The sequence below is a fragment of the Sinohyriopsis cumingii genome, chromosome 8, assembly GCF_028554795.1.
Source record: "Sinohyriopsis cumingii isolate HCF-2022 chromosome 8, ASM2855479v2, whole genome shotgun sequence".
NCBI classification, from domain to species: Eukaryota; Metazoa; Mollusca; class Bivalvia; order Unionida; family Unionidae; genus Sinohyriopsis; species Sinohyriopsis cumingii.
The window spans coordinates 48,151,771-48,223,859 of NC_142968.1; the positions used below are offsets into that span (position 1 = coordinate 48,151,771).

At 35.4% G+C, this 72,089-nt stretch overlaps 2 protein-coding genes across 2 annotated transcripts in view; both read right to left on the minus strand.

The window, feature by feature from the left end:
* Positions 1-9,373: 9,373 nt before the first annotated feature.
* On the minus strand, positions 9,374-28,784 carry LOC149793444 (salivary peroxidase/catechol oxidase-like). The gene is made up of 14 exons (XM_089967438.1): positions 28,691-28,784; positions 28,240-28,493; positions 27,253-27,379; positions 25,396-25,610; positions 24,440-24,619; positions 18,041-18,089; positions 17,471-17,589; positions 16,694-16,795; positions 15,081-15,197; positions 14,483-14,946; positions 13,679-13,878; positions 12,752-12,918; positions 10,516-10,621; positions 9,374-9,946 (listed from the first exon to the last, which is right to left on the minus strand). The coding sequence occupies exons 1-14, from the start codon at positions 28,699-28,701 to the stop codon at positions 9,577-9,579; spliced, it is 2,481 nt and encodes an 826-aa protein (XP_089823564.1). The 5' UTR covers positions 28,702-28,784; the 3' UTR covers positions 9,374-9,576.
* Positions 28,785-70,064: 41,280 nt separating this feature from the next.
* The window catches only part of LOC149793445 (immunomodulatory peroxidase-like), a 13,629-nt gene continuing 11,604 nt past the window's right edge, over positions 70,065-72,089 (minus strand). The window contains exon 14 of the mRNA XM_089967439.1: positions 70,065-70,887. Within this exon, the coding sequence (XP_089823565.1) occupies positions 70,575-70,887 (313 nt within the window). The 3' untranslated portion in view covers positions 70,065-70,574. The remainder of the gene's footprint in view (positions 70,888-72,089) is intronic.

The window sequence follows — 72,089 nt, forward strand, 5'->3', positions numbered from 1 at the left end:
AATTTAGAGAAATAATACATAGATTTTCGTGACTGATTGACCATTTCGTGACAATTTTGATATATAAAATCGCGCATATTTTGCTCTCGATAAGCATTCAAGTAATCTTTAGTAATTCCTCAAAGACGGCTGTATGAATTAAAGTAGAACTATATACCTTAATATTGTTTGACGATTTTTTTCATGTAAATAAATCTTACTGAGACTGACATGAACGAGCTGATTCATTTAGTTCTCGATTTCACCTTGATTGGCTTAATCATCACTCGGCATTATATCATCACATTACAAACCATATTTACTTTTAATGAATAAGGTATATATAGTTTGCTAATAAGAAAAGCTATTAGTATTCTGTGTTAGATTTATTTTTTTATGAGCTCTGCTTTTAAAACTGTTATACATAAAACAAATCAATACAAGAAACAGATAAATTATCAAGAAACAGGCTAATAGACTCCAGAAATGATGTGATTTAAGCAGAATCTTAGCACTTTTGAACTGTTTTTCATTTTTCGTTTCTTTATAAATCATTGAAGATAGACCTAATATAAATAATAGTTCTTATCGTTGATAATTATATTCTTCAAACTTCACTGTTTTGATCGCATTAGTTACAAAGCTATTATTGTTTACTTCAGTATTATCATCATATCATGTAATGTATAAATCCGCGTTTGTTCTAAAACTTTGCAGGACCAATTGATGCCTCATGGTGGGGAGGTGGTAGCGGGGAACAGATGTAACCATAATAGAGTAAATGTCAGTGGTCACCCAGCAGAAACGAGTAAATTGGCGTGCCTCCTAATTGTCAAAAAAAAAAAGAACTTGTAATAAATTAGTACATGAAGCTGAGTCCTATTTTTAGTTTTATGAACTGTGTTGGATATAAACTAGATAGTCACCGAGTTACTGGGACTCTTTGATATATACTGGACATTCACTGAGTTTTCAGGACTGTATTGGATATATACAGGATATTCATTAAGTTTTAGGACTGTGTTTAAAATATATACTGGCCATTCACTGAGTATTATTCACTGAGTTTTGAGGACAAAAGTTGGAGCCAGTGTGAGGAGTTCGAAATGTTATGAGACGAATTTCTTGAGGCTGGAATGGAAAATGAAACGTTAAGAAAGAAAATAGAGAGAATGTAGAAACGAAAATAAAGAACTGAAAGAAGAACACAGAGGTATGCACATACCAAATGCCTCGTTGAAATGGCGACTTTACGAAATGGAGTAATGCAATCGCATCGTCAGTATAAAGATGAACGACATTCAGGATTTAGATAAGGATGAATTGTTGTAGCGATGGAAAGTTACTTGAGTAAACCCTTAATCAACATAGAAACTCGGGACATTAGCATTGCCCACTGTTTTGGGAAGTTCTCGAGAAAGCAAAAGTAGACCCACACTTGTCAATTCACTAAGTGTACGACAAAAAATAGAAATTGAACATACACGAGAATGTTTAAAAGGATATGGCATAACTATCAAGCTGCGTTATAACTACGAAAAACGAAAGTAAAGTAGATTAGGTACATGTTCTTGTGTATATGACTGCAACTGACCGAGAATGGAAGAAGAAAAGATTACAATATTTTTCATTTGTCTGATCTGAGAAATGCATAATTCAGTTTGAACGCCGTGATGCAAGAACTACAATGAGCATAACTAATGGCTGATGCTTTTATTTAACCTTGTCTGCATAAAACAACGAGAGAAAAAGAAACAAGTCTCGAGCTAAATTTATTGTGTGCATAACCTTTGTAAGGGAGGCAACTCATGTTCATTTTTGTATTGCTCACAATATATACCAGGAGTTAAAATTCTTTGTTCGTTTTCTGATGATGATGTTCGTCCATCGGTGTCGATGAGGACCATTTAATGTCATCGATTCACTGGGGGTGGGTCCGGAGATGGCTGATCAGTCCGATCCGGGCCCGGAAGAGTCTGTTGCAGTGAGGACATGGATGTGCAGGTTGCTGACCGGGAGTTGCGAACTGCTGTTCCTGGATTTACGCAGTTCACGTTTTTCAGCTGCGTCCACCAGTCTTTTCTGTTCAAAGGCTTCCGCACCAACGTTGACTTGACTGCGCCAAGCAGATCGGTTAACAACGACACTCTCCCAGCTGTCAGGATCAATGCCTAGGTTGTTCAGGGGGTTGTTCAGGGAAGCCTTGAAGGTGTCTTTGTACCTCTTTTTTTTTTTTTTTTTTTTTTTTTTTTTTTTTTTTTTTTTTTTTTTTTTTTTGATCATCGTAAGATCTTTTGCCTTGTTGTAGCTCTTCATAGAAGAAAATAAAAGGTTCGTTTTCTAGTAACACATACAACGTAAAATATTGTGATTATACCATCTGTGAATGCTTAAATAGATCTGAATTTCAGTGTCAGATATATATTAAAGACGAAACAGGAGCTAATGGCGCTATAACAAACATAATTTCATATTATGTTCTTTGGAAATCATGGTGGTGACTTAAACAGACCTTTGAAATAAAACGTTGAATTAAGAAAGCTGCTTTTCTTTTTTTTTACTAAATGCTGAATTGAACGTTCTCAAAACAGCTTTCCATAGCAGTCTTAGCTAGTGTTGAAATATTATATATTTTTTTGCGTGCTAAGATAATGATGTTACAATACATACTATTTCATAAATGTCACTGTTTAGGCTACATTATGCCGAATTCTAATCCGAAAATGAAAATATTCAAACTTGTGTATCATAGTATTTATACCTGGCGTCGAACAGTGCAAATTGTTTTATAACAAAATGATGATATAATTTTTAAGAGATACACAATATACTGTCTTTAACTGTATTTACATTACATTTAATGCAGTTATAGTACCCTGCACAGCGTAATTAAAATATACTTACCGCCTAACCTGAAGATCGCTACCCCTCCCTTCCCCATATTATATCAAAATTAAAGTGAACTTCGGTTGGTACAGACTCTCTCTCTCTCTCTCTCTCTCTCTCTCTCTACAAATGATACTTTTTGCAGAATATATCAGTAGTAAATCAAGCAATATTCATTTCTTTATGACTATGGCAAGTACAACATTGTGAATGGATCTCAAAGTTGTCATCTATGGTGCAACACTCCATCCTGACTACTGTGTAAGATAAACTGTATTCTGAAACAAACCGAATTGAATAAAATCTAATTTGTAGCTATAACGTCTTTTTGCTACAGGTACAGACAATATATTATACTTGTTAAGCTTTTGGCATCTGGTCAAGGTTTTGCATTAATTGAGCAAATCAGTTAAATGTGAGTCCTATTTTAATCCTAAAAAATTGTTCTCAGTGTCTTATTTGCAACCCAGTGAAGAGTTGTTGTTGTTGTAGGGTTTAACGCCATTTTTCAGCACACGATAGGCTATACATGGCGGCCAGTATTAATGGTGGAGAAAGAACCCGGGAAATCCCCAGAAAGAACCTCCGACCTCGAGAAGCTACTGGCAAGCTTTCTCACATATCCATATTGGCCGAATCCGAGACTCGAACCCACGCAGACAGAGGTGAGATGGCAGTGATTCGTAACGGAGAGCGCTTTAGACCACTCGGCCACTCTGGGCCCCAGTGAAGAGTGTTATTCATCCAACAATATGCAACATAAAAGCTAAACAAATTCTATATTATTTATTGGGCTTAACCTCTTAAGCTATGCGTAGCATGATGAAATACGCAGATGTGATTCGTCCGATATTTGAAAGGTCACTTGCACTAAAACCTCCAATCATTTCATTCCACTGCAATATTCAAAAATGCAAAAAATTATATGCTGAGATTTGGACATGTGTCCAAATTTGTACATAATGAAGGATGAAAGATGACATATGAACTTACGATTAATAGCAGATGTGAAAGGAAAGTATTGCCCAATGGAATATTTTCGGCTGACATACCATTTAAAGTTGGTTACTTTCTGGGGGGTGGGTGGGGAAGAGGATCTGTTTGCCGTAGGCCCAGACAATTTGATCGGGAGTTTGCTGCACTTCCACTACGAGTCTTTCCAAATTCTGAGAAGCCTTCAAAATGTTGACTTTCATAAGCCTACTTTCTACATAATGGTCCAAAACTTTATTTGCCCAGTCAACAGTTGCCCCTGCCCAAAATGAATTTTCTATAATGCAAGCCAGTGGAACCAATGTTTTGTTTACAATTACAATTTAGAGTTACCCAAGTAAAACCTTCATTGAAAATGTGTACTGGCAGCTTTTTTACTGATGCCTTCATGCCTTTGCCAACTTTTAGAAATAACAGTCTTTGTTGTGGTTTGCTTTGATATATACGCGTGAAAAACCACCTCATGAAAGCGAAAATTGTAGCAGTATTGATAGTTCACGACCTCCTACTGGATACATCACGGTCAAATTGAGAAATGATAATAAATCTAGAGTCGTCTGCTCTTCTTTGCAATATGCATTGTTTTCTTTTTGTGACCGTTTTAGGAAGACTTGTTCGTGCTTTGGAGACATGCCCCGAATCAGCGGGTTGTTGCTGTTAAAACGGTTTTGTTGCTCTTGGTATTTATGTTACTTCGATGCCCAAAACGCTAATATTTATGCATTTATAGCGATACATTTTATGACCTCTTAGATATTTTGCTCTCCTCTGGGCCATTAGTTCATTTCATGCTATGCCTCTGTCATTAATAAGGAAAGTGCAGGCCAGTCTTCTTGAGCGTCACATATTTGTCACGTTCATCTAGAATGAGCTACCGCTTCCGTGGCCTAGTGGTTAGAGCGTCAGCCTTGGATGCGGGAGGTCGTGGTTTCTATCCCCGGCCGAGTCATACTAAAGACTTACAAAAATGGTCCGAACAGCCGCCTCGCTTGGCGCTTAGCATTAAGAGGTAGGTGTTAGGACTGGTCGGCCTGATGTCAGGATAATGTGACTGGGTGAGACATCATGCTACATGTCTGCGGCATGATGCCCCAGTGCTAGACATCCTTATAAACTGCAACACTGCAAGCATCGTAGTGACATGACTGAAAAATTGTTAAAGCTACGTTAAAAATCCAAATCACACACACACACACAAAGTCCGGCAGGGTCAGAGGCTCAAACCTGCACCTGGCCGCTGAGTTGTAACTGGTAGATAGGCTTGCTGATTAACCACTAGCGCAACTAGTGCATTCAGCGCGTCATCATATTAGCTTTGAGCTATCTGTTCTATTCGAAGCAGTTCGTTCAAGGTAAGGTTAGCTGACATTGCCTCATGCAAATAATCCGTTAATAATACTTTGTTCGGACACGGCAGACTATAATATAATATCCTAATCTGGACGCCCGAAAAGCATTATCGCGACAAAATTTAAAATGGCTTCTTGTATGCTAATCGATGCCAACTCATGCGAATTTCATTTATTCTAGCTTCTGCGAGTATTCTGACATACTCTACCAGGCGCAAGATTTTTCCTTCTGGCTTCGCCCTTCTAGCATAAACGCATCCTAGCCCTATTTCTATGTTACGCAACTAATCGTTTCCTTCCTTTCCTCCCCATTGCTAGCATTGTAAGACAATAGTGGAATTACGCCCCTTTTAATCACGTGTTCCCAACTAAACAGAACCAATAGACAGAACCATCATATCAAACAAATGGCTTGACATGGCATTTGTGTTCCAGAACAGACGGTCGCCTCATACTACATTGTTGAAAAAGGCGACTTAATATTAACTTCCAGTTTGTCCCCATAATTTGTTTACCCTATTTAACACGGTTACCACCCCATTTCGTTTGAGCCTATTGTGTCACACTATACTAATAACGCATGATCGCTATAATTCCTTGTCGATTCAATGTGGGAGATATTATGAATGCGAGGCTTCAGAAATGAACGGGTACTGCATGCTTCCGAGCCAACTGATTACAAGGGTCAAATTCTGTTCCAGAGCAGATCGTCTCCTCAGTGTAAACTGTTACAAAATATAATTTCGACATGGCAAACTAATATTAATATCCTATTTCCCCTGTAAATATCTGGCCCTATTTCACACGTGGCAACCGTTTGAGGTTATACTGTCTCACAATGCTACCAACTTTGTTGTGTAATACTCATTCGGGAGTTGTCAGTTACCAGTAACAGTGCATACTAGTTGTTGATGACCCTACTGTACATCTTCTGAGCAGAATGACACCATAGTAAAACAAACAATTTGATCCAACCTCGTGGGTTAGCCTACTGAGGGCTGGCTCGTGCAAGTCAACACTTTAAACGCATCGCATAGTATAAATATACGTTTCCAACCGACGACGGTAAAAAAACCCAGTAATTTCGAAGAGTGGGGAGTAAAGCCAAATGTTTCAACTACACAAGTGTACTGAATTGTATAAGAATGTGTAGGAAAATGCAAAAAATATAAAAAGAAATTGATTATTATAATGGCGCCTTTAAAGAAACGTGAGTAAATAAATATAACAGAGAAGCAGACGGACGACATGATCGCCCTAAATTTTTTTCAATGATTATCAAATGAGATATAGCCTTCGTAATTATTCCAAAGGCTATGAAATCTACATTTGGTACAGGTAAATGTTAAAGTGGTACAGGTAAAGGTTAAAGTGGTACAGGTGAAGGTTAAAGTGGTACAGGTAAAGGTTAAAGTGGTACAGGTGAAGGTTAAATTGGTACAGGTAAAGGTTAAAGTGGTACAGGTGAAAGTTAAAGTGGTACAGGTGAAGGTTAAAGTACAAGAGCCTTCTGCGATATCAGCTATATAGGGTTATGACATCTGTAGTTGTTAGAAAAGTTTTGTTGATTTCAGCCATGGTAAAGTATGAACATTGTCTGAAAATGTGAACTTTCGCACAGAGGCTCCAAAAATGATCGGATGTTTATTTGTTATTTGTAAGCTGTGATGTTAAATGGAATAATGTACGGCTTTCATCTATCAAAGAACAAAATATTAAAACTATATGCATCACTGTTGTGATGGGTAGAACATTAAAATTAGTTTTAACTGGGGAAGCGTTCCTACCTCTTTCAGATTTAGAGTTTCAGAGAGTATTCTCGACTTTCGAGAATTTATTTGCGTTTATGATTGTGAGCAAGTCATCAACATCATTTGTTTGAATGTCTATGATAGATGAGGGAAATTACGAGTCACTGTACGTCTCAAAACATTGAGATGCAGTGAAAGGTTATGTTTTGTTTCATAATCACATTGCGTGTTTGTAATATCTTGAAATTCATGACGTCACGTTTAGACAAAAGTTTTTTGGTTTTTTTTTTTTCGAGTTTGCGAGCTGTGTTTATCGACCAAATCCTTCAGTGATACCCATTCCATCTCAATTTAGTAAACTAGTAGTAAAATCTCGCAAGCGACAACTACAATATACCTTGCTTATTGAAGTTCATATGAATTGAATAGTCAGTGTCTTCATTAAATAAAGTAATGCGCATATAATGTTTCACAAATGAAAAACTGTACTCTCGGACTGAAAAGTATTATCAATTTTTATTCATATGAAACATTGGGTCTGAGTTCGCCTACATGGATCAAGTGAAAGGGCAGGTGGCAAAGAACGTGTGTGTGTGTGACTTGGATTTTTAACGTATCTTTAACAATTTTTCAGTCGTATCACTACTATGTCTGCAGTGTGGCAGTTTATAGAGATGCCTAGCACTGGGGCATCATGTCGTAGACATGTAGCATGATGTCCCATCCAGTCACATTATCCTGACACCAGGCTGACCAGTCCTAACACTAACCTCTTAATGCTGGGCGCCAAGCGAGGCAGCTGTTAGTACCTTTTTTGTAAGTCTTTGGTATGATTCGGCCGGGGATCGAACCTATGACCTTCCGCATCAAAGGCGGACGCTCTAACCACTAGGCCACCAGAGCGGTCAGGTGTGGCAATGAAATCGGAGTTAGCATGATGTTTACTGACTACTGAAGGGCTATTGTATTTTATCATTAAAGGCAAGCAGATTTGATAACAGATTAACCCTAATTAGTGCAGACATTAAATGCATGATGTCAGTAAGTTTTCTATAAAATGTGGCCAGTATATGTTTATTGTCTTTTGAGTCGAATTTGTGTAATTGTTTCTAATTATATTCCCGTTTTGAATAGCGGATCAATATTACATGTGCAACATTAGAAAGTGGTTCTTACAAGGATACATTTTGGTAAAACACTTTTCAGTGTTTTTAGAGAATAACTTGTTTATGAATGTTTCTGTTTTTGGAGTGGTGGCTATATCACATAGCAGATTGTGAAAAGCATGTATCCCAGACAATTGTCTTTCAACCTTTGTCACATTCTGTGTACCGATTTGTTGAAAATATGTGTTTTAAGTTTTTATTGTGTTTTAGACGCTGATCCCATATTGTATTGACATCGTTATCATTTGTAAAAAATTTATATGCCTTTCGTACCCGTATACTTTCTGTCATATTTGGTCAAATATATTTCAGGATCTTTTAGTGAAAAGAAACTAAGATGTGGTGGTTTTATGTTTAGAAACTGCGTCTTAGTTAACCGAAATAAGGCATAACTTGCACAAAGATGAAAAAAAACTTTCCATCTGGGTGCATTCTGTCAAACATAGTCGAATCATGTCACTCACTGCATGTTATTTAAAAGCTGGTTAAACGTTATGCTGCTTTAAGTAACTGCGACTAAATTTGTTGTTAGATAGCATTTTGGTGCAATCTTAAAAGGCCATTATATCGAAATACATTGTTGCAGTTTGTTTCAATCTTGTTCAGCAGTTTATTGAGAGAAAAAATAGCGTTTACAAACTTGTCAAATTTTAAAAATGGCACACAGATTTAATCCAGAATTGCCATCATCTGTAAAAACAAAACAAAGGTCTTAAAGGTCAGTATGCTTTCTCTTAGGTTGTGTCCAGCACCAATCCCCAGTCGTTGAGAAATAATTTATATTTTAGTAATGGCGTATCTACATAATTTTACCAGATTTATTCGCCTTTATGCCATTTTGATTTCTGATAAGTTAACTTGAAATAAGTTTCATGGTATTTGAGGAGTTGAAAATAGCATTAATTGACGGACAACGGAATATGCACGACTAATGACGGATTACCCGGATTCCTCTGCTATGAGTTATGAAATAGATCGTATATTGCAAACTTCCAACGTTATTTTTTGGGGATGATAATCCTTCATTAAACAAAACAGATTTCCTCTTCCTTCTTGAAAAATTAAAAATATGGACGTAACATCTGAACACTTTGTATGTGAATTTAAAATATTAAATATTGCCATTAATGGCCTGTAAAGTGTTTCACACTAGAAAAAAACATTTCATAGTAGAATATCAACATCAATTATTAAAACCATATGGCAGAAACATAATAGCATTTGCATATAATAAAAACAAATTGATAAATAATGTACACAAACCTTTATTTTAGATGAAAATTTGTTACATTTCAATTTCATTGCCCCATATATAGCATTAGGCAATACTGAGCAATAGGTGTAAGTAATCATTTTATATCATAAGTAAAATTGGACTAGATTGTTCCTCTGTCTCATTAATTGTCATAAAGTTTAAGTTAAACATTTATTGGTTACAGTCACGTCTATTTGTTAAGCAGCACTTAGACTGAGGTCTACGTTCTGTAATACATTTTGAGACGCAATCTTCTGGAGTGCACTCTGAGCTGTATGTAGATCAACAACACCACTACTTTTGTGTTGTACATCTAGAATGGACCTAAAACTCTGGATTTCGGCCTGGATCCTAGGTAGGTCCACATCGCTCACAGAACCACACATTTGTACCTCAAAAGGATCTCCAGTACAAACATCAGCTGCGCATGGTTTTTGCTGTCTGCACGTGCGCAGCCTGAACTGGATGAAGTTCACACATGGTGTCCAAGGTCCCCAATCAGACCATCCGCACTTCCATTTGTTGTAATCGATCGCCGAGACACTGCTGCATGACATTGTGGGGTTACTACAAAAAATCAATATATTTTTAGGACATATGAACAATAATTCTGTGTAAAGGTAAATGTCAAAACACGTCCAAAAATATATTCTCTAAATTGGTGACTTCAAAATCTTTAACACTGATTTACGTTAGTTTAATTCGTCCCCTTCTGGGAATGAAGTACGGTCTGCGAGTAAACGGCACATGTCGTGTTTTTAGCCATCAACCCCCATGCCCTTTTTACTAGGCGATAATCTCTAAAGGCTGGACCTCAGCCATAAATATAGGCATTTCTACATATCAGACACAATTGCAAGGAGATTTGAGAATTACCTCTGCTCTACACATACACAATCACTTGATTTGTTTGAGAAAAATTAAGGTATATAGAATACATTATTGAAAACAATTCAGAGCTAACAGTGCTTTCTCTGGATCAAAGCGGAGGATACGTGACAGCATGAAACGTAAAAGACATGATTGTAACATTTCTACATATAAACTTTATTTCATAATTATATTTGTACTTCTGCAGCTCTAATTCGCATTCCATTTTAGAAACGAATTACACTTCAACTAAGTAAAATACGTACCTAGCGCTGATGCTTTTGATGAAGGCTTTTGTCGGGATGGACGTTATTCCTGTATTTCTGCAAACGATCTTTGATAGGGTTGTTTTTCGAATTTCATCTAATTGCTCTAGAAGAAATAAGACAAAACATGTATGTATTACGGACATGATGAAAAATTAGTAAAATTAATTGGACACTTAAAAAGACATGTGTACTAGATCTATAGCAAGCTAGAACTCTCAGTATATCCAGCGATTTGACAATACACAACGTAATTTGTTAAACCAAAAAATTAAGACGATATGGATCTCTTTATCTACGACTCTATCACCCAAGTTAAAATCAATCCAATTTAGGAAAGGCAACACTTAATACCCTGGAAGAGGTTTCTTCATAATTTAAAGCTGCCAATGTATTGAAGTTTTGTGGCTGAGTCTTCAATTTCTGTAAAATGTTCTTGAATTCTTTCTGCAACATTGTTTGCTAATGAAATGTTACTAAGTAGTGAATAATATTCATAAGTTCTTTATTTCTTGCCACTGTAAAGGATTTGATTGAAAGCATGATGTCTCTAATAGTTTTGGAAAACTATTTTGGGGATGGGATGCTTAAAAGTGTTAGTCAAAAGATAATGTTCTTCGCAGGTACAATATATTAACTAAACTTAAAGCAGAACCAAGACGAAATATTTCTTCAATTTTCCATACGATATTTCCAAAGTACAAGCAACTCTTACTGGCATATCAGTGACTTGTCTGGGAGAACAAAGATGCTCAGTAAGACATATAGCTACTACTAGGCATCAGACCGCTCCGGTTGCATTGTGGTTAGAGCGTCCGCCTCGGAAGCGGGGGTGGGGGTGGTGGTCATGGGTTCGATCCCCGGCCGAGTCATACCAAAGACTAACAAAAATGGTACTAACACCTGCCTCGCTTGGCGCTCACCATTGAGAAGTTAGTGTTAGGACAAGTCGGCCTGGTGTCAGGATAATGTGACTGGGTTGGACATCATACTACATGTCTGCGGCATGATGCCCCAGTGCTAGACATTACTATCAACTGCTACACTGCAGGCATCGCAGCGATCTGACTGAAAAACTGTTAAAAGCTACGTTAAAAATCCTAATCACACACACACACTAGGTATCATTTGCAAAGAACAAGCATTTTGTTACAAACATTCTCACAGAAAAACGTGATGCAACATCAATATGAAATTATTAATAATTCGTACATGCACCTCTGAAAATGGAGTTTCGTTACCAACAACATTTCTCTAATATAAAGTGTTGCTGACTGGCTCATAGGCATACATAACGTAAGATATTCATGTATTTTCATGTAGTTAAGCGTCTTTAAGATTTCTTAAATCCTGCTTTATTTCAATAATAAATCAATCAAATTCTCAGTTGTGTTAAATACCGGCAGTACATATTGAAGGAGAGGACGGGTTATATCTATCAAAGTTTTCGTGATTTGGCAAATTAATTTTTGTTTATTAAAGCAGAAAAAAACACAATTTGGACTTGAGATTAAAACAGCAACATAAAATCGTCCTCCACCAAACACTTGAAAGTTTAACCCGATCATACTTTATTGCTGTTAATAAATATAACCATCGAGCTTTGAAAAGTGCACTAAAACTTTAGGTCGCTAAGAGTAAACTCTTCCTGTGGTTTGGTTTTGAATATACGTTTGAGGTCTTCGGAAACCTTTGGTCTCTTAAGTCAATTCCCGTTGCAGATATACATGAAATGCACATGAAATGTATGCTTTGCACAATAAAATCAACCATGGTCATGTGTCGCACTTTCTTACAGTTTAACATTGTTGCTTATTTTCTCTGATGGTTACCATATAAAGGCTACAAAGTTTACTTTTAGTCGACTGTGTGGCAGTTTTAACATTGCTCCTCATCACTCTGTATACAATCTCATGTAAGTTTCTTTTTGATAGAACATTCTTAGTGGTAATATGATATATTAGTGTTTCCGCCGCTGCTCCGCATGCGTGCCAAGACCAAACACCAAATGTAACTGGTGTTAAATAAAATAGCATCATACCTATGTGCAAGTTCTCCTTAAAATATATTACGATTTTTGTTTGACGAAAAGGTAGCACGCAAGTCTTCCATTATATTTAGCATCTAACCTAAAGTCTGTTGATACATATAAATATTTAGCTTAGTTAAACATTGAAATTATTAGAAAATATGAAAATCAACAAACAACAAATCTCTCTAATACTATATAACTTACCAAGTGTGAAAGCCTGGTCACCCGAGTTTTCGTAGTAATATCTATCTCCCTTTTTCAAGGCTTCGAATTGTTTGGCAATAATACAAGCAAACGTTGGCCCAATCTTGCCTCCAGAAACAGGTTTCTCGGAAACTCCCGCAGAAAACAAGTCAATGTCATAGGGACTCCTAGAAAATGAATTTCTAACAATATCAGATCTGATTGTTCTTTATGGTCTTTCCACTACATAACGTATTTATATCTGTTGCAGTGTTTTATGCTGGTGTAAAACACAGAGATACCGCGGCATCTTTGATCAAGAAAAGAGTACATACAATTTGCTAATTTCGGTTAAACCTATGACGAGGGAATCAAAGTTTGCATGATACAGATGAACTCTGAAACGGGTTGCAATAGGTTTGAGTCCAAATATCGATTATGTGATGGAACTGTTTTTTATGGGCTTTAAAAAAAATCCAGTTCCGAGATCGACCACAAAAACCACCATTGGTTCTTATGAATATGCCTGACCGCAGATAAGCAAAAGAAGTAATGTATGTCTTACTTGTCCGTGACTTTGTCCCTATAAAAAGCTCGGTTTGAAATTATTACCATTGCCACATTATGAAGTTAGTCATATAGTAAAACAAAAGCATTGCTCGCATGTTAAAATACGAGTGAAGTCTATCTAAGAAAAAGCAATGAATGGGCACCCTTTCAGCAATGGTGAATAAAATTATTTCAACGTGTAAATTTTGTGATATTTCCTAGTCATAGCCTTTAAAAACATTTATGGTGTCTTGCACGTATGCTATCGATACAAAATGATCGACAGTAAAATCATCAATTCACAGTTAAGTAAATTAAACAAAAACATGTTACAGCTGCAAATATGAATTTCTAAATTAATGTTAGTTTCTTTTTTATATTACTTTTAATCTGACTTACTGGTACAGACCACCAAGTGCAGTCCAGATGGAGGGCTCGTGGACGTTGCCGCTGACATTACATACTGTCTTTATAAGCTGGTAGAACGGGATCCCGTGGTCCCTTCCTCTCTGGATGTTAATAGCTGCTAAATCGCCGCCAAACCCGGGCTGACGTTCAAACAAATGGCGGGTAAGCTGGTTGCTCAGACGCTCATCAACCTACAAAAGTGCAACATTGATATATCAGGCTTGGTTACGTATTTTACATTTATATGTATGTCTGAATCAGAGAGCTAAGTGTCTCGATTCAGGACAGATTTCTATACTAAAATAATCTCGTAACATTCATAAGTGGCTTTATTATGCGTCAGGCTTCAAAAACCGATTCCAAAGTGTTCAAAAGATGTCAGTGATGAGAATACGTGTTGAAAAGGATAACTGTAATTACGTTTAGTCGAAAGTAGTAATCAGTCTCAAGAGTTACTCAATCTTCTGGATTTGGGTATACAAAATCGTGATTGTGTTTAGCACGCAATAACCTTTACGGCGTGCATCTTGTTATACATTACTCCAAAAAGGACAAATGTAGTGGAAAAACTGCATGCAAGTGTCAAATAAAAATCCTAACAATGAATCATGATATATAGATGTTTCTACTGGATATACCATCGCATGAATAAATAGGAAAAACTAGCAAACTGTCTTTCTGATTAATTTTTTTAGCTGATTATTCATGTTTCAAATAATAAATTCGTTAAACGTAGATCTGGACAGAGTAAATAAAAAGGAAAGTGGAATTTGTTGCCTTAAGAAAGTATCCTACCTTTTGAGAATTCGATTCTGTGAGACCTTTTGCGATGCTATTAACCCCTCCACTTGTATCGTATATTGTAGAAGGGTTGAGGAAGACATCTTTGAAATAGTGGGCTCCGTTGTTGTATTTTAGCGAATCGTGGACCATACTGTGACCAAATCTGAAGGCTGCAGCAGCAAATTCATTTTTGATGGCCGGATTCACGCTGCTTGTGTATCCGTTGAAGTACCCGTTTGTGAGAGGTTTCAGTCTATACATATTCATGTTGGCGTCGCCGAGGATTTCGGGAAGGTACTCTTTGTATGTGATGTGCTGAAGCATTGCACCGACGATCTTTCTGGCTTCATCATAGATAATTTGGTCCGACCACCCGTTATTCAGGGCTTCAAGTCCTGCAGCAATTCTGTTGTGCTCTCTCATGAAGATTGTGTGGAGTGAGATTAGGGCCGGGTGCTGGTTGACACGAACGTCCCCTATTATGCAAATTTAAAAGTCTTGAGTCTGAACATTTTTACATAATATGACAGTGGCCTGCTAAGAGTCCGATTTTAAATTGCAGAATGAAAAACGAACGAAAATGAATAAACGAAACGCCATAGATATTTACCTGCTAGGAAGCACTTGACATTGGCATTGGACGCCGGTAGAATACAATTGGCGGCATTAGCTGTGTCCTTTGGCAGTAGATTTGGTATAGTCGGATCTGCACCAGTTTGAAGTTTACCTGCACATAAAATTAGAGACTTCGGGAGTCAGTAGATTAAAACATAAGAACCTACAGTGAGACTTTTAACTTCGCCTGTCATTTTGTAATACATTATGTAGCTCCGTTTAGTAAGATTGTGAGAAAGGCGTTAGATGTCATTATAATGTCGCAATGCCAAATTAGCATTCCTACACATGTCCTTTAGAAAAGTAACATTTAAAACAAATTTAATGTCATATATGTATGAGGTAGAAACATCATTACATGGAATATTCCTTAATGATAAGAATCTCTTTAGTTCGCTTACAGTTTCAGAGTTTGTGTGTGGGTGTGTGTGCATCTGTGCGATTTGGATTTTTCACGTAGCTTTAACAAATTTTCAGTCATATCGCTACGAAGCCTGCAGTGTGGCAGTTTATCGTGATATCTAGCACCTTCAGAGTTTAGAGTTTAATATGTTCTGCATATTTCATTTATATTGTGTGCTTGACTTTTGTTCATAATTTAGGATATAGTTTTGTATATACCCAAATTACATCATGTTAGTAAGTTACAAAAACGCTGTTTATTGATCTCCGAGTTCAAGGTCTAGCTTTATTTACAAATTTAGAACGCTGTGGAAGCAAAATGGGCATTATCGTGTGTCTTAGGACAAGTGAAAGTAGTAAATAAGAATTGGGTAAACAAAAGTTGTCGTTCTTAAACGTTTACTTTTTAACTTTAAGAAATAAATTGTATGTTCGTTTTACAAAACTTGTTGGTTTTGCTTATTTATGTTACTTTATTCAAAACAAAATCGTCGTAACAAATATAACCATATATCTGAAGAGTTCGTTTTATTTTTGTCTAATATTTTTACTCTCTCTTTCTATATATATATATATATATATATATATATATATATATATATATATATATAGATATATATGTATATACGTACATATATGTCTATACATATGTACAGATGTACATATATATATATACATATGTATATACGTACATATATATATACATATGTACATACGTACATATATATCTATACTTATGTACATACTTGCATACATACATACATATATACATGCATACACACACATATACATACAACCTATATACACACATACATACATACATACATACATACAAATAAACACACACATGCATACATACATAAATATATACACACATATATACACACAAACATATACACACACATATATATATATAATTATATGACTATATATATATATACACACATATATACACATACACATTCTTACACTCACACATCTAAACACCTACATGCCTACATACATACATACACAAGTACACACATCCATCCATCCATCCATCCATGCATGCATGTATGCATTCATACATACATACATACATACATACATACATACATACATACATACTTACATACATATATATAACGGAACAAATAAAACGGACATAACATACATATTTGCCAGCTCGTGTATATTACTGAATGATATTATAATGTCATTATTTACCTCCAGTGAATGCTCTTAGTGAATTGCTTGTCTGTTCATCTGATCCATATATTTGGGACCCGTCGATGTAATGAGTATTTTGGTTTAATTGCTGTCTTTGACCTGTATTAAAAGAATATTGATGTAAGAATTAAGATGGAACCACATTATGTTGGTCTGTTCTTTTATTCTTTCTTGTTTCATGATAGTTGTCGTATTTTTACTTCCTTACAGAATGTTGAAATTTTCTACGATACAGACCAGCTCTTGCCGATTTCACCCAAAACCACCAATTTGTATATCATGTACATTTTAGTTTACCAAATTTGTTATGATGGCATAAGGGTGTAATGGTAAATCTGTTGATCAAACATGAATTTTTATTTTCTCCTTTATGTGTGGTCAATGCACGGTCTCTGTCAAATACTTTCTAGTCTCATTTGGACAATGTTAGAGCCATTATTTTCAAAGAATGTATTACATACACAAGTGCATTTATTATGGAATATACACTATTCTGTTTTCAAGGAATTTTGTATTGAAACCTCAGTAATACTTAACCTCGCATGTCCAACAATTCTTCATGACCTAGTAAACTGTATGACTCTTCGATTAAGAAAGAGAGCCAATGTGTTGTTTGCATGTCCAGCAAAAACATACATAAAGTGAAAGATCAACATTACCTTGTAACTGTATGACTTTGAATAAAAAAGAGACAGTATGTTGTGTGCATATCCAGCAAAAAGATACAAAGTGAAAGATAAAATTAAACTTGGATATATCTAAATAGTGACTTACCGAGAGAACAATCAAGTTTCGGAGTCGGAAGGGCCCGGACGAAGTTCAAACATGTTCGGTTGAACTGTGAATAGTAGGGGTCATTTGTAGGGATCTCAATGGCAAAGCAGTTAGGCCGACTATAAGAACATAAAATATAACATCTATAGTAGGTACTGTACAAAACGAATCTGACTTCATTAGATTCTCTATTATTCCATAAAAAAATATGCTTTGGTAATCTATATAACGTTGTTCAAATCAGAGCACGCACGCGCTCACACAAACAAACACCCAACTACGCCTCTGTGTGTGTATATGTTTGCAGCTATTAGGGCTATTTTTCATGTTATTCAGGCAAGGCACAAGGAAAACAAAATATACATGGACGATTTACTCACGCCTGGTTGGACTATTACATATCAGTTATGTCACTTGAGAGGGAGAAACAAGTGTTTCTCTAATTTTATCAATATTTTGCTAATTTATATAAACTGATTTGCATGTAATATTAAATCTAGTTTAATTTAGAAAAATACCAAACAACATAATTAATAAAAGATGGAAAAATAACATTATCTAAATAACGACCTTATCGGTCCGTTACTTCCACAGCATGTAAGACTGGAGCCAGCGTAACCTGGAAATAAATAAATAAAATGTAACCATGTTTCTTCAGTTAGGAAGAATAACGTTCATTAAATTCCATGGCAGAGAGTATGAACCGATTTTTGTTTTGCCTAGCATACTTGCTATGTCTAATATTACGGGAAATGATGGCATGCATATAAGGCAATTCTAAGTTACATTTTGATTGCGTTATATATGTATGTATTAGCTTTAAATGTATTTCAGCATAATAGTGCTATACGGTGCCAACTAGAACCAAAGTTGTAAAAATAGGTTGGTTGCACATGCTGGTGGCAGTGACCTTGAATATATAGTCTGAATGTGGAACAGTCTAAAGAAATAACGAGAAACTATGATGGATACCGAAATAAGAACCCACAAACAAAATGTTAATGTTCATCATTAATTTTATCCCTCCGTGTCAGGTTTTATATCCCACGTGTGACCTTACATTAACGTTTGTACTATCCTGGTTGTTGTTGTTGTGGGGTTTAACGCCATTTTGCAGTACACGATAGGCTATACATGGCGGCCAGTATTAATGGTGGAGGAAGAACCCCGGAAAACCCCGGAAAGAACCACCGACCCACGAGAAGCCACTGGCAAGCTTTCTCCCAAACCCACATTGGCCGAATCGGAGACTCGAACCCACGCATACAGAGGTGAGATGGTAGTGATCTGTAACGGAGAGCGCTTTAGACCACTCGGCCACTCGGTGCCCCCGTACTATCCTGGAGAAGTAAATATCCTAAAATGTGTACCATCCCTAACACATTTTTTAGATATACGTAACATACATTCTACAAACACGCACCTTTACGCTGAACGTTTACCGAAAGCAAATTTCCATGAAATGAATTTGTCAATGAAACTTCTCGTGATGAGTCCTTGTCCAAGAGAAAATGCATAAAGGCATCAAAATTATCCATTGTATATCTAGTCTCCGCGCACTCTTAATTGCTGCAATAGTATTTACATTATTTACCACACGCATAGTTATGAAACAGTCACGGAAATATTTTGAATTTTAGATACAGATATATCAAATGGGGGGCCCCGAGTGGCCGAGTGGTCTAAAGCGCTGTCCGTTACGGATCACTGCCATCTCACCTCTGTCTGCGTAGGTTCGAGTCTCGGATTCAGCCAATGTGGGTATGTGAGAAAGCTTGCCAGTAGCTTCTCGTGGGTCGGTGGTTCTTTCCTGGGTTTTCCCGGGTTCTTCCTCCACCATTAATACTGGCCGCCATGTATAGCCTATCGTGTGCTGAACCATGGCGTTAAACCCTACAACAACAACAACAACATCAAATGGACCCTCGTTGAGGAACGTAGAAAACCACACAGCAAATGCCTAGACAATTCATGTAATAAGTGTTTAGGATCTGAGTTGTGCGGGCGGACAATTCACGTAGATTAAAACGTCATTGCAGGTCCTTCCCAAATATTGCAGAACTTAGGTGTGTATGTAGTTTAAAGTTATTCGTATATCTTTCATGAGGGCTTCTGTCTCGTAGGTCAAGATATTTTGAAAACCTTTTTCATTGAGAAATTTTGAACATGTCGCACTGCAGACTTAGGCCTCCTGTATTTTAGCAGAATACTTGTTTGCTTACATTCCACGCCCTCTTCGTAGTTTTCCATATGTCTTTGACTGCTTTGTTTCAGAAGGCTGGACACAAAAGGCTGCGGGAAATATATATTTCCACCTACACAACCTATCTACTAGTTTTCCCGATTTGAAAAAGAGGGCAGTGGAGCATGCATGTCTGCACAAGGAGTCTTATCTTCGCCTTTTTATTCACGAATTTACCAATTAATCGTATGGAACCTTTGCATGTGTCAACCTGAATAATATGAAAGAAGACCTATAACAAACTAACTGAGATCGGATTAGGGTCGAAGTTTTTATTGTTAGTAATTAGATATAAGATGGCAGATTGATGATGGTAAGATGTCGTTTCCTGGAAAATTTGGAAAAAACTTAGGTGTTTCGTCACCAGATAGGTTCTTTACGTCGATAATACACTTCCATTTATATGTTTTTAGGCACACACACCGATTAATCTGCTATGGGGGGCGCTATATAATTTACTCAAAATATTCTCTTGTACATGACGCGACATATCAACAACCCAAAATAGGTACATGATTGTCAAAGTGTCCTGATAACATTCAACTAGTACGCGAAAATTTTCGGAAACATTTGACGAATTATAGTTTTCATCCGAAAAGTGTCCCACGTATTTTTCAAAAATTATGTGTTCAAAGAGATCGTTCTAGCCAATCTTCATTTACCGAGGGAAGTTCCTGATAAAGTTCACTCCGAGTCGTCGATGAAGACAAGTTTGTGTAAGTTCCAGGTATAAATCTGTACAATGAAGCACTTAATGCATCAGATTCACCAAAATAATGAGACCCCGTTTTCCAAAAGCAAACATGTTATATTACAGACTTAAAAGGTAAGCCTTTATGCATGGTACGTTTGGAGGCTGTTGCTTTCACTTCATCTAAAAAGGTTAGATAAACACTTGTCTTTCGGGGAATATTTCCAGCACAGGCAATTCATATGTTTTAAAATTATGTATACCCCCTATATCCTGTAAGATCATGTCGGTCTTGATACTGTTGCAAGCCAGGGGTCTTTGTTTGACTGAGCGATGTCAAGCCCTGGCGCAATTTCCTCTAGAAGTCATAAGCTTTCCCCAAATGTCTAAAGACTTCCATACAACTTCAGTTGTAAATTAAAAAGCCAGACTTGTCCGTTATATACATAAACTTCAATCAATGCAACACCACAGATTTTCCAACATGCCAAATATCTATCAACCGCACATCTGCATAGTTTCTCATTGTTATTTTTCCATACCGCCAGCAGTTCACTCCGTAGAAACTATACAACTAACCCTAACACTGGGAACTATTTTAACTACGCCACCTTAGGCCATTAAAACTATGGTTTCCAGGTACATTTCGCCAGTACAACTGCATCACATTTGCCACCATGGCGACAAAAACGGTATCTGCCAAAGCTTCTTATTGATTCCATTGTGGAATTTACCGGTTTCCTACCGTAAATACTGCCACTGAAGTCACACCACGAATGTACACCACTATATTTTAATAGGGTCTATGTTATTCCATGGTCAATCAGTCGGTTTTAACCTGAATTCACTGCTAATGAATCATGGTATCATGGAAACTAACACTTTACTCCGTTACGTTTGCTCCTAATAATTGGCTAATTATTTTGGATAAAGGAATATTTATATTGCACCGAATTCCAATAATCAGAAAAGTAATAACAAAAATCTAAGAATTCATTAAAACGGGGCGCTATAACCAAATGCACATACTCCAAATTTATTACATTACCCCGCCTTTAAAAATATAACTCGACCTCGAGTGACACAAACGTCACACTTCTGTGGTCTAATCAAACTTGATGACTTTCCTCAAAATCAACCACCAACCGCTATTACTGATTCCCATACATGATTAAGACAAAACTCTGAATCAATGGACTTGTTCCTATTAGCCCGTCACTCAACATCCGCATCTAAACATTTTTTTTATGAATCATTAATTGTTTGTAAGTAAACTAAATAGCAACAATGAATACAAATTCACCAAGCCGAATCCAACACAAAAATGTTCTAACAAGTTATTCGGTTTCAAACTCTCTCAAAACAATCCTCGGAATTCGCTGCAGGAAATACTTCTCTACTCATAGGTCTCTAACAACAATACAACAAATGTAACACAGGACTATTCCTGTTTACTCGAAAAACTCAGGTGTGAAATTTGCATTTCCACCAGGATACACGTCTCCCAGTAGACATTAACGCACCTGCGCACAATACATTTTCCGGTTCAGCCTCAGTCAGCCGATCCAGTCTTCTTACAACTAACTCACTACTAATGGATCAATTTTACAGCGACAGAACATAGCCACAAGAGAATCTACTACCAAAAGCAAAAGTTTGGAACACCATCACATAAAAGATTCAGCTATAATGTGGTGTGCAATACCATTACTTCATGCTACTAATTAATTATCAATTGCTATGAATTGCCCTTCAGAGCTTCCCAAATGGACACTATTCCATCCAGGCAGACCATTCAAACTATTCATGATGGAAACCACAATGGACCATTACGATTGCCAAGAAGGTAGCAAACAATTTTTAAAATACACTGTGCGAAGCAATTTCCAACTGGTAAGTCGATATCACGTCAATGACAATACAATACAGGAACCTTCAAGAGTACAACGAGGTTAGAGGGTGATTGCTTCAGAGAATAACACGCATCTTACAAACCTCAAAAACAAGTCAACCATGACTTCAACGCCCCACTGGGGCGACACACTGTCATCCACAGACCAACGCTAAATATGACACTGCCTCATATAGCTGTTCACCGCAAGTACTAACTCTACAGGGACAGAAGAAAAGAAAAAACAGTCCACTAACCTCCAAACAATCATACATAATACCACGACCTTCCCTTACCAATTTATCTTTGCCTCACTCGCAGCAAAAACCAAACACATATATAATTTACCAGACTCTGGTTCCAAGCAATAAACAACCTCTAAAACTTTTCTGACTTTGCACTTTACACGATCAATCTATACAACTTATCCATAAAACACACAAAAATGAGACATCTGTCAAAACATTATTAATTCACAAGAATCACACTATTTACACAGCCGATGGGCGCAGATCAATTTGATTTTAACTCTGCGGCTTTTGCATCTCATCCTGTTTGACGCTTTGTCTTATATCCTAGTAATTGTATAATTATTTCGGGCAAAGAAATATTTCTATTGCACCGAATTTCAATAATCAGACAAGTAATCACAAAAATCTAAGAATTCCTTAAAAGGGGTCGCTATAACCAAATGCGAGTACTCCAAATGTATTACAATACAAAACCAGTCTACCCTCATGCACGCTCATTTAGGCCAGTCAGTCAGTTGAAAAGAAGTTAATTCAAGGTCACGTCCAACATGTGTGTAGTATGACGTTGTCAACCCCATAGTTCTGACATTTTATGAGCCAAGTCACTAACCAAGATCAAACTAGTTCATTGAAGGACACTTGCATCCACAAGTCGCTCTCACCTCAGGTTTAAATTATGACTTATAAAATGCCGTTAATGACCTATGTATACACCCATTACATCGTATAACATAGCAACATATCAACATGAGCTATACACCCATCCCATCGTGTGGCAAAGCAACGTATCAACATGAGATTGCAGTTTTATTATAGTACAGTTTTATATAGAACCAGTACGCAAACCACATAATCATCTGGAGATAATCATGCTGCAAGCAAACACATGAAATAATGTTAAGGGACTGGGAGAAAATGACACATAGCATTTGTGTATAATGAACGAAGTCCGTCAAAATTATTGAGATGCAAAAAATAAAAATACATCTGGAAAAGAGTGTAAGCTAGCTTGGGTTATAGTCCAGTCACTTTTCTTAAAGTTTTAGATTGTTGGCCTGGGGACCTGCAAAAAACAATTAGGCGTAGAGCCCTCCTCTTTACCGCTCTGATCAAGTGATCTAATTTCACGTTCGATAACTCTTATTATGCTGCTCTTACTGTTAAAAAAAAATGTATATACGACATCCTCATCTCCTATATTTGAATGTATTGCATGATCTGTATTCAATATTGTGACAATTAGAAACAAAAGGTTAATTAACATAGCTTTTACCGTGGATTTTATTCCAATGTAAGATTCTGACAGACGATTATCGATGATGCCAGAGAGGCTTGGTATACGCAACGGTTTTGGATGACGCAAATGTAGTGCATTAATTGGCTATTAATATGAGTAATCATTACGTAAACATATCGCTTATCCCCAGGCGTGGATATCGCCGGAATTTCAATGCTTTACCTTTAATTAATGATAATTTAATTTGACAGATTATCAGCGTAGAAGTAAACAAAATACAACACACTGACAAACATATACTGATGACGAGAAGCATGATTTATTAGGATGTGAAAACACGATCAAGACCTATAGGTTAATGGAAAGGTGACTGAAGATGAATGATACCAAAATTGAGAACATCACAAACATAATTTGCTTAAATAATTAGATTTATGAATAAAACCTCATATGCTCAGAGTATACCTTCTAGCCAGTTACAAACGTTCAAACTGTTATACATCCGGAACTGAGAAATTAAACGGTACTGAAAAATCAGTATCTATGGTTCTATATTAAAATTAGTTGGACTACTTACCACTTTACATTACGTTTAAGCTATGGGGTGTATAATAATAATAATACTAATAATAATAATAATAATAATAATAATAATACCCGTAGACAAGGCATTCCGCTGAATATCATGACTTAGAAATTGTCCGAACTCCATGGTCATGTGACTTAGATCTGGCATCAAATGACCAATGAGACTCGGCTGATGGAACTGTGAGCTTATCTTACGGGCCAGAGGCAGAGGTCCTCCGAATAAGCTGGTTTGTCTAGGCTCATCAATACCTACAAGTAGATAACAGAATGTAGAATATGTTTCAAAATTTGTCGTTCGATGCTGTTTCGCTCGGCAGGGACGATGAATCAGACTTTAGACATAAGGTAAGACCAAGTTCTCACACTTTCATTTCATAGTGATTCAAGGATAGCCTTCCTTTTCATTTTGTTTGTTAATATTCCAGAGGCATAAACAAAATCACGGATCACATAAACAGCTTTCATACTTTACAGATATCAATAGCAGATCGAAGGACAGTGTGGCCCTTTTCAGATATAGCAATTAACATCCGTCTTTAAGTATGTGATAATCAATCAATCATTGAAAATAAAGGACAATTGTTACATTTGTTTAGTACCTTTACAGTTTCCAATAAATGCTTTGAAAATTATAAAGTTTAAAAAAAGTCATTAAGGTCTCCATGGGTCATTACTCTTAGATCTTTCAAACAATTTATAGCACATCATGGATAAAGAGAATGAAATCATTTCACGTTTTCTGAAAAGCAATCATAATATACTTTACACAATTTGTTCTTTAATTCATAACCTTTGCCACTAATTCCAGGATTGTTTATACTCAGGCAGAAATGTAACATTGGTTTTAAGGGAGACCTGCATGATTACATCACATATCGGTTGGTGATAGAAATGTCATGATTAAAAAAACATTTCATCATTTGACTATTGGAATTAGTTTATATTTTTGTGGCGAAAAATATTGTCAGATTCACTGTAGCTCTGTTTCAACGAACTCTACATGCTAAATAAATAACTTTCCATACCATTGTCATAAAGGGCAGGTAACATCCTCTCAAACGGGGTAAATGATCGGCCCCATAGCTTATTGTTGAGATTATTGCATGACCCGTCTATGGTCCTGTACCGGGAAGTTGCAGCTCCGAGACAGTCCGGAACATTGGAGAAAGGACATCTCAGTCCAGGAATTGAAATTCGACTGGATAATTGTTGATTTATATTCTCTTTTGAAATGGCGAGCCTAGGGATAGAAAAACCATGTACATTTCCTAATAAAAGCAAGCACCGTATTATCTATGCGAACTGAGCAAAATGTTTGAATATAATAATACAATCGTGATAACAAGAGATACAGAATGCAAAAGAAAGAAGATTCAATGGCGCATGAGCGCTATCCAATCTATGGAGTGGTAATCAAAACCTATCTATGGCAAAGCGAACACGTTGCCAAAATCGCCAGGAAGAAACATTAATTCACCAAATATAAAAAGATCATGAAGACCATCCACCCCCTACAACTGACACACAAAACAAGGAGAAAAGTATAATAGCGTAAAATTATATTAATACAAGGTCATGTATTTGTTGCGTATAAACTGCAATTTAAAATAAATCCCAAGACCTTTATGACTTGATAATCAACACAAACACATCTCGCGCAAATAAATCTGGTTTACTCTCTATCCCAAGCCCACAGGTGTGACTGAAAAAAAGGTTAAAGAAAAGTGGTAGTCGATAAAATAGGACAATGCCAACACAGGAATTCTCAGAAGAAGAATACATGTACATATTTTCGCTTGACTTGTCTACTTATGAAATCTTAATTTCTCTGGACAAATCCTAATTATAACAATTGTTTTCCTTGAATCATGTATATAAATGTCCACATTTGTCTTCCTTTATGTGTGTAACGTTTGTCAAAGAGGTCAAAAAAGAGGTCGCGAGTTCTAAACTCGCGGCATCATCCAATATTTTTGAAACAAAGTTTTGTATTTTTATGTTCAAACATTCTTCCAAACTATTTTATTCAATTGTTTTAAAATTATTTTATTTATATGTTGAAACTTTCATTTTATATTATTTTTTTCATACCTCACTGTTAGAAAACTAAGGCATAAAGATTATGTTCTGATAGAAAAACAATTTAAAAATTATAATTAGTACACAGATTTTCAAGTCAATCTTGATTAAACAATGGTAAAACTTATTTACCCCCAACATCTTAAGTATAAACACCCAAATTTTTTTTTTTTTTTTTTTTTTTTTTTTTGTCCCGCTTACCAAACAAGAGATCGCTAGTCCAAAGTGACGGCGACATCCCAAATTTGTTACAACATTTTGTACATTTTGATCAAATTTTCTTTTAAATTCGCAAATCCCAATTATTTTTTTTTGTACATACTTTTCATCCCCTTCCATGGACGGTCAATTAGCCTAGTTAGTTAATAAAATGTATACGTCAGAACCCAAAGGTTATTCAGTGCGAGGTACATATTAATGCGATAATTTACATTTCACCTACAATAATGTTGATAGTAGTTGTAAATCATAGCACGTGTATATTGTTAACTACAGTTCAGATTGATTAAGTGTCATACAAGCAGTTCTTACTGAACATTTCACCACGGGAATTCGGAAAATTCTTGATTTGCGGGCTAAGCTAAATCTCCATGAGATGTGTAAGCCATTTATTGCCATGAAAATTCAAACTTTGATATTCATCAAATTATCTTAATTGTCTCCCTCCATTATTTTCCAAAGTAGCAGTAGTTTAATAACTAAGATATTTCATAGGAAAGAACGGGTAAGAAATACGGAGAAATAACTGCATGTGATATTAAAAACAAGTTTGGATGCAAGGGCTGTTTTTGGTTTTCACTCACTTCTCAACTGCAGATTTCGCAACTCCCGAGAAAAGCTCTCCTACTGAAGCTATTTCTATGGCTTGAGGACTGGTAAACAGATGAGGTCCAAAGAAATCCGTATTCCTTACGCCTACCTGGTCAATACCTGGTTAATAATAATAATGATAATAATAATAATAATAATAATAATAATAGCTGATTTACCTATTTTTGTTTAGAACTATAGTATATAATATCTATTTATATGTTTTGCTTAAAATATTACTAAAAAGGTTTTCAGAAATTATCCAGCTTATCTGATATTGTTTTGTGACGGATTTTACTGGATTACCCACTCGACTTATTTTAATGTAATAATATAATACAAGGGAAATACAGCTTCTAAAAAAACGAGAAAGTGTATGCCCTTTCCTTGGCACGATTTAAGTTTTTACCATGTTATGCAGACAAATTGAAGTTGAGCAACTAATAGATCAAATGCACTGGGCACCCTTAGCATAAAATCAAACGAAACTATCCGATTGTGTATCCCTATTTGCTTTGATGATAAGGATTTAATTTTGTAAAGCAGCATCTAGAAAATTTTAATTCTTTTAGAAATTCTGAAGTTAGTCAGTATATTAGTACTGAGGAAATTCTGCAATACCGTTCATTTATCGCAATGAAATACTGTAGCCAAAAACATATATAAATTTGGTGTTTTTGTAGGGTTAAACGCAATTTTTCAGCACCAGATGGGCTTTACATGGCGGCCAGTATAACTGGTGGAGGAGAACCATGGAAAACCCCGGGAAGAGCCACCGACCCACGAGAAGGTACTGGCAAGCTTTCTCACGTACCCACGTTAGCCGAGCCCGAGACTCAGACCCACGCAGACAGATGATAGCTCTCTAGACTACTCGGACACTCGGGGCCCCGACATAGATTTGTGCATAAAAACAATGTATTGTGAATTCTACTTATTGAAGAATAATGTGGAAAGAAAATGTGCAAAGCTCAACATACCCCTGTCGAAGAAAGATTTGTCTTGACTGACAGCCACCTGGATGTTACTCTCTACGCTTGGCAGAGATGCTGAGACAGTATTTGACAGGATAGCATCTTTTTGGACTTGCTCGTTAGCCGTGACGTCCACTCTCTGAAAAAGAGTTTTGTCTAAATTTTCGATCGGCTGGATGGCTTGATCCAAAGTCTGTCCTTGCGAACATGCTAATAAAACCAGAACGCCAAGTATTGTCCGAGACCTCCGATGTATTAACCTGAAAAGTAGAGAATAATATGTCAATACAGGCATGCATGCCATTGATGCTTATCATTTGAATTGCAGCAATTTCGAAAAAAGGAGTTACCTATACAAACTGAAGAAGAAAAAAAACGTATTCAAAGATCATGTTAAAAAATAATATAAACAAATATTAGAAAGATGTGAAGTTATTAAATATTGACTAAAATGTACCTTTTTCCCATATCAGATAAGAACAACTATCTTCACTATAAACGAATCAACCTCTCAAAAGTGAGTGTTCATGCAAAGTCACTACTGATTTACTTTGTTCTGGGAGCAGTCTAGTTACTTATATACTAGGTTAGGACGATGACCTACCTTCCAGGAAATAATGTCACATCATCAAGAACAATTTCAAACCAGGATCTTCCAACTCTAAGTAAAGAAAAAAAAAGTAAGCATACATCAATCAACAAAAACGTGCATATTAGTTTCTTGTTGTGTTATATATGTGTTGTGTTCTCCTGGTATCTTAACAAAAGGTAATTCTTAAATGTGAAGGTTTCACATTTATTAAATAATACCGAACCGAGCAATTGACGAAGAAGGGGTATAGTGAAATCCATATCCATTTATTTATTGAGGTAAAACAGTAAAGAAGGATTGCAAGGATGATTTTTTTATTTATTTACCAGATATGTTTCATGTTACTTCAATAGACATGAAAACTAGCTTGAAGAAACGTTCGACAAAGAAAGGCTGTGATATGTTGTAACAGGAATAAGTTAGCATTTATTGATTTCATACAATCAAAACAATGTAGAATATTAACATATAAATCGATATCCATATATATATATATATATATATATATATATATATATATATATATATATATATATATATATATATAGTACAAATTTATCAAATGCAACTATTTGACTTAGTTCTAAGAGTATTGAAGGCTACTGCTACAACAATAATACAATGATAATACTATATGAACAATGCCTATTAGGGGATCTATGTTCATCAGGAACCGCTCCGGTGGCCTAGTGGTTAGAGCGTCCGCCTCGGATGCGGGAGTTCGTGGGTTCGATCCCCGGCCGAATCATAACAAAGACTTACAAAAATGGTACTAACAGCTCCCTCGCTTGGCGCTCAGCATTAAGAGGTTAGTGTTAGGACTGGTCGGCCCGGTGTCAGGATAATATGACTGGGTGGGACATCATGCTACATGTCTGCGGCATGATGCCCCAGTGCTAGACATCACTATAAACTGCCACATTGCAGACATCGTAGTGATATGAATTAAAAATTGTTAAAGCTACGTTAAAAATCGAAATCACATCTCACACATGTTAATCAGGATTCAAGACTTTTATAGTCGTGTCTTGAGAGGAGATTACTATGCGAAACATGCAACTTTTTAAAGTGTATAATAAATAATACGTGAGGAATGTCACTGTGAAGTCCTTTAACAAAAACAAAAAAAAAAAAAATGAAAAATATGCGGTCAGATTTGAACTCTCGTATCCTGGATCATAAAAACGCAAACGGTAATGCTACCAATTGTGATATCACCCGTCGTATGCATAGCGTCACTACGACCTTCATGAACTCTATTGCGTAAGCTACTGTTTCTTCTTTTTCTTTTTTTGGAGGGGGGGGGGGCACCAGACAGGAATCAGTTTAATAGATGTCCTGTGAAAAAGGAGAATATACAAACAAAACAAAAATGGGAATGCATGTTATATGTTGGCAAATATGCGTGGAATAATATCAAGAGGATACCACAGTAAGACAAAGAAATTACAATAATCTGGTTAGATTACGGGAGAAGCGAAAGCTGGTATGATGATCATATGTGCATGACCCTTCGTTGATCATGGTTTGTTATTAAGCGATAGTGTCGACGAAAGACCACCCTTTTCCTTACATAATTTTTTTCATACGTGCGAAGGTACTGTCCCATATCACCAAGTATTATATAGATACTGTCCCATATGACCAAGTCGAATATAGATGCTGTCCCATTAGACCAAGTACAGTATAGATTCTGTCCCATATGACCACGTATAGCATAGATACTGTCCCATATGACGAAGCACAATATAGATACTGTCCCATATGACGTTGTACAGAATATATACTGTCCCATACGACCAAGTATAGTGTAGATACTTTCCCATATGACCAAGCATTGTATAGATACTCTCCCATATAACCAAGTATTGTATAAGTACTGTCCAATTTTATCAAGTATATTATTGATACTGTCCCATACTCCCAAGTATTGTATAAATTCTGTCCCATATGACCAGAAATAGTGCAAATATAAAAAGGGCATTACTATGAAAAGAAACTTTTTATTTCTCAACACGAAGATGACACCAATGAATCGGGATCATTCTACAAAGTCACTACAGTTTTTAAAAATTGTATTTCAAAACCGGAAATACTCGTAGATTGACACAAACATTAAACAACAGAGCAGTTGATTGATAGAAGAACAGGAGGAACTGTCAGATTGTTCTGAATTTACTTCCATAGTTTACCATCAGACCTAAATAATTCAGAAATTAAATTATACTTAAGTCACGAAAGTTGTAAATCTTCATTTGTAATGGTCTTTTTCATTATATTACAGCCATCAAAAGCTCTGCACACTCAAAACGTGCTTTTTTTCTATTGAGTTCAGCAAAGCTCTTTTCATAATATACATAATAAGACAGATTCTCTTTTTTATAAGTTTATTTGGAGTAGATTGGAAAGAACAGTCACTATTAGGATTGTGTATGAATATGTTAATAGACACCTTTAAGTTAGCCGTCGATAAGAACGAGCAATAATGAGCCAACATCGCAAAGCTTTTTAGCTGCCTTCACATCCCGTGTATAGAAGAATTTTGTTTTGAGTAGCTTTTATTAAAGAACTTGGCACATGCCTGTAAACATGGATACAAGGTGATACTATCGTCTCCGCCAATATTGTCATCGCTCGTGAATCTGATACATATTGTTCGAATTTTCTACAATGTTTCAATCTGTGTAGTAAACTTGCTTATTTAACAATGATAGCTCCCTTAGCTCTTTTAATAGTATAACAAGTTTCTCTCTCTCTGTCTGTCTCTCTGTCTGTCTGTCTGTCTCTCTCTTTATAAATATATATATATATATATATATATATATATATATATATATATATATATATATATATATATATATATATTGTGAAATTTTCTGAAACATCTGAAAGACATATTATATAAGTGACACTATTTACAATGAGCTGTTTTTGCGACAATGTACACAGGTATCATATTAACCTATAATCACGAAAACATTTGTCGCATAGGTGTTTACGATCTTTTGATTCTTTCCTTGAACTAGTTTGTCAACAGACTCTTTCGGCACGATGTTTATTACGGATACACATCCTAAGCAGCCCTCAGGCAGAAGGTACAGTTGACACATTAATGCAACTTTTCAACTGATTTATTAGAAATCTACAATACAACACGTATATTTTCTAGGAAATATTAGATATAAAATGTTATTATCCAACTCGCATCGTTTTATTGCTTTCATTCCAACGTTTCATTTTATTTCCACTATTCAAGCAAATAAAGGAAGAACAAATGAAAGGAAGAATAACTCGTATGAATCCATTTTGTGTCAATATCGTGTAAATATTCAAGTTTCCTTTTAAAACTGTGTTCGTTCATTATGCGTGTGCTGAGACTGTGTGTTTGTAATAACGAATGTGAGACCAAGGAATACCCATTAACTATGTATAATTTTATTTCTTTTATTTCATTACCTTATCACAGGGGAAGGGGCCCGGAGTGGCCGAGTGGTCTAAAGCGCTATCCGTTACGGATCACTGCCACCTCACTTGTCTGATTGGGTTCGAGTCCCGGATTCGGCTAATGTGGGTATGTGAGAAAGCTTACCAGTAGCTTCTCGTGGGTCGGTGGTTATTTCCGGGGTTTTCCCGGGGTCTTACTCCACCATTAATACTAGTCGCCATGTATAGCCTATCGTGTGCTAAAAAATGGCGTTAAACCCTACAACAACAGCAACAACAAAAAATATCCCAGGGCAAACCCTATATTTGCTAGTCAATTAAGTTTATTCTGTGTCAAATTATAGTTCATATACATAACTAAAGTAAATATAGGTAATCATACGTTCTTTATGTTGCCGATTTCTCGTAGTTATATATTTATGTGTGCTTTTTTCCCCCACAGCATTCCGGGAATATTTCACTCTGCCAATATCTATAAGCACATCCAAAATACACAGGTTGTCTGTATTTAAAACATACCATAGAACTGCATCCTTTCGGTCAATAGTGAACTCCAAGATTATCCGAATGCAAACAACACTGCCAGACATTACTTATTCAGACTTTAAAATCGGCGAACAATTATCGCATTTTTTTTAATATGTCACAAACTGAACGAAGTGTGTCGAGCTGTTTTGAAAATTGAAGTATTCGTAATTACGAATGGCTCAAAATTGGAAATTAGAAGACGCAATTAGGATAAACTAGCAGGGTTGGAACTACTGACGGGTGCAGACTGGTGTCTTCCCATATATAATTTTGAAAAACATGTCTTTTATAGTGCTTGTATAAAGCAATTTGATATACCAATACTATTTTCATATCAAATTGTGATCCGACCATGGCTCAATAATACGCTCATATAAACATTATTGAAACTGTGTGCTGCCATTTCCAGGCCTATTTCCACTCATTAATCACTAGTGACGTATGAAAATAATGATAAAAGTATTAATTTATCTCATTTTTATAACTGATTCTAATATGGCAAACAATTTCATCGCAATCCTTTATGTTTACTGTTCCCAATTACCTCTCATGCATAAGGAACAAAATACGCGAAAATCTAGAGAGAAAGCGATTCAGGGCTGGATGAAAATTTTAAAACTAAACTTACACTATGTAATAGGGTAAGTCGTAACGGTATGTGTACACTTTCTTTGGGATTTATCTACAGTGTTTATATAATCAATGATACAAAGTTGCAATATCCTGTAGACAATATGCGATACATTTTTGGGTTACAGGTCACACATACTGCAATGTATTTTATGTTTTATTGTTGTCGTTGTTGTTGGTTTTTAAACCTATCACAATGTTCTAAAAATCGATTATTCTTAAATAAATATAAAACTGTCCAGAGGCCGACTCTCTCTCTCTCTCTCTCTCTCTCTCTCTCTCTCTCTCTCTCTCTCTCTGGACCATAGGAGCAAGTTATGGGCTAAATTGTCGTTTTTATCATACGACAATGTCTCTGAACCTATGAATAATAGTAAAAGTTAAGTCAAACCGACGAGAGAGAGAGAGAGAGAGAGAGAGAGGGAGAGAGAGAGAGAGAATTATGGTCGATACAAATGTTAAATAAGGCTGAATAGAGACTTAGATCAACTGTAACTTATTAAATATTTTAATTACCTCTTGTTGGTTCGTGATTTCGCTTAGTTTCTACGCCACACTTATTTTCCGGTACGTGAATGGCTGAGCGTTCTACTTCCTCATTAAAACTATCTTTCATGTTTAGTTTATATTGTGTCTTATATTGATATCATTAATTTAAATAAAAATAGAAACTCAAAAAGGAAAACAAGCAGCTTATCCGTACGCGGTGTTGATTGTAGATAGTCACAAAGGGCACATAACTACACTTTTTAGCGGACACACTCGGACGGGTTGTGAGGAATTCATTCACTCGGTCAGTGACCAGTTAGTTGACTGTAGTCAATCTCAACTCTTTTCAAAGGGCAAATATGTGTTTTTGCATGTGATATAAATAAAATATATGGATACTATGTACGCTTCATCAATGATGTACCACAGTTTATATAAACTGTTCATTTGAAGGAAATTTGGCAAGCCTCCTTTGCTTTTAAATGATAAATTTGTACATCTCGTGGTTTATCATTGACAGCGTACATACTATGCATATATTATAATATTTTTTATAAATTGAATACAATTCATATCTGATGAATGGTCAGCATAACAGAGAACTGAATTGGAATGGTTCCTAGTACAATGTCGATAAATAACATCAATGAGCCATCGCAGATTGAATGTAAATCATGTCAATTATCAACAACCATGACTGATATTCAACAGCAACTGTGTTATGTTTCGAACATTTAATATTGTATATAGCTTTTTTTTCAACAGGATCAAGCTAAATCTTACAGATGCCTATCTCTCACGATTATATTGTACTGTCTTGGTGAATGCGTGCTTGTTTTGTATGTTTGCATTTCAGCGATGAAGGACAAGGACAATATCATAAGGGATTCTATTGTTAAGTAACAAAGCAATAACGACGACGAAGGCAGTTTCTATTTAACAACAATAGTCTATAAAACATAAATAATATATCACAATTTACAGTATATCATTTCTTTCCAATTATTAAGTTTATCATGTATGAAGGTGTCCGTCAATCTTAACAAATGTTATACATTATGCGGCCATTTCAGAGAGTATTTAAATGTTAAATATACCTGACTGTAAGCTTTGGCAACAACAAAATAACATGGTTAGGCGACCAGCTGGTTTTGTTGTATTTCGGTCATAATCCAGTTCGTCAGGTGAAACGAAGATGATGTTAACAATTGTTATATTATAGGTGGACAGTAGGAATGTTCTATATGAGGGTTTCTAGTCCAAAACCCTATTTTGTACAGGACGTCAAAAACATAATTCTCCCCCTCCATAACCTCCTGAAGTTAGTCTAAACAACTTCGAACAAAACTTTATTGAGGCAACAGCGTCTTTTTCATAATAGTCAAGGACATGTAATTGAATCATCATCGTCGTCAAAAGAAAACGGGAGTTTGATCCACAAAAACCCTTATACAAGACTGCTCATATATTTTACACAAAATTTATTATGTGCTTGCTAGCAATTTTTATATCTGATATTTCACACAAAATTGCTAGAGGTTTCTCCAGATCTTTTTTAACGTCTCGCCTTTTGCTATGATATAACTCTCATCATCATGACAGAACAAGTACATATATATTTTACCGCTGATAAGAGAATCAGGTTCTAACATTTGGATAATGTTTCCATGAGAAACGTTTGTCTTATAAACGTAAACGTTTTAGATCTACATTAACTGTAATTTTTGTTTTTTGTTTTGCCATTTTTGGATTATAAAGATTATCAATAGTTTTAACGAGCGCTTTTGTGATTAAAGATAATTTATCAAAATATTCCAAATAATCATTGCAAACCAGAGACATCTTATCTTGTTTCTTTTTTTTTGAGTACGTGCTATACTTTTCGTTGTTAAGCACAATCGTCATATACCTACCGTGGCAGAGAATTCTCTTCAATTTTAACGTGGCATCTTATACTGTAATATCTTCCATTACATTTGAAATTCGCACAGAACTTGTGAATATCGTTTTTCATATTTCAAAGTTCTGTTTGGTATCATATCAGCAGGCAAATTGTCTTTGACTCGTAGTTCTTGTATCGGATCTAACACTATAAACGTTTCACCTCTGAGATAATCTGGAAGTTGATTCATTAATTATTTCTGTAAGTCGCTGTTGCTATCTTACATGATGCGTTTTTTTCTCATATTTTTTGTTGATAGCTGGTAACACAATACCTGCACCTGACACTATCAGAAATAATGGGTTTGCTGTTCCTCCTGCTGCTGCTGTTCCTGCTGTTGTAGACACAATCGGAATATAGTTCAACGTGCTTATGACTCTATTGTAATATTTTCTGGCACGTCTGATACAATTAAGTTTTTTATGACAGTACTTGAGGTACTTAATCAACTCGTTACTGCCGTTGTTTGAGCGACTGGATGATATTTGGTTGAAGTCGATTACGTCTTTTTTGTCATTATAAAACTTTTCTGACAAATTTTAACGCTCAGAACTAAACGTTTTCTCAGCAACATCTTTATTAACCAGATCCCTAAATCTACTATTAACAGAATCAGCAAGAATTTTTTTTATATTCATCATATACGTCAGATGATGTATTTTTATACCTAACATCATTTTAAAATTTTATATTGATCACATTAAGTGGCGAATCAAAAACTGTTGGTATTTCGGTGACATCGTTCACATTATTTTATTACATAGATTTTACGTAATCAATATAACCTAATATAAATCTTCAATACTCAGTCTTACCATTATTAAACACCCGATGGTATACAAGTATTGCATATGCAGTTGCAAAATATAGAAGTTTACGTTTATCACTATCAATGTTGATGTTATGTATAGGTAGGTTTACATACCAAACAATCATATCATTTATGTTTGTATATCTGTTCCGGCTTCCTTTTTATAGTTCTTTCGTGAATGCTTTACAAAACGATTACGATCAAATATATCGTAATCAACAGGTCTGATAGTATTATTAATTCTTGTTACGTCATCGTTCACTATCGCTGTAAGACTTAATCTTTGACAAAATAGTATTTACTGCTATCACTGCCGCATTTATTTGTTTCTCAGAGTATTTTTTGTGGTCGTTGTTTGTCAGAGAATCTACTAATGTCAGATATGCCGTAGATAACGATTGGCTCCATCAAGATCATCTGCTACCTCGGATAACGTTTTTTTTTGACAGAATAGTCCATACCCAACTCGCAAAATAGTTTAGGTTTAGTAAAGTTATCTCGTATCCTGTTATTTTTTGAAAGTTTATTTTTTATTTATTTCAACTAATTCGTCAAGTTTATCATGAACTTTGTTTTTGTTGATTTTGTTCTTGTTTCTATCCACCGCGAGATTTTGTTTTTTTCTAGGTTAGACCTGTTGATTGTCATATAATTTTCCTTCTTAATCTCAAGCAGTGAATTTGCCAATAGTGACTCAACTCGTAATCTCTATTCACCTCAATCGTTAGGATGTCAATACTTGCTAATAATTTCAAAGTCTCGGATAGCTTTTGATCTGCGGACCTCGCATTCCAGCAACTCTAACAAAATTGTATTCGTTTTCTTGTCGATCAAGTGATTCGAGTTTTAAACTTTTCATTCTAGCAATTTCATTAACTCTTATGATCCCCTAGCGCTTCAGCTATTTCTGATTTTGTTTCAGGATTAAATATAGTATTTCTAAACTATTTTGCGACTCTGATCGACGGAGGATCAACATACATTATAAACTACATCAATATTAAATCATCAGTAGTGTACAGCTGATACATTGTCAAACCAGGGTAAAGACTTTCAGCATTTACAATATATATCCGACAGCAAATGTACTTGATAGTATCAGCGTTGTACAGAATGGTCCATGTTGTATTATCTGTCGATCCCTCTAATCTTCAGTTGTATATGCAAGCGACACCAGCATTTAGTAATCCTCGTAAATGAAACTTCCAAATTTCAACAGCTGCTGAAGATTGAATTTTGATCCAAAACTTGCTCGTTTCTCCATATGTTGTCCGCTCGATACCTCCTGATATAGCGCTGTTAAACGAAAATGCATTATTTGGATTATTCGCAGGATACTGTGTTGACGCTGTTGCTGTAAAACCCCAACGATTATCTGTCGAATCAACAATATGTGGAATATAACCAAAGTTACTGCAAGCTCGCTTTATGCTGCCACCAACACAATCTACGTACAGTTTATTTACAAGATCAGACACAGAAACAGGAACATATGCGGACGTTATTTTATCTGCTACCCTGCTGATTGCTCCTGTAATTGTACCTCCAGTTTGTTTAATGTAAAAGAGTATCAGCTGATATACCTCCAACGGCAAGAGAATTATTTGCTGCCGCCTCGACGTAAGATTTATATGTTAGATCAAATGGATATACTGGATAATATGTTTTTTTATATTATTTGATCCCATGTTTAACGTGCCTGTCATTGTGTCTCCAGATTTTGCTACTCGTATTGCATATGTTTTTGTTGGAAATGCAGTTGATGTTATCTTGTTGACCCCCATGTCAAGATTACCTGTCATTGTATCGCCAGATTTTATCAAAAACCTTTGTCTTAAAAATTGTACGTTTACTACCCAGCTATCGTTGGAACGGATTATTGTCAATCTGAGTGTTGTATATCACATTATTTTCCATGTCTAACGAACCTGTCATTGATCTTCCAACACGTTTTAAGCAAGATGTAAATGATTCATTTAGCGACCATAAGATATTGGATCTGATTCTCCACTTGAAGGAAAGTCTGTTGATAGTACTGTTATGTTACAACCGTTTATAAATGAAAAGTACTACCTGGTACAAAATCATCAGATTTGCTTATTTTTTTAATTTCCCACTGTATTTAGTTGATTATAATTTACCGCATGTGTGATATCAGCATCGCTTATCGGATATGATGTGCGTAGACTAGTTAACTTGTTGTTGTTCATGTAATGTTGCAGGTCATTATGCTGCCGGCAAGTGAAAGTTTTTCGATACAGCTGTGGTTAGTTGATTATAGCTAGCCGCATGTGTGCTATTTACTTTGACAGCAGGATATGTTGTTTCTAGGTCTAGCACTCGTTGTCCTGACATGAATAGGTTGCCGGTCATTGTGTCACCGGATTTCTTGAGATATGTTGTTAGATCAACATATATTGTTCTTGCACTTGTTTTGGCAGATGAACTGATTAACGTACCAAAGGTTGTGTATTAGCTCGTATTATTGTAATTGCTGCTGACAAAATTTGTGCACATGTTATATGATGAGCATAATAAACTTTGACACAGAACGAGTAATAAAAAATAAACACAACTTTGAGTTATTAGAAAGCCATTACCTGATAGTTGGACGTACTGGATCTGGCAAAACAAACTTCTCAATGAATTTCCTACACAATGGCATATTTAACTACGATCGGGTGTATATCTACAAGATCAATCGTCAGCAAGACATATTCGAATTACTGAACGCGTACAACGAAAAACTAAACAATGAACTTAGTGCTGGTGAAGACATGTTTGTTTTAAGAACACAAGAAAATCATGTTCCTGTGGCCAGATTTGGGTAGGATGAAGATACGATTGTCGTGTTTTATGATATTCCGTTGAGTAATATTGAGATGGACAGTATCAGGTCTTACTTTTCACCGTCGAGAAATCGAAGATGTAAGGCAATTTATCTTGCCCAGGGTTTTATAACGTCGACTGTTTTATCAGACGAAATACGTTTGTTTTATATTGTTTATCGGACTTGACAACGTTGACGTGCAGACTATATCAAGAGAACATTGCGGTGATGTTTCCAGGAACAAAATTGGCCCCTATCATGAGGCCGTTCATAGTAAACACAGTTTTTGTTTTCTTATTCAATCAACTTGCCATAGATAACAAGCATATTTTCGACGTGAAATTGACAAGTTCTTAGATTATAAACAAGCATAAAATTAATGTGTTATTCACAATAATGGACAAGGCGTGGATAAATATTCTAAAGAAACATGTGGCTACAAGATCTGCATTTAAGAAAAAAGTTGAGCAAGAACATACTGGACAGCAACAAACCGCAGAAGAAACTGCAAGACTCTTTAGGCCTATGACCGAACCTGTACTTGGAAATCAACACGGCATCGACATAATACAAAAGAAATTTGCTTATGACATTAGTGGAAAAACTGCTTCTGAAGACGTAAAAAATCAACAACAAAAATCATATGTTGATAGTTTAAATCAAACTAGTTTAACGTAATAAGACATGTGGGACTCCCAATTTAAAAAGGTTAAAAAATGTAATAACTAAGGGATCATACAAATTTGTTTTAAAGGTAAGACATATTTTAAAAGTTTATACAGTAAAATAAGATTAATATCTAGATGAGAAAAAAGTTAAAATTGAGCGACCATGAATTTGATTATTTTATATCAAAACTTTTACCTTACGTTGGTGAATTATAATTTTTTTGATGATTTGACCATCGATGATGAAAAACTTGTTAATTTTACCAAAAATGGATCTTTTTATGACAATGTTGTTAATCTGGCCGCAATTAACATGAAAGGTATCGTAGAAAATTATATATATCGAACAATACAAAAATGTAAACCAAAAAGTGGTAGACCGCTAGAAAAATTGTTTGGTACAGTTTTAGCTGAAGTTTCGAATGAAAAGTATTTTATAAGAGGAAAAACAAATGTATTTTATATTCGTCTGATGCTCATCTCAAAAAAGGTATACCTCAATATTAAAAAACAAGGTGAACAAAATGAATCAAATGATTCGACAGTTTCTTTCAAATCTTATAAATCAGTTGATGGGTTAAATATCTTTAACTTAGCCTCTGATATCACTGATCTACTAATGCCGCTAATCTGATCGAAGGAAGCTGGAAATATTATCACAGAAATATACCATGAAAAAGTTGAAATACTTATTCAACTAAGATCTTTAACGACGGACTAGTAGTATGTGTTACACAGCGGCTTGATTCCCGAACGCAAACCGTGATTATATTTTATTTGCGAATAACAAATAAAAATGTCGTCGATGACGCTGATACTCGACTCATCCCAGACAACATCAAACATCGCAAACTTTTCCAGGTTCTATAATCCTGTTACTGAACTTGATCCTGGTACGCCAGCGTCCCCAAAGCAATATTAGATCGGATTATTATCTGCTAATGTAAAGCAATCTATGTCAAATGTTAAAACTAACGTCAACGACGATTTTACGTTCGGGGTGAAAACCAATGGCGTCATCGAGTGGAAAGCTGTTAAGATATCAGAAGGCGCATACAACGTAACATATATCAACAAAACAATAAAATATTTTATAACCACTGGTGGTAGTGGTATATCATCAAATGATTTCGAGATCATTCCGAATTACAACACGTTACTAGCTAGAAAAACGCTAAAAACAAATTGTTTGTAATCTTACTAGCCAACACACAAACGGATCATTGTTAGGATTTAATAAACAGCAATATGAATCTGACACATCTGCGACAATATCATATGTCAGTGAATCTAACGTCAACATCACAAATGTAAACACAATATTGATAGACTGTTCAATTGCAACTGGGTGAGCACGAGGTAGCCATGAACAAACAATTTGTTCGTTTAGTCCTGATATTTCACCTGGTTTGCTGATGTAAGTTAATCAGAGACAAATACTATATTATCATGTTAGTGCTGATAATCAAATATCATCTCTAACGATCACACTCGCGATCAATAAGTCGTCAGATTTATCTTAACAACGAAATTGTAACTTACTATTTGCATCTGTGGTTGGTCAAATGACCATAGTGAGCTAGCTAACCAGAGTCATTTTTATCAGACAATTTATATAACAAGTTGGAACATCGAAATATTTATTACAAAAAATCGTAAGTGGTTTTTTGGGAAAATATTCTCAAAGATAATCGAAAATATACATGGATTAGCTCACAAAGTAGCACTAATCGCGTTGGACGCATCAAAAGCTTTTGCGACAGAAGCCGCATCTGCAGTAGGAACAGCTGTCTGACACAATGTCATTGATAAAATCAAAGGTGTACCTGGTGTGCAAAGCACACCAAGATGTCTGGATATTAAGCAGCTTATTTCTGAAATAGCACCACCATCGGAAAGAGCACTTGCTATGATAACAACAACGAAAACATTGTTGTCTCCGGCAGGCTAAGAGATTGTTTGGAAACTTGTAACACGAGCTAAACATCGGAGTGCTTGCACTCGGATTAATGTTACTGCGTTTTAGGTAATTGTAAAAATAATCACGATTTTGTCTGACGGTTACAATAAAAATGTCCATAAACAAACTATCTTGACCTTGCCAATGAGATAACCGTAGAAGATTCAGCAAAGGATTTCGAGTATAGTAAATATCTTGACGAAACCTCTAATGAGCCGAACAAGAACAATTCATACTCGAGAAGAAGATGTGTTTTTACTTCCGCATAAAGCCGATGTTGAAGTGCAAAGAAGTATAATGACAACTGCGAATCCTACAGTCACGATTGTTGCTGCTGATAATATATTGCTAGTTAATAACGGTTAGAGTTAATTCAAAAGCACTAGATATCAGATCGCAAATCAAACAGTCGAAGATATTTCGATGCACTTGCCGGTAGCAAGTACTATTCTTAATATTGTGTCGTTCAGCGATGATTACTCGAGATCAATTGCAACAAATACGCTATGGTTTAAAATATACTGGAAACGGAGAAGGTATTGCAATCAAGTTTAAACCGGCACTGATGCTGATGCCGATATTGCAGTTCAAACTTATTCTAACACTAGCTGGTGCTAATGCAGCAGCACAACATACCGTATTAGCACTTACAGCACATGCGGCTGGTGGAGTCATTGTTTCAGCAGCAATAAGAAATGCCCTTAATAATGCTCGGCGACCTAATTATAACGAGGGATATGCTTAACGAAAATCGTTTGCAGAACTATGCAAATATTACTGTGATGCATTCGTTTGGGTTTTACCGTGACTATAACAAAGCATTTTGTGGTATTAAACATACGCTTATACTTGACGGTGATGATAAGAACGAACGATTGTCTGATGCAAGGTGGTGGTGCTGATCACCAATTTATGATTTTACGACTAGCATTATGGATGCCCTGAGTTGTATAGTACCTGCTTCAAAACTAATAAAAATTAAGACGATGCTAGCCGCTAACAGCAGAAAGATATATTTTGAACAGCATAAGGTTTATGAAATTGAAGTGGCAAATTCAACTGATAGCACATGTATAATAACAACAGCTCATAGTGAACAATTGCCGAGACATATATTCGTTGTGTTTCAAGAACATGAAATTCGTGGCAGTCAGGAACAAATCTATTCTATTTTGATAGACCTAATGTAAGGCGAATATTCGGCAGAATAAACTGTAGGCAATATCCTGAACGAGCGATTGAATGTAACTTTACAAATGATAATACCAGAATCTGATCGCGTGCGTAACGTACCTGATGGAGACGATGAAAAAGTATCAGAAAGCTAATACTGGATCTCAGATATCGGTTGAAGAGTTTCTATCTCTTTACCCAATATTTCACTTTGCCGTGTCAAAGCACAGAGAACGAGCTATTGGATCAGCCGATGATACTGAGGTAACGTGGACGTTAGGAGCTGTTCCAGGAGCTGCTGGTCCTCTAGTTGTTCGACAATATTACGCTTAAGCCCTTGTAACATCTGATAGATATATTATACTAGACGCTGTAAGAGGTAGGATGGCTGCGCATGTTTAGTTATAACAGATATTTTATCTGGCAAAATAATGAAACATGTTTTACATGATATTAACATGTCACAAGGACAAATACAAAAACTAGCACGTGCTACAGCTAAACGTAAAAAACTGTTCAATAAAAATAGATTCCAAAACTTAGTGCGTTCCATGAATATTAACAAACTTACATCTTACACAACGACAAAATAAACAAAATTTTGAGAAAAAAAAAAACATTTCATACGAAATATGTCAGTATCATAAATAACGCATTTGTCAGATCGAAAGTGATCTTTGGTGGATAAATCGGAGCTACTTTAGCTCTAACACTATTACCAAAGATAGTACCTGGGATAGGATGGTTCAGCGTCAGGTGCGATATCAGGAGTGGCTAAAAGAGCTGTATACGGAGACGGTATAAAACAATTACTATAAATGGATCGCAGTTCAATTTTATCTGATCAGTGATTATAGACAATGCCAACAACACAAGCAGGAAACACTCTTATGACAAAGATAAAGGAACCAAAAGCACGAACCACAACGGTGGTCAGGGACTGGTTTATAGGCCCGAAAAATCAGGGACAGCAGAAAGTTTATTACCAAACCTGTGATGACAGTGCGCGAATTACAATCACACCCATTGCGAAGACGAACTTATCAAAGTCGGACTTGAAAAGGTCTAGGACAAGGTTTGATGTTACTGGGAACAAGAAGATGAAATCGCCCGGGTTAAATAATTTTGACATTGCGAATAAACTTATATATATATATATATATATATATATATATATATATATATATATATATATATGCAGATTCATTGGAGTATTTTGCAAATAGATCTTCAGCAGATACGATTCCTAGCGGATCTCAACACAACTATGTATTTAAGCTTTTTTTGCAATTTGACCCGTTTCCAAGCATCAATGTTTATCGTAAAACGGTACATGGATCGTAAACGATCTTAGCGTTAATTTTGACTGATGTCAAGTATAAAAATGAGAACATATTGTCTTAAATGCAGAATCAAAACCACTAAAGTCCATGAAACAACAGAAACAACTGCTAATAACAGAAAAATGCTAAAACGTATATGTGATGTATGTGGTAAGAAAAAGAGTATGTTCCTTAAACAAAATAAATCCGGTCATACAACCACTGGTAGTTTTGCAATACAAACCCAGAGCGCTAGCATTCCACCAATAACGTCTGACGATAAAGTTATTTTAGTAAGCAACAAAAATAAATGAAATGTAATTGCAAAGATATGAACAAAGATTTGTGCCTTGAACAAAATAAACTAGTTGCTTATTTCCAGCGTTACAATCATCAAGATTTCGTCGGATAGGGATTGAATATATATACAATTATTTTCAAATTACCAAAACCAAAGGGAGGTTGGACATTGCCAGGACATAAATATATTGGTCCATGAAATCAACTTCATGAGCAACTCGATGAAAACGATAATCCACTACCGGGACAAGAACCTTACAATGCGGTTGATGCAATTGCAATGCGTCGATCGTGATCACGTCGACAACAAACTATGTTGCGGTCTGGTCATGCTTGATGAGCTACAAGATATGAAACCGGATAATATGCGAGAACAATTTGATAGAAAACTAGTACAAAGTATTATTGGAGCAAAATATAAAGTTGGTGTCAAGATTCAAAGCATTACATTTCCTGGTAAGCTTGCGTAAAATCAGCTCGCCCATGAACTATACAGATCTATATAATAACAACAGAAAAAAAACGTTTCTATGACGAAAGGTCGTCGCAAACGCGGTCGGTGATATCTGGTGATAGATTTCACAAATGTGCAAAACATTGCACATTATTGCGATGACAAACGGTACCTGTTTAACGCCTTGATGTATTTAGCAAATACGCATATATTGTTCATGTTTCTGATAAAACTGGATCGACAATAACAAATGCATTAGAAGATATTATTGTTAAGACGGAGCAAAACACAAATAAAATCTGGACCAACCATGGATCAGAGTTTTTTAATAAGCTGCTGGAGCAGTTTTTGAAACAAAAAATTATAAAAATAGTTGCTATTGAAAGAGTGATAAAACAACTAGTAATCGAAGTTTGGTTAAGTGACGCGGTTACAGTAATAGTTTTAGCAGTTGGATTCCAACTAGCGGAATCAAAGATCTTTGATTAGATCGCCATAGATAATTTCATATTTTAGTAGAACAGACGTACATTTAACAGGTCTGAATAACGATATCAGATACTGTCTGCGATCTTCTGTTAAATCTGTCAGCAAGTTTAAAAATGTTATAAAAATAAAATTAATTATTTTAATTTTTGGACGACCAATGACTTCAAGATCTCCAATACGCATATATGGCTTAAGCATTTCATAAACTATCTGATGCTCTATGACTGTAAAATCAAATCATTTTGGCAAGATGATGTTTGACATTATGTTGTGATTGCGCTGAGACATAAACTTGTTCGTGCTGAGGTATAATACCGGTACCGGGTTCATCGACACGTTCATTATCAGGTACCGGAAACAACTATGTTTCTTGATCAAGTTGTTATTGTTGTACATGCCGATGCGATGTTTCCAGTAGATTACAATCTTCAGTTTTATCTAGGTCAGCTTGAAGATCATAAAATCATTGAAACATGTAATTTTTATCAGCTACATTATACATGCAACTGTGATCTAATATGAATAACAAATATGTAGATGAAGTATGAAGTATTATGCGAGCCAAAGTTTTAAATATGAACTTGTTATTTGACACAGTTAAAGTTTTCATGACCAGTGATAAAACGGATCTCATGTATGTTAGTCTTTTCGTTGGGTATGATCCTTAATTTGCTTTTGGTGTACAATAGAGAGATTCATTGATATTGGAACTTGAAAAAGATTAAAATAATATTTGTCAGATATAACAAGGAAACTGTCGTGAAATTGGTTAATTGTTGCTTGACAAGAAAAAATTCTGTAGATATTCTAAAGATTTATCTGTGATCATCAATGCTATTAAATAGTTGAATAACATGAGACTATTTGTTGTTCGAGATAATATTGTAAACACGTATCAACTTGAAGAGGCTATAAGAAACGTGTTTCGTGGTGATGTTATTTCGATGACCCGCTTCGCAGAAGAACGAGAAAAAAAAAATCTTATTGTGCTCAGTAACATTGAACAAGATCACATGCTAAGAAATGGTAAGATTTGGCTTGATTACAACATAGACGTTTTAAACAAATATGTTAACTGCTGCTTGACAAACATTGATGCTGCTGCTATACTAAACAAGAAATGAATATCGAAAGAAGATTCGATCACCGTTCGTTTTTGAGAAGGTAGATTTTGTAGTTCCATCAGCGGCATATTTTTCTGACATTGGATAAACATTAAGCTGTGTCGCTGCCGCTGAGATTTAATGAAATAATGTTTCTTCTCCTGTTGTAGAGTTAGTTGATGAAACAGGTCTGGCGGAAATTTCGAAGTTGAATCATCCTCTTCCTCGTCCCGTATTTTCCATCTGTGACACAAGATCAAGATTTTTGAGATAATTATCATTTTATATTCCGTTTTTATGATCAATACGTTAGCGACTTAGGATGAGTCCATGAAAAATTTCAAACACAACAAAATGTTTTGATAATATAAAGTTTGATTAGTTTGTGTACCTCTAACCATAACCATCAAATATCCCATATTACCAAAACAACTAATATCTTTTCTTGTTCGGATTTTTCTGACTACACCTTGTCATGCAAATAATATATCTGATGTGGGTTAAACGCCTCTCTCACACACAAATTTGCAAAGTCATTGTCGGTAACTTGATCATTAACATGATAAATTTGCCTTCCAGCTATAATATCATCACTGTCCAGATAAAGTCGTGCAAGAACATGTCAGTGTACTTTACATCATCCTTAGACTTTACATTAATCTTATATCCTTCTGATTTTAAGATCCCAAACGAAGCTAATTCCAAGTTCATTGCCAGCGAATACGTTATATATTGAATGGCACCAAAATATTACTTGACACCTTGCAAGATCGTTTATGATGATAGGTCATTAGTATAAATTCAAAATCATATACTATACGCTTTTCAAATCTCTAATCAGTAATTTCGTGTCGTGCTATTAGCAAAATAGAAAACACAATATCATATGATGTTGAAACTTGCAGATATAGCAAAACAATGTTTGTTCATGACAAAATATCAGCCTAAAAAATTGCAATACTTTTGTCGGATTCGAAAACAGCAGGAGATTTGATAATCAACTTTTACTAACAAATTTTTCGTCTACTAATTTGTTTCCTTTACTTCAGTCAACCGTAAAATCTGAGCTTGCAAAGCATAAGGGTTTAAAAATCATTGTGCAATTTCATGCTCGTTTTTCAAAGAGGAGTCTTTCGCTGGATCGGTATTCTTCTCAGACGCAATTATTTCAACAGCAATATGAAGAACTTGCTGATCCTTAAATTACATCGCTATCCCGCCAAGTCTTGATTGAAAAAAAAATTGATGTCATTTTCATATATATATTTCAGGAGATAAAGAGAAAACAATTGAAGAATATACAAAATCCTGATCGGGATGGAGATTCGATAAAATAACATAAATATTATTCTTACTATGAAATACAATCCTCTTCGAGGTAGCTCATATGTCGCTCTACAATTAAAATTAAAAACTTGAAATGTGTATCACTGTCACGAACAACGATAACAAGTGTTTTCAATGCGCGTTATTATCAGCGTTGTTGCCGGTAGATAATCACGCGAACAGATTATCAAATTACACGTGTCATTCTAAACTTTTCCGGGATCGTATTTTCCATTTCTGAATATAACATTCCAAAATTTGAGAAACAAACCATTTCACATTGACCAGGTTATATTAATGTGTTTGGAGTAGACGATGATACAGAACATTTATCCAATATATCTCAGCGATCGAGCCACATCAGATCATGCGAGATCAGCACAAACCACAATAAACTAGCTGTTCTACAAAAACCACTACTTATCGATCAAAAACTTTAACGGGCTAGTCAGTGGGCAGTACAACAGACACAAAGAAAATAAATTTTTCAGCGTCAGATGCTTGCACGGCTGTAACTCTCAGCTGGTGTTAGATCATCTTTTATAGTGTTCGAACGTACAATGAATATCTATTTTGTAGTTTAAGAATTACAGACACAACATGAATGTGCCATTAATAATCTACTACGATTTCGAGTCGATTCGACTACTTGTGCAAGGAGCAGAAAATAACCCTAATTAATCCTCGTCAAGAAACGTACAAGAACATGTTCCTTGTGGAGTATCGTATAAAGTCGTATGTGCTGTTGCTAAATGTTTATCAAAACCCGTTAAACTGTATCCTGGTTCCAATGCTTGTCTGTGGTTGTTGAAAAGTCTCATTAACGAGGTTGATGCCATCATGATGTTGCTCGGCAGGATCACGAAAATGAAACAGCTTAAAATAAAACAAGACACTGAATCTGCTTCAGCAAAAAATGTCATATTTGTGATGGGGCGTTTACGCCTGAGCTTGAATCTAATCATGTAAACGATCATTGTCCTATTACAAGTAAGTATTGCTGTCATGCTCATGATAAATGCAATCTTAGATATACAGCACCAGGTTTCGTTCCTGTTGTCGCACATAATTTTCTTGGTTATGATTCTCATACTATCGTTGAAGCGTTGGGTATAATATATAATTAACCGTCTGAAATTCAATAATAACGATAAAATCTATCCCCAAAAAAAGAAAAAAAAAATATGTCTGTGACATAAGGCAAGTTGAGATTTGTTGATAGTCTTCAGTTTATGGCGGCATCGTTAGATGAGCTTGTGAAAGGATGCGGAAAGTTTGATTATTTAACTGATAATTTTGGTCGAACCGCAAGTTTACTTACAAAAAAGGCATCTTTACTGACGAGTAACTTGACGACTGGGACAGATTTAATAAAGCAAGTTTACCTGACCAGGGACAAGTTAAATACTCGATTAAATCTTGGAAGTGTGAGCCGTGATGAATATGATTGCGCTACGTAAATTTGGAATGAATTTGACTGTAAAACCTTCGGTGATTATCATGACATGTATCTGATCACAGATGCGTTGTTGCTCGCAGATATATTTGGAAATTTTAGAGATATCAGCGCTGATAACTACGGACCTGATCCAGCAGGTCAATACTCAGCACTGGTACTATCATGGGACGCATTACTCAAGCACAGCAAAGTAAAACTGGAATTGTTAATATACCCTGACATGTTCTGTTTCATCGAACGTGGAATTAGAGGTGGAATAAACGTTATTACAAAAAACACGCAAGCGCAGAAAGAAGTCCATGAGCGACTATGATAAAACATTACCGTCGTTTATCATAGTTTATTTACACAATAATAATCTTTAAGGCTATGCAATGTCTGAGCCTACGCCGTATGGCGGATTTACGTGGATAAATCCAAAGCAGTTTTCCAAAGAAACGGATAAAACTGTACCTGATAATATTGTTTGTTTTGTTGAAGTTGATCTCGACTAGCCTGTGAAACTTCATGACGCACATAACGATTATCCGTTTTGTCCTGAATCAATGCTGATCGATTGCAGTTTGCTACCAGTGCAGACACGTAATTACTAATCTAGTGCTAGCACTAGTCACTAGTGGTACATCTGTTGTTCAAAAACTAGTATCAGATCTTCTTGACAAACGGAGATACGTTATGCATTATAAAAATCTTAAACAAGCACTTGATCATTTTCTGATACTAAGAAAAGTTCATCATGTGTTAAAAGTTTAATCACTTTGTTGGATAAAAGATTATATCGACTATGATACTAGACGAAGAGCAATCGCAACAACATAATTTGAGAAAAACTTCTTCAAGCTCATTAACAAAAGTGTCTTCGGAAAGACCATGGAAAACATTAGAAAGAGAGTAAATATAGAAATAGTTAATAACGCTGAACGTAGTAGTAAAATTGTAGCATCTGATAATTTTGTTAGTATAAAGTTTATTAGTCGCGATACATAAGAGAAAGACAAACTTAAATTTGAATAAACCAGTTTATGTTAGCATGGCAGTACCTGAGATATCATAATGGTTGATGTACGACTTTCATTACGCTTTTGTTAAGGTTAAGTAAGCTGATGCAGAGTTTGTATTTACAGATACTGACTCGTTGATGTACAAGATAAAATCTGAGGATATTTACGAAGAATTTTATGAACAACGGAATCTGTTCAATCTTTCAGATTATCCAACAAACAGCGGAAATCACTGTGATGACGATACAAAATAATAGGAAAGTTTAAAGATGAGGTTTCAATGAAAGTTATAGCGGAGTTTATCGGATTACGTAGTAAAATGTATTGCTCAAAATTATCTGATGATAAGGTTAAAAACGGGCTAAGGGAATAAAAAGAAATGTGGTCGGCAAGGTACTAGGATTTAACAATTATATGTCGGAGTTCGACGGTTTTAGTGGTTATGTCAAAATGATGGCAATAAAATCAAATTGTCGTAAAACTGAGACGGATGTTATAATAAAATATGGCCTTTGTAATTTCGATGATAAACGATATTTTTCTGATGGCATTAATACATTCGCGTTGGGATATAACAAATGTGATGTTGACTTTAGCAAAATAGATTTCTTTTAGACTGGTTGCTGCAGTAAATCTCTAGCTATTTTGTGTGAAATATCAGATATAAAATTGCTAGCAATTATATAGCAAAATGTTGGGTGCAATATATGAGTAGTCTTGTATAAAGGGTGTTTTTGGATCAAACCCTATGTTGTTTTGACGACGATGATGATTCAATAACATGTCCTTGACTGGTAAACGATTATGACTTAGACGCCGTTGCCTCAATAAAGATGTTTTTGAATTTGTTTAGACTAACTTGAGGGGGCAACGAATGGGGAAGAATTATGTTTTCGTCTAACACAAAATATGGTTTTGGGCTAGAAACCCCTGTATAGTACACTACTGACAGTTATCAATTATAATCTTTGTACCTGACGAGGCTCGCAAATTTACTATTGTGGAGACTTCGAGTAAGTTACATATCTCAGCAATGTTCCTTTTCTATTGAAACCCATTTACTTAAATACCACCAGACAGACAAACAAACTGACTGTTTGGTGAGATTGTTACCACGGCATCTAACCCACCTCCCGCGGACCACCTCGTTGTAATTTGAGCTGTAAGTATTCATAGTCCTAATCAACCAATCAGAACTGAGAATTTTGATCAATGGTTAAGCAAACTTCACATGTTCCGGTGTTTTTGAAAACCGATCACTTCTATTTAGGCATTATGGGATTGAGAACTGTAAACAGGATTTACTTACCGCAGAAATTAAAGAGTTTTACAACGTGCGAAACTACGTACCTCCAAAAATCAAGATTTACAACGGAAGTGCTGCAATAAGCATAGTCAACTTATGCTTTGCAAAACCACACATTAACACACCTTTGTTCAAGAATTGTATTTAGTTTAAAAATAATTAATATATATGTATTAGATCGACTTCAGTAAGTCATGGAAACTAACAAGGTAATGGGGCCACTTGTTTGTAACTAATATATTGTCTTTAATATACAGACGTGACCTCAGAATTGGTCGGCGTGGGGATAATATTCCGAATTGGATCGCTGGATAGCAGAGTCACTCATTTAGCGGCTGTGGCGCAGAGCGTTGGATAAGATAGTACTTTGCCGAGATAGTGAGTGCAGGCTAAGAACCAAACACGAATATGAATGAACAATTCTCAGCATCTTGCTGAAAGTGGGTATGTTCCGAACAGATCAACCCAACGATGCTCATAAAAAACCAACAAAGAACTAAAGATCATACAAACTGGAGGATATAGTTAGCCAAACAATCAAAAGCACGTAATTTCTAAGGTGTTGCTGTTAAGAATTACTTTTGAGTTCTAATCATGAAGTTGGCAACAAATAAAATATAATCAAACAGTTAAATCAGTGTTTATATCACCATGGTAATTAATCATTATTATTATTTCAAATAACATGATTTCCGTCATTGTATACATTGTTTTTGTAACGTACATCAAATTTTATACTTTGTTTATGTAATGTACTAAAATTATGTTATTCAGTTAATAGAGGCTGTATACATACACACACACGCACGCACACACACACGCCCATACACACCACACACACATTTTAGAGTAGATCCCACTGTCAAAACATGTATCCAACGCCACTAAATGACATTTACTCTAAATCTTGCTAATATAATACTGTAGTGGTATTCCTTTCATTACATACCGTATATAACTCTAATAAGTCGAGGCTAACTGAAAAATAAAATCCTGATCTGTCGTAGCATAATGCTTTGTAGATCCAGGTCTGTGTTGTTTTTCTACTGATTACTCTTCAAAAACTGCATACACCTAGATGGCATGTCTGAGTCTGTGAAGAGAATATGGGTGACGACACGGTACTGGGAAAACGGGAACTGAGTTGCAAGTGACTAACTACTTTCAATCCATTTCAAACGAGATATTATTTAACTTCTTCATTTTTTCTTTATTTTGGTTCCACGCTGACCATGTTCACTCTTTTTGAAGGAATTGTAAATATTATTTATCTGCACACTGACTTTTACATCCCCTAATTACTTCTTGCACTCTCAAAATACTGTTTGTATCTTTCAGCAAGGAGTTGTTGAATTTTCAAGGGGTTTGGGGAATTATAAATGCTTCAGGAATAAGTGTAATCTCTTTAAGTGAATGTTTACATGGATTTTCCTGTTTTTATAGAAGTTTAGACCACATCTAAAAATAGATTCTCAGTAACAAGGACAGCGAAACTCAGGTCTAGTTTTTTAATAGCTTAGTTTTTCTCCTTGTATAACTCTTGATACCAATATTATATTCCCTCAAAATTTGGATCAAATTACGTTCAGCTGATAAATCTAAAACTGCATCCCATGCCTTTTAGATTGTTGATTAATGTCTAATCACCAAGCACTAATTACATGATTATTGTCAATTTCACTTGTATCTTCGTTTGGTTCCGTAGAAAAGTCAGGTCGATTTCTAGTAGGTCCATACATTCGCAAGTGTAAGTCTCCGGCTATGAATTGATATAACAAAACTAATTGTATTTCCTGGTTCATCCCTTTTGAATCAATGCACAGTAAACTGACATTGTATGGGGAATTGCTATCAAGATAGAATCTGAATTTAATGATTTAAAAAAATACCAATATTCCAATTTATTTTATTACTTTAGATAAGTGTCTATTTTTGGCAAATTAGTGTCTTGCAATAACTGTATTGCATCTTTTAATTTTTAAAGCAGTTAAATATCTATCTTTTATTATTATTCTCCAGTTCCTGGCAATTTATAAAAGCTATGCTAATGACAACATCCATTCACATGAACTTTGGCTATACCTAGATAAATGTAAAGTGTAGAGTTCAACAACATGATTTTGTTGATGCTATATCTAAAGAACAATTCGGGTGTTTTCCGTAGTTATAAAAAGAAACTTTCTGGCAAGTACATCAAAAAGTTAAAAAGATAGTGAAATAAAATATACTAGAGTAAGCACACGTGAGTACCAGGAAAATACATATGCAAAGAATAATTATATCTTAAATAAATCTTCTGTACTACTGGTCAGATGAATATAGCGTTGTTGCAAATTCCAAAAAGAAACCATGGAGGTGATTCCGTTTAAAACGCATTCACACACACACACATCCACGTACACAATATAACCATAAATAAATAATCCTTGCAATGTTAGATGCTTGAGTTCTATTAAACACATGCATATATTTACATATACACGTGAGAAGCATATATTCCTGTGTTAAAGTGCATCACACCTTAATTTATATATAAACCTGTATTATTTACTCCAGGAGCGGGAGAACACCGATGATACAGGACACTAGAGCAATATAAACAAGAAACAAGTTTTATTAGACTGCCTAAAATTGGTGTTTGTGCATGGCTTATGTGTTATAACATGTCATCATCCACAACCGTGTCTGTAATATATACCGTGTAAAAAAGTTTTGATGGATTCGATACCTAACCCCTGTCTATCCATTTCGAGTGTGCCAACTTAAAGATGACCCCATTTTGCGCCAGATATTTAGAAGATTTTATATCATGGTTCTTCACCTCCACATCCCCTCCCGCAACAGTCAGTTGTGGGTTGTAAAAGTTTGAACAGAATTTTGAAATAAAATGTTTTATGTGTTTTGATTAGGGTTCATTAATTGTCGTTGTTAGATGGCTGCGTACTTGTGCAGTTTCTTCTCAGAATACTGTCCGATCTGCTTCCAGGCCCAAACATTTTGGGCTCGTACTACCTCCCGTAGGACATTGCCTCCTTTGCCTGCTTTCACTGCCATATTCCCTATCAGTGATTATTGTCATAGATATATTAATGACCAGCGATCGATTTGTGTATGGGTGCTATACATTCTGTGATGCTATATCATGTTTGTATTCGGACCAGCTGTAATTAGTCAAAAGTTTGATCATTAGTTGTCTTTCTTTATTATGAGATCTTATGTAAAAGGATAATAAATTTGCTTCGCAGTATTCATATTGGCTCCCCGCTGAGGCGGGTGGATGCTTTAAGGTTCCTTTTTTTCTAGTTAGGTATGCCCTCCCTTATTTGTTGTAGGCCCTTTGTCTTCCACTAGCTTTTTGGATCTTACGATCATCTAATTCTATTTCTTAGAAATATAATATAATTTGACCAAAAAAATAAAAATCACAAAAAAAGAAAGGAAATAAAGAAAGACCGGATTTTGGTCTTTATAGCTGTAAGCCGTGCACTTGTGTTATGATGTAGGGCCTATTGGTTAAGATGCATTCCATTTTCAGATACTCCGATGTGGCACGTATTATCATGCGATAGCATAATAGCACTGGCGTCTACACTGAGTTGCTTTAAATTGAAAGGAACTAGATTGACACATGCATATACCTAATACAGCCTTACTATATAAAGTTAAGTACTGAACTATCTTTTTTTTTAAATTAAGCGTAAAAAAGAATCATTTACTCTGTGTTGTATCTCCACTAGCTCACGTCTCAAAGTAGAAAAATATTATATTCCACGTTGAAGGAGAGAATTCTTGTGCTGTTTTGATATGCATTCCGTAAATTCGACTGATTTATATTTAGGTATGATGGAAAACTCATTATAGTTAAAAGCGCAGGATTACGACAAGATTTATTTCCCTTGTGCCATATATCATTCCAGTTTCGTTTGCAAGTCAGTATTTTAATTTCCCTTTCTAATAACACCGTGTACAAAGTGCACCATAAGATAGTTCCATCAGTAGATCTAAATCATATTTTAAACTTGACATTCGTTTTATTAAAGAAGTACCTAGGGCTTACAAGGACAATTTGCACGGAATGAAACTACTGTTGTAAATGCTTTGCCGCCTATCGTTTCCTAAAGATCTTACTAAATGTCAGTCGTATAGTGAGACACTACAGCGTCAAGGGGACTTCTATGTTAACTTTGGGGGTTTTACCCTGGCGTCAAGTGGAATTTGACATAGGGAATTTTAACACGGGTGGGACTATAGAGCGTCAAGGGATTGGGATTGTCTAGCGTCAAGGGATTGGGACTGTTTAGAGACAAGAGAAAATGGAACATAGTAACATGGGATTGAGCCTGTATAGCGACAATGGGAATTGAACATAGCGACAAGGGATTGGGACTGTATAGTGACAATGGAAAATCCAGTCAAAAAGGTCATGGCAAGGTTAGCGACAAGGGGAATTTAACATAGGTTGGGTTTGTATAGAAACAATACGAATGATAATGTCATGGTACTGGGCATTGGCAACAATGTCCGCCATGCGTTATATAAAGTTATATGTGCCGCTCCACCAGGCGTTATATCTAGTTATATGTCCCTCTCCGCCAAGCTTTATAGCTTTCCACAGCGATTCACGGACAATGGGAATTACTAATATCTAACACCCTGTGACGATTCACGGACATGATTTATACTGACACAAGGTTGGGCCTTTATAGCGACAAAAAATATTGGGTCGGTCTATGGACAATAGGAATGGAACAGGTAGGGTGAGGTCACGGTACTGGACATTGGCAACAATTTTGCTAGGGGCTGACCTCATTTGGGCGAAACAGTGACAGCGAAAAAAAAATCTATAATGCCTGGCGGTGCGGAACATGTACCTTCATAGACATAGAATCCTACCAAACAATCCATAATGATGAGAATGCTAATCTAAAATAAACTGTTATACAAAACAACACATTCATACTGAAAAAATCCACGTTGTTTACTATCAATACATTGCGGAGAAAGACATTTTTTATCTACAAAACACACCATTACTTATAATAACCTCAGCAAAAGAATTAGTGGTTATAGTCACGCTACTTTCACAGAATGCAAACACAATGAGCAGAGACAATGGTGTTTTTTTATTTTTTTATTTTTTTTTTAAGGGAAAGTAACAAACACACAAACACATACAAACGTATGCGCGCACACACACACATCAACATACTCACACACTCTTTATTGTTAATAGATAAGCTTTTTGTTTAGGAAAAATCAAATACACAAACGCATACAAACGTACGCGCGCACACATACAACTATACACACACATACATGCACAAAAACGCGTGCATACAAAAGCACATGCATACACACAAACACTTTTTGTTAATTGTCCCAAGGTGTTTTGTAATGGCAATTCCCACTGTCCGTGAATCGCCATGAAAAGCTATAACTCTTGGCGGGGCGAACATATAGTTTTATTTAACGCTCGGCGGGGCGGGACATGTGACTTTATATAATAATTGACGGGGCTGGACAAATAACTTTATATAAAGCTTGGCGGAGCGAGACATATAACTTAATATAACGCCTGGCGGAGCGGGACATACAACTTTATATAACGCATGGCGGACATTATTGCCAGTGTCCAGTGCCGTGACGTCATCATTCCTATTGTCCCTATACAACCCCAACTTACGTTAAATTCCCTTTGTCTCTAATCTTGCCCGACCTTTTTGACTGGGTTTTCCATTGTCGCTATACTATCCCAATCCCTTGTCGATATGTTCCATTTTCCCTTGTCTCTAAACAGTCCCAATCCCTTGACGCTAGACAGTCCCAATCCCTTGACCTATGTTAAATTCCCCTCGACGCCAGGGTTTAACCCACCAAATTTGACATAGTCCCCTTGACGCTATAATGTTCTACTATATTAGTAATGTTCACATCAGATTACCATAGCAACTGTATCTGGCGGTGATTTTATAGAGTTCGACACCGTCACAGGAAATGAAACAAGGAATTTCGCTGCCACTTTTCATCCAAATGTAAACCATGGCGTGTGCCAATCCACCCAGGATCAAAGCGAACCGTTAGCCTGCGTATTACAGATTACTGGGCATGGTACTTGGACCAGGACAAAATAGGTTATGTATGATTCCTGTCAAGATTAATATGAAAGGTATCGACTGGCATACGCTTCTTAGCCATCTGCTTACCGTGTTTGGTTGTGAGGGTGAAATATCTAGCTCGCTTATTAAACAATTGTTAGAGAAAGGTTCAGATGATGATGATGACGATGATGATGATGATGATGATTAATGTTGTATTTGAACGATTGATTAGTCAGAGAACAATGCGCTTTAATGCGGACGGAATTGGCGCGAAATCTGCTGTAGAAAGTCTTAATAAATTCTGAGCAGAATACGATATAGAGCCGTTATTCATAACGTTTATCCGCTGTAGACCTAATTGTCTAGCAAGTACGTACCGTATAATATTCATAATGCCTTTTCCTTGAAAACTGTGCAAGACTGCATGATAAGCAAAAGGTTTTTATGAAAAGAGACGATATGGGAATCAGTCCTGGCTAAATAAATTTCACAATAGCGATCACGAGGGTGGTGGTACTTTTTAATTGTTGCGACATACTTGTTCTTAAGCCTGTCTCTTTGTTCGGTCGTCAGTTAGTGTTTTGTCGCTTTGTCCTGTTTTCACAATGTGTATTTATGAAAAGTGCAATTGTTATGTTAATATGAATCTTAACATACTAGTCTGGATCGTTAGAGGTATTATGCCTAGTGTCCTTGACCTTAATGCAATGACAAATATTATGCTCATGTACCATGAATAACTGAGCATGCGCTGTTAAAGCATATACTTCCGTTTTACGATTATATTAATTCTGAATGCAAACGCAGTGCTAACGCACGGGATATTTCCTTTAATACTGCGTGAAATGTGGTAAAAGAGGTGTTGCAAAAGTATTCAAGTCTCTCTCGTGAGATATGCTAACATCATTTTAGTAGTGACCGAGTTGATTTCAAAGACTAAAATTTCCAGATTTGAAAAATGTATTAATTTGGATATATACCCTTACTTCTTCGTGACATTGATTTTTAAAAATGTACAAATTATGATTTGGTTAAATCTGTAAGATCAGTACTCACTGTGGGGCAAAGTGTATTTTAATGAGGATTTCAATGTAGCTGCATTCAGAGATAATAGGAATCGGGTATTTCTAGAGTTCTTAAGACGTAGTAATATAACGAATCTGGTCAGTGTCGGTCATTTAACAATGTACTGATTCCCGTTATACATACGTGCCAGCAGAAACGATGACTCATCGTTTTGTACTTTTATATTAATTCATGGGTAGCTTAGATAGTGCGCATATCGTTTCAGATCGCGAAAAGCACGTGGTACCTGACCACTTCCCTACACTTTTTTCTCTTCGTACATTTACAAGAGGGAGACACCTTAGATAGTCTGTGACGAGAAATAACATAGCTTGAAATAAATTAGATGTTAATACCTTGCAAAATTATCAATATGGACTTAATCATCACCTAAATTTTGTGAAAATAGATACTATTTTGGACAAGGTTGATAGGTATTATGGCTGCATTATTACAGCAATACAGCAGTCAAGCGAAATCACTTTCAGTTGATTTTAAAGTAGCACGTGAGCTTCACCTATATCTGGATAGATGAAGGAAGACCAAGAAGTAGTGAGTATAATCCTCACAGGGAACGTAAGATTAAGAAGAGAGAAATATTTCAAAGTCGTTGCAGAAATATATATGGAGAAGTATTTGAACGAAATCGAGAGACCTCACAGAGGTGGGTGAGGCATTTCTGGAAAGTCTTTAACATTAAAGAGGTAAAAATATAAACAAACACATATCTCAGGAAAATGTGTGTAATAATGGGTCCGTTGCAAATGGCTTGCCAGCTATCATGAAGGCATTCGCACTGTAAATGTTTGGTCATATGTTTGACAAATATTACTATGTATTTATAGAGAGAAAATTAAGTAATGCTCAACAAGATTGCAGGGACCATGCTAAAGGCTTACAGGAGAATATCTGTGTAAAGAAAGTGAAACTCATTAACAGTCTAAAGAAATATAACGCACCGTGTCTTGATGTTGCAACAACTCCACCCATAAGGCATACAAGCAAGATAATGTCAGACAAGATGGTAAAATTCTTAAAGTAACGAGGAAAATATGTTTGTATAACTTTCATTCTTTTAAACAGTTCAAGACAATTCGGTTTTGATAACTGCAACATTAACTTGATTAACTTTCAAAAATGCAATTCTTACTGGAAATCAGCCATAAAATTCTGTAATAGTCCGACTGGCCAGCAGACGCAATCAGAAAATCTCATAAAGCGCCGTAGCTAATTTGTTACCAGTAGAGAAGTTAATTGCTAAATATATTAATTCAGTGTAACCAGAAAAGTCGGCTTCTGGTGTTTATTATATAAATGTTCCTGACTTCCTGACCACACTTCACCATACCACATACTCTCCCCTACGCCTCATTTAGTCGTTCCATAACCTTTGATAACAAGTTTGAAATTACTTTAACAGCATGGTTTTTAATGGAACCAATCCCCATGCAAGCCACTTCCAAGCCTGCAGAACACACGAATCTTGGAACGATAGGGTAGATATGCCCCAGATAATGTTAAAGGAAGCAAGACTTTCTCTTTTCAAAACTAGTTATGTTACAAATATGCGCTTTGTCTATAAAGTCTTTCACATGTTCATGTTTTTATTATATTCATGATTGAATGTTTTAGGAAATTGTATGAAAAACAATTAATTTTATTCTTGCAATTCAAATATCTATTATTTCAATAACGATTATGTTTCCTATGTACGAATTGTAAAATCCCTTGCATAAGCTTATTATATATTTATTCCTATGCTCTAAGTGAGCAAATTTAGTACTCCGTAATATTAATACAAGGATTGCTTCAGTAGCAATACTATTTCTGCTGACCATCTCAGTTAAGCACATATACTTCATGGAAAGAGCTGTAACAGCGAATTTTTCCGTAATAACGTATGTAAACCCAAAGAACAGGTATCATGGAGATTATGAACTCCGAGGTCAGACTGATAGGGTAAAAGCAAAGTCATACGATTATAAGATGAGCGGAGCACTAAAGGGGTAACCTTTTTTATATATAGTTCTGTTCTACTAATCACATATAAGCAACATCAGGGCTGTGCTGGGCTAATTCGCTCCTTCGGACTTCATGATGAGAGATCACCTTTCTTACAGGTAAGAAACTACGATCGGAATTGGTAAGATTTGTTTTAAGATAGCAATAATCGTATTTTGGTAAGAATATAATTCTAGTTCGACATATTTGAAACATTTTAGTATCATTTTATTATTATTCCTTGACTTTATATATTATTAAGTATTGGAAAGTTAAATTGTATAAGGAATTTACACTTATCTGGAATTGTAATATTGATTTAATGTAAAAATGATTTCACTACCAAACTGTTTGACGAGTAATATTTAAGTTCGAAAAAAGAAACCCTTTTAAGCCATTGAACATAATATTTTGTATATAAAGTCAAACATTTAATAATTTGAAATTACTAGAATTAAATCTAGTGCTGAATATTCAATCTTTAGCCTTGTTTGCTAACAGTTTACCGTTTTTTTATTTAGTTATTTGTATTATATTATAAAAGATAGAAATTCCAGAATTTTGTAGCTTTAAAGAATATGATCACTTTGTCTTTCAGTTTTAATTCTAAGGTTATGTAGATCTATTTCTACAGCTAGAATGCGATTTTTCTATCAACAACTTCAGTAAAGTTTGTTCCGCCATATTTCATGATGAGAGTTCGCCATTGTTACAATTGATCCGTGTGTGTGATTAAGATTTTTAACGTAGCTTTTAACAATTTTTCAGTCATATCGCTACGATGTCTGCAGTCTGGCAGTTTATAGCGAAGTATAGCACTGGGGCATCATGCCGCAGACATGTAGCATGATGTCCCACCCAGTCACATCATCCTGACACCAGGCTGACCAGTCCTAACACTAACATCTTAACGCTGAGCGCCTAGCGAGGCAGCAGTTTGTACCATTTGTGTGAGTCTTTGGTATGACTCGGCCGGGATTCGAACCCACGACCTCTCGCTTCCGAGGCGGACGAACTAACCACGAGGCCACCGAAGCGGTCTTACAATTACAATTGATCCGTTCCTCTCTCTGTGTGATATAATAACATCGCATGCGATACCTCTATAAGAATGCTTGAAATCTTACCTTCCCACTACCTTTCTGACAGGGGCCCCGAGTGGCCGAGTGGTCTAAAGCGCTCACCGTTACGGATCACTGCCATCTCACCTCTGTCTGCGTCGGTTCGAGTCTCGGATTCGGCTAATATGGTTATGTGAGAAAGCTTGCCAGTAGCTTCTCGTGGGTCGGTGGTTCTTTCCTGGGTTTTTCCGGGTTCTTCCTCCACCATTAATACTGGCCGCCATGTATAGCCTATCTTGTGCTGAAAATGGCGTTAAACCCTACAAAAACAAACAAAACAAAAGAAACCTTTCTGACAAGGCCCGCCATTAAATTAGGTATGACGAAGAGAACTCTCTAAAAGTATGTTAAAGGTATCAGCCAAATTTCTTCCTTAAATGTTAGGGGAGACGTCTTTTCAGTACAAGTGGTGGACGAATATCATGAATGGTGTCACTCAGTATAATATTGACAACTCTTCTTTGATTTAATAACTTTCGCCCACAAAAAGGGCCAGTTGTTCACATCAGCACCAGGAAAATCTCAACGGGGAACAGCAGTATTACCGTTGCGAGGATTCTGTTAATAATATAAACATCGCGGGTGAGAAGTCTTCCTGCAGTAATACCTGAAATCTCCGACATGTCGAATGCAAACAGCATCTAGTCCAGCACCGAATTCGAGCTCCCTGCCTTTCATCTATACATTCACAAAAATGAGATTTCCATGGGTCCGACCGCAACATCTTTGATTGGCCCCAATCCACCGTAGCCTGCATCGACAGTTTCCTTTCCCGTGGTATGATTTTGACGTTTAAATTTTGAACTCTTTTAATATTACAGGCAATTCATGCATTGTTTACTGCTAATTTAAAATATAATTCGTTTCATAGGAAGAATATGTTTGCACTGTGATAATTTTCACACCGATGAATAAATATATAAAATATAAATTACAAGAATTCAAAATTCTGATATTTTTCGTTCGTACAATTTGATAGTGCGTCCGTTTCAAAATATTTCCAAATAAGGGATCTAATGATTGCTCTTTTTAGTTCTTTATTTCGTAACAATAGGTTTTGTGTACTAACTGCATTAACTTTCCTCACTGCTGCTAAGGTTTCTACTACAGAGAGTGAATGAACCTGCTAACCTTAACTCGCATTCCATAGAAAGAGATTTACATCAAAACCGTTCATGCTGAAATATGAAAGCACATTATTTAAGTTCGCTACTAACACACGTAGCAAAGTCTACCGTATTTACCTATCTAAGATAGAAGTATAATTTCGGCCTGGCCGTCTCAAACATATTGATGTTGCTGCTGTTTCTGTTATCAACCCAATGGGTTCGATAATGTTAATGAAGTTTTCCACCATCACGTTTTCATAAGAGTCATATGAATACAATCTAAAACGTATGTTTGTATTTGGTGTGCGCAGTTTGTTTGTTTACCGTTTTCAACACGTATAGAAAAATGGTTAACATTTAATGAAAAATATTAAATGAATAATATTCCCTTGTTTTTTAATTATAAAACTATAATCTTTTCAAAGTAAGGCTTGATTCATTTTATTCTTAAAATATTATCATTTTTTTTATTTGATCGGTATGCTGGCATTCCACATTTCGAAAAAGAATTATGCCCAAGTGTTCGATTCAATGGATGATAAGATTCAAAGGTTCTGTGGGTTGCTGGATGACGGAATCCAAAGAGACCTTATATTGCACCGTTTGCTGTATTCCTTCCACACATGCACATAACATCGAAAGGTCAAGTACGAAAGGAAGTTTCAAACCTATTGACCTGAATCCGTAGAGATTATACTGTCAGTCATTCAGTAGCCACGAATGACATTTCCAAAATTGCATCGTTTTATCATATCAACGACAATAATAACATTTAAATGCACTAAGTTACTGCTGGATGTGTGTGTGTGTGTGTGTGTCTGTGTGTGTGTGTGTACATACATACATACATGCATGCATGCATGCATGCATGTATGTATGTATGTATGTATGTATGTATGTATGTATGTATGTATGTGCTTCATAGCTGAAATAAAGATTGAGTGATCGAGATATATTCTTGCTCTTAGTTGAAAATACATTTCATATAAGCCAATTCTTTATGAATGACAGCTTTGATCATAGAATTCAAATCAACCTCGTTGCGGTTTATATAGTCTATCTTTCATACTGAAGAATTCTGCATCACACCTTAGATAGTCTCTTTAACATAAATATCTCATAGGTAAACAATAAAAACTTATTTAAAATAAATTATTAATTAATTATTAATTAAAAGAACCTTTCCATTTACTAAAACTTTTGCACTAATATCAGATCACAAATAACGATTAATCGCACGCTTTTAAAGTAAGTGGATATGGTGGGTTGAAATTGTATTCCTTTGGTTTTGTCCGCACATTTTAGTTTTATATTGTTTGAGAACAAGGAAATTCTATGAATAAGCATTACGTCACAGAAATAAATTCAAATCTATATCTTCCAGGGTAAGAGCAGAAAGCGTGAAATATATGCGTACCTGAACTTTGATACGCACCCACTCATGATGGTGGTTTTAAATCCGGTTTCATTCTGACATATTTGTCGGTGTTCCACGGTCAAGTGAATATCACGGTTAAATATAGAAAGGTAATACTCATCAATGCTATTCAGTTATTGGTCGTTTGATCACCTATTGCTAGGGAAAAATATATATAAAAATATGCTTATATTTACAATACCTGTATGCAAGAATATATTTACAATATCTGGATACAACAAAAATTAAAAAACCGGAAAAGCTCTTAAATACGTATCTTAGTCCGAGGTTACTGAAAACTAAATAATTAACTGCAGTACACACGCACTCTGTAAGCAGTCTTTAATAGGTCACATTAATTATTCTAGATTAAAAGAAAACTTTAAACGGGATACTCAACACATTTTATTAATAAATATTTTATAACATACTCTTAAGAGTCATGCTTTGTATGAATTAAAAGATACGCATATATATATGAATGAAGAGAGAGAGAGAGAGAACATATCCATATGCAGGTTCACACAGTGAAACAATTATAATTCAAGAGAAAATCCATCATATATTCATATTTTATTCCTTCAAGCGTTTTCGTCAAATCGTCATAAATGCCCTTCAGTAGCGTGCCCAATCGTCAAGTTCTATAATCGACATCCGATTTTAACTGTTTTGTCCCTTTCAAAACATGATTGCTTTTACGTGTGTTCAAATGAGAGTTCCAGATTCTTGAGTTCGCTTAGTTAACACCATATCCTTTGTTAGGTGCACCACATTTTCGAAGTATTTTTCCTAGTAAATCATGTGACGCCATCTTAAAAAGAGGCTGTACAACAACAACAACAACAGAATCGTGTGTGTGATTTGGATTTTTAACATAGCGTTAACAATTTTTCAGTCATATCGCTTCCATGTCTTCAGTCTGACAGATTATTGTCATGTCTAGCACTGGGGCATCATGCCGCAGACATGTAGCATAATGTCCAACCCAGTAACATTATCCTGACATCAGGCCTACCAGTCCTAATACTAACCTCCTAATGCTGAGCGCCAAGCGAGGCAGCTGTTGGTACCATTTTTATAAGTCTTTGTATGGCCGGGGATTGAACCCACGACCTCACGCATCCGAGGCGGACGCTCAAAGTACTAGGCCACCGGAGCGGTCCAACAACAGAAAAGTCATGTCGTCACTGATGGGGCGAGAATAACAACTTGTTTATATCTATGCACAACACCTGTATAAACAAAAACTACACATTTTGACATTTATACTAACGTACAAGACTATCAGTAATAAATCCCTACTTTATGGCGTATAAGGTACTGACGTCATCGTTATGAAAGCTCTTCATGTATGTTTTTTTCACTAAGCAGTTTAATGATTGTGTTACTTAACTTATTGACCAAATACTGTTTGTACTTTGTAAGAAAATAGCAAGAAAGGAAGCTAACCAACTGACGTGACAAAAAATTACTTTGACTTCCAATCGATAAAATCAATCCCAAAAATGTCAGTCCCTTCTTTTGTCTGTTTTATTTTATTTGATTTCTGTTTTCAATGGATGCTTACTTTCTATATAAGTCTTACCAATTAATACTGTGTTTAGATATTGCATATGGATGTTGAGAAGAAAGTAATATGGATTACGTATAAAGTACTTGATGTAAAAGCGCAAGAGTAAATGCACTATTGATGTATTACTGGTTTTATTTATTGCTTTTAGTTGTTACACTTATTTCAAGAAACCGTTGCATGTGTGCTCAAGAAATATTACAGGTACCGTCATGTTGACCAATTTCGATAGCACCCATACAAAGTTACTTGCATGTTTAATGAACAAATATTCCTTAAATTATGGCATTGCTAAGTCTTGTTATTCTGTACCTTCGTCGGACAAATCATTCTACAGGGATTGTTCTTCATTTTGTTTTTAAATTGTATTTTTAAATAAAGTTTAAACGTGTATGGAGATATACATATTTACTTTAGATTGATTTCATGAATGGAAAATAGTAACAACTATGCTAGTACGATTCCACTCGAGTCAACAATGATATTCTTTTTCGTACATGTATGTGGTTGTGCACTCCTACCTGCATGAGGCTGTATATCCTATATATTTTCTCCAGAACATCAGGAGCATTCCTTCTTGAATCGACTCATGTGCGCCCTCTCCTCGGATTTCACATATAAACATGTTTTAGCATACATCCGTAAAACTTAATAGTTGACCACTACTTGTCTGTCCCCTATCTGCACCCCCCCCCCAAAAAAAAAAAAAAATTCTGCTGGTGAGCCCCAGTAATGATGTTAATATTACAAATTATGACACCGGACAGTGATTTTTACATTGTAGCTGCTCTAGCCTTTGCATAGATTTCATACATCTTCAAATACTTCTCGTCCTTTTCTTCCATCATTTTTTTTTTGCAACATTTTTAATAGATTATCTCTTGTATGTTCCATTTGCAATATCAGTATTTAATTCCTGTTTGGATTCTTTGGTTAGTGTAAAGTACAGATCATTTGAAACATCTACCAAACCTAATACTTTCTCCAGTTGTTAACTGTTCGTTCCTTTTTTTTTGTTAAGTAACGAAAATGAATGATGGATGTTGCTATATAAGTAATGATATAAATGGTTTAATATATCAATGGAGCTTTTGAAATGAAATATTTTGAAACTCCAGCTTCTAAAGATGATCACATATCTGCATATTCAAGTTGATGATATGCCAAATTGTTTTGAATATCCATGTCTACGACGTTTTCATAATGTAACACGCATGTGATGAATGCCGTAGTAAGATAAGTACAAAATTATACTGGCTGAAGTTAAAATGAAATTCTATATATAATCGATGCTTTGATTTAAAAGGCCAAACGTAACAAGTATGTATACGGATGGTGGTGATGAAATTCACTTTGAATCCACACACATATCTGGTGATTGGGCTGGTTTCAGGAACAGCCAGATGAGTTGTAGAAAGCTTTTTAGCACTACAAACAGTAAAGAACTTAGAGGATATAGTAAATGAACAAAATTATTCAAACTTCCATCATGACATTTGAATTGCAGGTTAATTAAATATACTTAGATACAAAAAAAAAATCACTAATAACTTCAAAGTCATGTCTCTACATTGGGTTAAAACGAACGCAAAACGAGTGCAAAATAATACTTCACAAGATAACGATACTACTCTCTGATTACTTCATTAGCTGACGGGCATTTCCTTGCCAAGTTCCCTTTTCTCTTACGAATGTGTATAACCAACACCGACATCAAGATTTGACTGCTGCAGAGGTTTATGACAGGAAACAACTATATTGTAACTGAAGTAGCTGTAGGTGCCGTTTATTATATAGTCTTAGAGAATTTGAATACCATAACAAAGAACCTTTGCTCTGATCTGCAAACGAATTAATTTCATTAACAATGACTGAATCACACAAAGGATTAAATATTAATAATTTTGTGGAATGCTTCAAATGAAAAGAGTTTATGATTTGATGAGCATGGCAAATGCCTTCCTACAAGCCTACACTATCTATCTATCTATCTATCTATCTATATATATATATATAGATATATATATATATATATATATATATATATATATATATATATATATATATATATATATATATATATATATATATATATATATATATATATATATATATATATATATATATATGTGTGTGTGTGTGTGTGTGTGTGTGTGTGTGTGTGTGCTTGTGTGTGTGTCTAAAAAGTGAGGCCGTATCTATGTATGTATGTTTTATATAGAAATATGGTAAACTAATGAGACTGCTTTGTTATACTTATATTTTTCGTCCTTGTATTCAGCTGGATCTGAATCCCATACTTATGTTAACGACAAATCACTGCTAGATGTATTGATATATTGCTAGTTTTCTCATTTGACCCACTTTCTGTTCTAATCATTTATTTTTTAAAGTAGACGCAAAATAAATTATAATCAATCATTACGTGATGTTTTATGATGTTTCTGTATCACATTGTTGTTATGTATATTTAATTTAATTATTTGTTTGTTAGTTTTAAAAACAATTTATTTCATTTTATGCTTTTGTAATGTTACATTGTATCCTGGACTTGACCTTGTCCAAGACCGACTTCAGTTCTGCTTGACCTGACTGAATTTTATTTATTACATTTTATGTAAACAACTAATACATATCTAAATTATTCTCTCAGTGTATGTGCTTAATATCAGGATCATTGCTAATAAAAGAAGTGACTATGTTTATTTGAGTCAAAGTTTTGGAATTTCCTAAGTGAATTAAAGATAATCCAGGTTATTGTTTTGTAAACATCTGGATCATTCTGGAATGTTATTTTCATTTAGGTAATGTTATTTTTTAGAACATGCTGATTGTGACCTGAGGTCAAGTAAAGAACTATATGTCCTGCAAAACATGTAGCACTTTCAATTTGTATATTAAATGTTGTGAACAGTAGTTTGGGGCTGGAACAATTTTTGTTCAAATTATTGAATTCAAGTGACTATTGTCTCTGGAAATACAAATATGCTCTGATAAAATTCTTGGATAGAGACATTCACTGGAATTTATACTGCATTCAAACCTGGAATTATATTACTGTGATTCAACAAAAGACTGTTGATACAACAACACTCTATAAACTATAACAGACACGTCATCGTTTTCAGTTTTGGATTTCTTCGGGACTTCTGCTGAGTTTAATTCATGACTTTAATTACTAGGACTTGTGTACGTAATTCTTGGATTTTTTTTTTTTTTTTGGGGGGGGGAGGATTTAATTCGCAATTCCGTAAGTTCTCTTCTCTCATTCTCACTTTGTATTCTAGGGAACTAAATCATTTGTTAAACTGTACAAAGCTTATTGTCTTTCACTCTTTTCTGTTACTTATTTTAAGAGCGCAGACTCGTAACATTATATACTGGAATTTGTTACAAGTCACGATGTTAAAGTATAGACCTTACGGAATGCCGAATTGTGCCGTTTAAAGTTTCCGTCTGATTCAAATCGTTTTCAGCGTTTGATTTAATAAACGGTGTTTTATATTGTTATGTAAATCCTGCAACCGCATACACCCCACAAGTTTAAGAAGCTTGTACACATGATCTAAATGATGTCTTCCTAAGATCGTGTAATTCGATTCACAAACAAAAGACAGAATATGTTCTTACTAGAAATGTGATATAATGTAAGCATATATAAATGCAAACATAAAAAGACATATAAAGAAAGTAACGTATCACAAAATCGAAATGAAAATATTAAATAGTGAGAGAAAAGCATTTAACAATAGAGTAGCATATCCTCTTAAGAAATGTAAACTGCAAGGTTGAAAAATGACAACTTTGATATATATCATCCGAACAAAAGGACAACTAATGTACAACAAAATTAATTGTACAATAATGGCATGGTTCTCGTTCACAAGCATTAAGATTACTCTCTTAGATAACTCTTTGTTTATTGGATTTTCGTTTTTACACATTACCATTACACAAGGCTATCTTCATAAGCAATAACGTTATATAATGCGTAAAAGTTGTTAATTCTTTTTTGTGTTTGCATTAGATAAATCAGTTTTATTATTTAATATTTCTTTGTCAATAAGAATTACTCATTAGGCAACATTTGTAACTATATCAAATTTTTATAATACATTTTGCGACGAAAACTTCTAGAGTACATTCTGAGCCGTATCGATGTCAACAACACCAGTATTTTTCTGTTGCCCAGCTAGTACTGACTCTAAATTCTGGATGAGGACCTGAATCCTGGATATATCCGCCTTGTTGTAAGAACCACACATTTGCACTTCGAAAGCATTTCCAATACAGACATTGGCGTCACAGGGCTTTTGCTGTCTGCATGTGCGCAAACGGAACCGGATGAAGTTTTCGCATATTGTCCATGGTCCCCAATTAGACCAGCCACACTTCCACTGGTCATAATCGATATCAGAGACACCGTTGCAGGACATCATGGGGTTGCTGAGAAAAGAAATATATGAACAACGATGTTTTGTTAATGTGCTTGAAAAGAGGAATGCAAGGAGAAAGTATCATTTGCAACTTGGTAACCCAGAACTCTTGTTCACTGATTTTCTTGGTCCCTAGTGAACAAACGTTTCAATCATCTAACATATTTTGTCTATCTTCTTAATACAAAGCTATAATTCATCCCCTACTATGAATGAAAGTCGCTTCCTCCATTTACGGCATCCATTGCCTTGTCTGCACGCACCAACCACAATACCATCTCGACTAAGCACTAATCCTTAAAATAGGATTGATCTCATTGATTCATGCATTCATGAGAGGCGATATGGCATATCCGGTAATTATCTCTGTTCTAAATTCACTGTCACGATTATAGGACACACGGTACTACTTGTATGGAAAAATGGGTACCAGCCTGGAAATGGGTGAACATAAAATAGAGTATATATGGGTTTGGGTGGCCAGGATTAGTTTATAATAAAAGTTATTTTATTGGAAAAATGTCTTTTGAGAGCTTATCCTAGTTGTAACTTAAAAAATAGAGACATTGTTTTCTTGATGGAATTTCAGTCCTTTAACAGTCTTGAGTTTGGAACACTCATTACTGAAATTAGCACCTGACTCTTTGGTGCGGAATTGAAAGCACATGTTTCAAACACATGTAGGTCCACAAAATGCCGCGGCTTATATCCTTTTCTCTTTACAGCAGTCGTCATCCGGGTTCCATCTATGCTGATAAATATAGGTTGATCATGAGCACTCAGAAATTTAAAGTTATTGAAGTTTTAATATCATGGTGTTTCCATAGGTTTACTATGGGAACTGAATTAGTACCGTGAATCCTATATGGTCCTTTCTATGGGGCATACACATACATATACCGAGCACAAAATTGTAATAATACGTATATAAGAAGAAAATCGGTCCATAGCTCTCCAGCTTTGCAACTTGGTGAATTAGTGTTCGAATCCTGCATTGAGGAATCAATGTCTACTTCCATGGTATATTCATGGGCAAGATATTTTAAATAAAGTGTCTACAAAAGATATAATAATCTAAATATTGATAGGTCGTTAAACACAAATCGATCACCACCAGATCGGTATATAATGACAATAAGGTGACACTGAACGAGTATGGATAATATACTGCATGCATTTCTATTCTAGCTAAGAAATCAAGTCTTTTCTGTG

Bases quoted from the DNA above. Each gene is read 5' to 3' on its own strand.
- LOC149793444 (XM_089967438.1), bottom strand. The intron at 13,879-14,482 runs GTAGGATACTTT...GCACTTTTGTAG, and splicing joins CAGAATCGAATTCTCAAAAG to GTTGATGAGCGTCTGAGCAA. The intron at 12,919-13,678 runs GTAAGTCAGATT...TTCATTTTCTAG, and splicing joins GCACTTGGTGGTCTGTACCA to GAGTCCCTATGACATTGACT.